Raw genomic sequence first — 70470 nt, 5'->3', positions numbered from 1 at the left:
TGCACTGTTTCTCCAGAAGGGCTGAAGATCTCCTACAGCAGAAAAGCTGACCTTGAGAAACAGGCACGTGGGGTGAAATCCAACGGCACAGACACGTGGCCACGCTCTTCCGGGCAGGCTCAAATTTCTGCAAGACCCTCAGGGCTCTGTAGCTGGAATAACCAACTACAAGAAAGACCAGTTAAGAGTGTTGGTTGATCACTTGGAAACTGTGAAGAACTGCGGGCATGAGAAACAAATAGGATTTCCAGGCATTTCCAACCTGTGAAGGAAAGTAGTCATACAAGATCACAACAAGACTTGAGCTTCTTGAAGTTGTTCTTGATAGCTCCTTGCCCTACTGGCCTCACAGTTGTTTGAAAATATTGTATTAGGAAAAAACTATTGCCTGGCATGAGTATAAAAAAATATATATAATTGTATGATATTTTAGATAGCCCGATAATCCAGAGGTGAAAAGCCAGACAGCTGAATGACTAATGACTGCAGATCCAGGGAAGACAACCCTTCTTGCCTCCAAAGCTAGAAAATAACCCAGGAGTGCCAGCACAACATTCTGGAGAGCCATTTGTGCTCATTATAGGAATGTGTTTTTGTCACTGAAATTACCTACACTGTGTGTCTTGCAAATTATCTACACAGAACAGCATGTAACTCTGAATGAAAAACTGGAAGTAATAGATGAATGGGTCTGTGTTCTATTTTTTTCTCCTTCTCTTGAGGAAATCTTAGTAGTTACTATAACAACCCTGGCCAGATCCCATCTTGTTTAGTATGGTAACAAACAGAAAACAAAAAAGCCCGATTTTGCTTTTAAAATTGCAGTCTTCATGAATTTCCTCTTTCAGCTCCATGGGGAGAGCGAGGAACTTTCTCAAAGAACAGAGTCCTGGACCAACACTGCTGACGGTTCCCGAGGTTGACAAAAGAGCGGTACAGAAAGTGAACAAAAGTGTTAGACACAAGGACCGCATTAAGAAGATGCCTTTCTCATGGCTTGGAGGTGGTCAGGTAGTTTTAGCGAACAACCCACAGCCTCAAAACTTCGTTAGGGAAAGTACATGGTTGCTTTTTATCCCTTCTAGAAAAGCCAAGCACGCCCTTTTAACCAGAGCCTCCAAAGAATAGGAAATAACTTTACAGCGTGCAACAGCTCCAAATGCCAACCAGCTCCACTCCCTGGCTTTTCGCAGGATTATGGTATTTCACATTATTATGATAGTTGATAATGTCTAAGATTACACTTCATTTCCATTTTAACAGGGAAAAAAAAAAAAAGAGGTCTGTCTACAAGGTTCTGCTACTGTTTCAATATTTATTGTTGCTTCATTTCCCTCCTGCTCTCTGTAGGAAGAAGTGTCACTTAAGGTTTTACAGCATCACTTAAAAAAAAAAAAATTCAACCACAGTTTTTACTAGTGTGTATCATTTCTTTCATACCCCTTTTCTCATAAAAACTAGAGCACTTCTAGTGGTGGATGATGGGGTCTCAGCTCTCACAATAGCGTGCTAGACAGACCATCTGCACCCGGAGGATGTTCTTACAAACCTAAGCCCAGAAGCAGTGCCAGGGATCTACTGCGCTCAGCGATTCAGGAGCACAAACTCCACACTTGGTGCTCCACCACAGCAGCCGAAGCCATGTCCACCTGGGGAACACTACCCAACAGCAACGAGGCCTTGGAAGAAGGCTCAGTCATTGCCTCACGCTGCACACAGCTGGAAAACACCCAGTTTTTCAACTACAGCTCAGTTCACTAAGCCTGTGAGAGGTATGCAATGGGCTACCACTGCTCCGTGAGCCTGCGTTTTATGGTTATGGCTGTGCTATTAGACAAGTCAGAGCCCGGGCATAAGCCTGCGTCAGCACAACCTCCAGCATAGTTTTGATTCAGACCATCCAGCGCTCAGCCAAGTGATTCCCAGTCGCAGTTTGGGAGTTACCATGGGCCAGGACAGCTGCCAGCAGGCACCTTTTGGAGAGGAAGTGCGCTCAGCTGCATGGCACAAGCCACATGAGTGGCTGCAGAGCCAAAAACCACCACTTGACTCAGTTTGAACAAACCAGCTTAAATTTAACCCAAAGGTTTTAGCGCAACGAGCTAATGTAACCTCTTCTGCTCTGACAAAGGCCAGGAGGGACTCAGAGGTTGTTGCCTGGAGTACTCTTGCAGGACTACATCAGCAGAATGTTTCAGTCTTTGTAGAAAGAGTTGCTGAAGGATCACGTAATCTCCTGCCAAAGAAAGGAGGAGAAAGAACAAAACCAGAGATGCCAGCAGGACAATAGCCCACATCACGCTGAGCTGACAGCCACCTCCAGGAATCCTTCACTGGCACCCCAAGTCCCTCGCAGCCATCACTCCGGCACCCTGGAGGACAACTGCATTGGGTCCCATAGATGACTGCACACATGTACGTGCATCAGACGCCTCCATCCAGCATGTGAACCCTTGTTCTGGTTTTCACCTTGTCCGCCTTGCTCAAGGGCACGCTGTTTCTGTCTGAAAGATCTGTGCCTTGCCTTCTCTTGGATCTCAACTGATGCCTACACATGGCTTAGAGCTGCCTCCAGAAACCCATATGTGCACATACAGACCGTAATAACAGTCATGATGCCAGTAGCACTACAACATTACTGTTACAGAATCAACAGAAAAAGAGTCAAGTTTTGCATTCGAGGCTTTTAAGAGAAAATCTACTGATGGGACAGGCACGCTGAAACAGTTTGCATCTCACTCTGCTTCTATGGGGCTTTTATTGGGGTTCTGAGGCCAGCTTAGCCCAGTGATGATCCGCTGGTCACCTGTGAGTTTCACTGGTTTCAAGTTCGAACCACCGATGACTTACTGGCATGCGATCCAAAGCAAGAGTCCGCTAGCCACCGGCACCACAAATTCAACACGGGATACGGAAATCCAGCTGTGCTCTGCCATCAGCCACTCAACAGTTTCCGATTTTGTCTCACTACTCTATGGATGATACATACGGCAGACTTGACTCCAGCTGGCCCTATTGTATTGGATCTACAGTGACAGACAACAGGAGCCAGAAACTTTTTGTTCAAGTAGAGCCAGCAGATGTGACACTGAATAAACACAGACAGTCAATCTGCTGAGTAAGAAGGTATCGTTCATATAAATAACATACATCTAATCCTGCTTCCATTTTAAACCCAAATATGGGAATGCAAGATGCTCAGCGCTCTGCAGATTTATGCTTTGAACAATGAGATAAAGCAAAAGCAGATAACATACAGCCCCTCTGAGCTCAGTTTAATTCTAATTTCACTTTTGCTTTGAGTTATTATCAGATCCACAGCTTCTTCCATGAAGAGCTTCCCACAGAGTGTTAGCAGTCTGTCCAGGCTAATGTCAGATGGGATAAGTTAGCCTTATCAAAATATCTGCTGGTCCCTACTGCTTCTCCTGATGGACCTTAATTACAGAGCAATTAAAAGTATTATTCCAACCATTTTAACCTCACACATTTTGAAAATAAGCATTACACCCACTGAGGGGTTTCTCATGGTCTCAGCGACAGGACTTGTTGACCTTGACCTCTGAAATGACACATTTCCTGCTTATTGGGAAAGATTGCAAATTTGCAACTGCCAAAAAAAATTATTTCATTAGAAAGCCAGTAATGATACGTATTAGCACACATGAAAACCTCCTCTTTAGAGGTTACATGCAATATTGACACAAGGTCGGCGCCTTGTTTCAATATCATACGCACTCAGAAAGCAAGGTAAGTTTGATACAGATAATAATTCTACCAGAACCCACTAAAGATAAAACTGGAGCAAGCGGCTTCCAACCGCCCCTGCCACGTGCCTCGCACAAGCACATGCTTTCTTTTTGAGAGTTCACAGGCTGCAAAGCGCGGCTACAACATAATGCAGTACTCAATATGCATCCCTTGAGGATTAATGCTTAAGAGCCTCTAAAAGACAAGCAAGTTCTTAATTGTGTTAAGAATTTGCTTTACTGAAAAATAAATGAGTAAGAGAGGACTGTCACTGAGACTAATTATACTTGGTATCACTGTGCTTGGTTTCCCCCACTCAGAGGGATCTCTTCATCCTTCCTCAAAACACAGCCACCAGTAAGATGCAATGATGTAATGCACAGGAATTAAAAAAAGGATGTAGAAAAAAAATATTATTACATTTCCCAGCATTTTCCATGGGATTAACCTCCATTCTCATTAGAGACTCATTTATCTCTTTTTTTTTTTTCATTTGCTAGAGAGCTACTCCAAGACAAACAGCAATTTATTTGTTCCCCGAGAACCCCGGGCCTGAAAGATGCAGCCATCTGTCAGCGGGAAGGAGCTCTCCGTAAACGGCTGCTTTCTCATCAAACCCTTTCTAGATCTTAATTTGCCACCTAAATTATCAAATGAAACCAAGCAGCCTTTAGTTTCACGCCCATACAAAGTATTTCAAAGCACAAGATCAGATACGCAAAGCACAGCGAGAAGGTCAATCAACAAAGCAGCTTTTGTGCTCCGAGAAGTGCTTCCATGACGCCAGGTGTTCACATCTGTTTTGCCAAGAGACTTCTCCAGGTAAAAAGAGCTCATGTAGACTTCACAAAATGCACAGCAGAAGCTCTACTGAAGCATTACTATCATAGAATTCAAACTCCCAAAGAATATGGACGGAGGGCATTTCCTTCCTTGGACAGCCACCAAGCCATTCCTGAAGACCACAAAAAGTTCAGGCCCATGCTTATTAGGCCCCCTAGAAGGACACCAAACCTCCCTCATTTGTTGAGGCTCAGTTTGGGGTCCAGAATTGCTTGAAGCACTCAGATCTTGACAGCTGCCTCCAGGATAAAAATGGGCCACCCAGATTTTGCTCTTCGCCCCTCTGCCAACTCTCACCTTCTTAGAAGAGCCTTGTCAAAAGGTGTCTGGAAAAAATTAAGTTATACCAGCTGACCACTAGGTACCCCCAACCTTACTAACCTCTTCAAAAAGCTTCTAACAATTTGTAGAGGAAACAATGGGAAGATAGAAAAGCATGAGGCTGAGCCACAGGAGGGACCACCACGATGTTCAGAGTGGGTACCCAACTCACAGAGAGCTTACCCAAGAGTCTAGACTCCCTCTACATTTGATGGAGTGTGACAAGCAAGATAATTGCCCTCGAGAGCAGAAGAGATTCAGCCCTTAAAAAAGCAAGAAGTTCACAAAGAAGTGGACAAGTGAGCCTTTCAGGAACCTAAAATACCTGCTCTGGAACCAGAACTGCTTGTTGCTGGAGGTAACAAAGTGGGTAGACAGAATTACAGGTTTTGCATAGTGAAACCAGACTGAGTTACAGAGCTCAATTTAAATTTTCATTATACTGCCATAACCATAGCATGAAAGTGCTTACCCCATCCCAAACGTGAACACAGGGCGTTCTCCTTAAGCCTGTTGTGTAACTGCAAAAAGCAGAATCGCTAACTTAACCAAGTTCACTCGTATTGCCCACTTCGGAGATACACAGGAAATAGGTTTGAGAATTCTGTCTTTCTTCTGCATGAATGCCATTGTAAAAAGCAATAGTTTGGTCTTGCATTACGTACAGTGGGTTACCCAGCTTAAGAAAAAATAAACTACATACACACACACACGCTATAGGCTTAAATGGAGATTCAGAGAGGTGAGAATTATTATTAGATCATGGAAATATTCCCCAAGGAAGAGATAATTTAACTAAACAGAACTGGGTGGATGATCTCCACCCAACAGAATTTTCCTCCAAAAAGAGGAAAACAAAACAAGCTGAGGCGTAACAAAATCCACCAAAAAGATAAGCAGAATCACCTGTTTCTTCTGTCCTACCAGAAGAAGTTCTCTTCCAAGTGACCTCAACTGGGGACCTCCTGGTGCAGCTGCCTGAGCCCAGGACCCTGAGCACACTTGTCCCAGACATCATGCCCAGAGTAGTAGGCTGGAAAGCACACGCTTATGGAAACCTACCAAACACCAACTCTATAATATCAGCACTAATTCTAGAGCTGATTAGCCTGACAACAGAGGGGTCTTTCCATGTTTTTTTGGATCCATATATTTCTGAGCCTCGGTTTCCTCACTGTCCTTAGGTGTTTAACTAGTACTCTCAGTGCATCACAAAAATGGCCAAAGACAGCCTCCCTCCTCCAACATCCCATTCCCTTTGGCATGTGAAGTATCCTCTCCTTACCTCCAAAAATTATCATTAGGTAGTGAAGGCCCTTCACACCTATTTATGAATTTCAGAATCAAAATTATGAAAACATATAAAGAAAACCAACAAACTGCATACAACAGCCTCTGCATCACCACAGACGCACACTGGAGATTCCCCACGCGGTCAAACACACTCCAACGCGCAATGCGTTGCACTTGAGGCTAAATCTTGGCTAAGGTGAGAGCAGCAGCAAGTCTTTAATGTGTAGTATTGTTTTTATTCTGGCACACGTGCTTAAATCCTCTTTAAACAGCAGCTGACCATCTGCAAAATGCCCTGCAACCTCAGGTAATATTGTGATTTTCATTCCCTTTACCACGACGCGGTGGTGGCTAGCTGTCTCTCTGGAATTGTGACATTCTTTTGCTAGCAGGTTACCTCTCCAGCCTGAGCTCCCCATCAAGGTTGGTGGCTTTTGAAAATTGATCTCAGACTTGAACATGTGCTTTTACACGGGAAAGTATAATCTTCAACGTGATGGTGGGAGAACAGCTGCTTTATTTCTGCCGTTCTCTTGGGCACACATCCAGAAGGTACTCAAAATGAACGGCACGATACATCTTAGCCTTATGTTTTTGAAAAGAACTCATTGATTTAGAAGGAAAAGATTATTTAAAGTTGCATTGGGTCTTTTTCCACCCCCCGCCATCACAGTGTGTAAGGAACTGGACGCAGTTCACCACTACCCACGGTGAGCAGTTCAGCTCCCTACGTTTTCAGAATTGTCTGCATGCATATTTTCATCTTATGCTGCTCCACCTCAAAAAAAATAAATAAAAATGGAAAAGAAAAATGAAAAAGGAAAAGGCAGCTGCCCTTCGCTGAAAAAAAGACCCCTAAGTTTTCTGGCCAGCAGGTAGAATTTAAGTTCACCAGCAGAAATATTTCTTCTAAAGGATTCCCTACAACTATTAGCTCCCTATTTTAGGAAATCAGGGAAATGCAGTCATGCTGGACAACACTAAATGAAAATTAAATGGGCCAAAACCCCCAAAGCTGTTACAAACAGGGTAATAACTAAGGAAAAGCTACACCACCTTGCTCGGAAAAGGTCTTTGTGAGTGCAGCCACTGAAAACTGTGGTGCGAGCCCACCCAGCTCACGCTGCAGCTCAATTCCTCCACAAAGCATTTATTTGCTCTCTCATCTACTCACCTGCACTTTTCGCTTGCAGGAATTTTCCTTCTGAGAAGGTGGCATCGCTGGCAAGCTTGACTGAAACCAGTTCAGGGTCTCAGGAGTTAACCAGAGGGAGATGGGGGACTGACAGGTGTGGATTCACCAACGTCTAATAAAGAGTGAGTTTCTGCTACAGATTTAACAGAGCTCAGTTGGGCAATAAATCAACCGAGACACACAAATCCACTGGAAACCTGGGTGTATTACTTCTGCTGTTCACAGAAGAAATTGTTTTTACCTGTCTAATAAACAGCACTTCCAGAAAACAAGGCGCGTATACATTACCTCAGTAACAAAGAGAGTGCGGGGATCAATGATGTCCAAGAAGTGTCTGAATCTGCCATAAAATGAAGTCTGGAAGACAGGAAAAAAACCAAAATGTGTTCAGTTAGAAACTGCCTTTCACCGGCTGCAGAGAAACGTTTTATTTCCTCTGCAGAACTAAGCAGCAACTAAAAAGAAATAATAGAGAAGCTATTCACTGGTAATTTGTGATGGGAAGCCTGAAAGGAAAAGATGAGGGATTGGACCCTGCTAGCAGCAGTGTTGCTATTAACAGAATACCAATATAGATGATTTAATAAAGTGATACTATCAAGCTGCTGAAATACCCTTTACTTTTCCCTCAAAAAAGGCACGCTGCCTGCTTAACCCTCCCTGTGGGACTCCTGGGAGATGCCTCGGACCACAAAAACCCAACGGCACTGCTCCAGACCTCCCACGCCAAGCAACGCCGTCGAAGGAATTCCCACCCTACAATGCCTTTAACACCACCCCTATGCTGCTTGTCCTCATTGCCACTAGCACCCATCTTGCGGGACCAGCAGTACCACAGGGTCCATGATTTTGGGGAAGAGACTAGCGTGAAGAAGCTCCTCACAGAATCATAGACTCATTAAGGTTGGAAAAGATCTCTGGGATCATCAAGTCCAACCACCAACCCAACACCCCCAGGCCTCCTAAACCATGGCCCCAAGTGCCACGTCTGCATGTCCTTTGAACCCCCCCAGGGACAGTGACTCCCCCACCTCTCTGAGCAGCCTGTGCCAGGGCCTGACCCCTCTGGCAGGGAAGGCATTTTCCCTCATCTCCAACCTAAACCTCCCCTGACGCAGCCTGAGGCCGGTTCCTCTCGTCCTGTCACTGGTGACTTGGGAGCAGAGACCGACCCCCCCCTCACTCCAGCCCCTCTCAGGCAGCTGCAGAGAGCGAGAAGGGCTCCCCTCAGCCCCCTCTTCTCCAGGCTAAACCCCCTCAGCCGCCCCCCAGCACACTTGTGCTCCAGACCCTGCCCCAGCCCCGCTGCCCTTCTCTGGACACGCTCCAGCCCCTCCAGGGCCTTCTTGTCCCGAGGGGCCCAAACCTGAGCCCAGCATTCGAGGTGGGGCCTCCCCAGGGCTGAGCACAGGGGCCCCATCCCTGCCCGGCTCCTGCTGGCCACACCAGGGCTGACACAAGCCCGAGGGCTGGTGGCCTCCTTGGCCACCTGGGCACTGCTGGCTCATGCCCAGCCGGCTGTCAGCCAGCACCCAACTCCTGTGCCCATACGCTGCTAGAAAACGAGGTATGTGAAATTATATTTTCAAATGCTCTACAAAGACTTTAAAGTCTCAACAAGGGAACAAGTAGTTTTCTCCTTGATGGGAAGAATGAGAAAGGTAAAAAACCAGACTAAGTTAAACCCAGTTTTATGTCTTACATTTATTGCAGAATTGTCCAGGCACTAAAGTAGGGCTGGGTTTCATTGTGCCAGCCCCTACACAAACACAAGGCAGACATTGGACTGTGAGCCTTAACATCCGTAAAAGAAGCCATAACTTCATGGCTTGGGCTTCTTCTTAGCTGCATTTTTAGAAAAATCCAATCTGGATGCACATGCGTAGGGATAATGCTGTGCGAAGGCTGGTGACGATGCCTTTCTTGGGAGCAGCAAAAGTGTCTGAAGGACAGAAAGGGATCGAGAGCACTGGGAACAGAGTCTGAAGGAAAGGGGAAGGTCTGTGAAATAGGCTGGAAAGATCATGGGAAGCTCCAAAGGAACAGAGAGCAGTTTTACTCAGTTTTTAGAAAAAAATTGAATTTAGGCAAGCCCAAAGCACCGGACCATGAAATACTGATATATTAAGAGTGCTCAGGGTACATGTACATCACTCAAACATCAGTCTGGATTCTTTCATCTGGATGCAGGTTTACGCTGAGTGCCAGAGCTGCCTTAGTGCGGCCTAAACTCTCATCTGGACATCGGCAAGGCCAAATGGACACGGGACAGCCCGGTCCAGCCGCTGCTTTCTCTCCCGTGGCTTCTCCCCAGCAGAATTTGCAGCCCATCGCGGATGCAGAACGGACACAGGTCACAGACCTCCAGGTGCTCTTGAATATTGGGACCCCTTTGCCCTGGGTGCTCTCAGCCACGTGCAGACAAACCTCTCTTTGCATTTGTCATGCAAAAGCATGCTATAAATAAAGGACTGGAATACGGATAAAGCAGCGAGAATGGCATTTAATCACAGCCTGGCATAATTTTATGAAACATGCTGGTTCTCCTCTCCTGAATCCATCAAGCACAGAGAAATACCAATAATACTGCCTACTTATTCAGGCAGAAACCCCTCTCTAATGGCAGTTTCCAGCAACGCTGCTGTCCACCACCTCGTGTTGCAACACCCCATTCTCAGCTGCTTACAAAATGCTCTACTGTTATTTTCCCATGTTCTGCACTAAAAAAAGAAAAACCCACAACTAAACAAAATAGCTTCACATAACTTCAGAAAAAAAAGCCCGGTGGTTTTTAATTAGCATTGATTTAATTAACGCTAATTCTGGTACTCCCTAGCTTTTGCGAGCTTGACATTTTGCTGCCTTACTTTTATTTTCAATATAAAGAGCTCTGCAGATGCCACTGTCCTCCACATCACTACTGCCCGACGCTTGCCAGTGGTGCAGGGAGTGACATGACTAACGCGTGACTCACTTGGTCCCTCGTCATGTTATCCCAAGCGCTCCCACGTACCGTCGTCCCTCTCCCACTGCCCATCCTTCTGCACTTGCTCAAGGCTGAACAGCAAGAAGAGAATTCAGAGCAGTTGTAAGTACATGGTTTAAGCGAGAACAAAAAGGGGGGGGGGGGGGTAAATTTAAGTGGGCTCAACTTCTCCACTGCCTTCATCATTGTGATATGCATTTCACAGTGAGAAAAGGTATTAAATAGAATTAAATATAACAGCAGTATTTTACACCCACTTTACAAAGGTGTAAATGACAGTACAAGGCACAAGGAAGGGGGAATGAGACCAGAAGTTCAAATGCGCCTGATGTAAATGCTACTTTAGAAGTACAGATTCAAATTCACAAAGCTGTAGAGGCCCTCAGGAGCGCTGGTCTCCTGCTCTGGTCCTTGCCTGGAGCAAGCTCAGCGACACCCAGCTAAGGACACGTTTCAGCAGCTCAAACCCAGCCTGCACAATCCTGTTCCCACGCCCCCTCCTCCTCTCCTGCCCTGGGCCAGCGCTGACTCTGATCGGGGAGCTAAGAGGGCCAAAAGTCTAATCCTTAAAGGAGGGATTTGTTTTCAGGTGGCGGAGTTGCCTGAACCCGTTCCTTCCGTAGTCAGATAGATAAGCCCCAGGGCGAGGGCCAGACCACTTGAGTGGGGCTGGGACAACAGCCCTCACTCAGGCTCCCATGGAAGTGCACGATAAGGTCCAGAGCAAAAACCATAAAAATAAAAAAGCTGTTTATAACATGCAGAGCTGCTGACCATTCCTTCAAATGATTACAGCCAACATCCCTATCTTTAAGTACAGATACACACAAAACCAACCAGAAATGCTGCAACCCAGCAAGGGAAGAAGTGCTTTTCCAGCCTCATGAACCTAAAAGATCAGAAAGCCCCAAGACTCTTTCATACAGAAGTCTTTCTTCAATAAGCAATATTTCTTTATCCTCCTAGCCTTCTTCCTGGGGGAAAAAAAAAAAGTCTGAATACACAGGCTAGGCTAGGAACCAAGAAAATTAACATGGACAAGTAGCAGACACTGTGCTATGGACTTGCCAGGAGATGGTGGCCAAAGCGTGCTTTTCTCAGATACCATAAGGCACTTCATGTTGTAAGGTCAGCCAGGGCCAACTGCTTGTCTGCCAGCAGACAGGACTATTTCAGTCCTTCCTTCTCTCATCCTCACTTAAAATAATAAAGAAAGAAATTACCCTTTTGCTACTGCTACTTCAAAGAAAGGACAGCGGGAAGGCAGATGTACCTCTTCCCTCGGCTGAAACACAGGGAAGAAGCCAGTTCTCAAGAATGTCTCTGTCCATCAGGGATGCACAAAGCGACCAGGCAGGGAGACCCGAGCTCGAGTCTCCCCTCCCTCCCCTAAGGCAGGCAACAAGACCCAACTCATCAGCTGTGGTTTCCACTTTCTTTTTGCATTACCATGAGCTCTCTAAAATAATAGAATCATAGAATTGTTAAGGTTGGAAAAGACCTCTAAGATCATCAAGGCCAACCACCAACCCAACACCCCCAGGCCTCCTAAACCATGGCCCCAGGTGCCACGTCTGCACGGTGTTTGAACCCCCCCAGGGACGGTGATGCCCCCCCCCCCTCTGGGCAGCCTGTGCCAGGGCCTGACCCCTCTGGCAGGGAAGGCATTTTCCCTCATCTCCAACCTAAACCTCCCCTGACGCAGCCTGAGGCCGTTCCCTCTCGTCCTGTCCCTGGTGACTTGGGAGCAGAGACCGACCCCCCCCTCACTCCAGCCCCTCTCAGGCAGCTGCAGAGAGCGAGAAGGGCTCCCCTCAGCCCCCTCTCCTCCAGGCTAAACCCCCCCAGCCCCCTCAGCCGCCCCCCAGCACACTTGTGCTCCAGACCCTGCCCCAGCACCCGCTGCCCTTCTCTGGACACGCTCCAGCCCCTCAAGGTCCTAAATGCAATTACATAAATGTGTTTTTCCTTGTTGCTCTTACTATGCACCTCTTGGGAGTGAAAATCACTCTTAAGTCTCCCACGAAGGGGATTCTGATGCTCAGTCACCACCCAACCTTTCCAGCAGAAGGGCTATTGTCACCCTGAGGCTCAATCTCCGTCACAGTGATTGACACCAAACTCTGCCTGCTCTCTTAGATCCCCAAAACAGGATGAGCTGCAATCCCATGACAGTGAGTTATCCTTTAACGCCTCCTCATCGGCTCTGCACGCTCACCGGTCGGCTCAACAACATCCCTCATCACCACCACGGGACAGCACGGCAGAACATGAGCCATTAACAAACTTCTTGCTCTGCTGCCTCTAGTCCAAGTTTCTTCAAATAAGGCAACTGCATTAAACCTCATTCACTCCCACGTCCAGACCACAATTTTGAAGAGAGCAGTTCTGTTAATCAAGCAACTGGGGGGGGGAAAAAATCCGCACACCAAAAAAAAAAAAAAAACATTCTCATTGGTTAAAAATCACTTTCCCCATCCCACTTCTCCCCCTCACGCATGCTGGGCTTGCTTGCAGTCAAAATACCTAGGGGGGAAAGCAGCAAATAAAGCTTAGCCTTGGACGGGGAGAGCAACATCAAAGTGAGACAAGTGGCAGAGTGGGATGAATGGAAGTCCCCAGTTCTACACCTGAAACATCTCAAGGTCAATTCACGGTGCCATAAACAAGAAAAAAACAGCCCAAAAAAAGTAGAGGAGTTTGACCAAGTTTTGGCTTTTTAACTCTGATAAGTGAGAACCTCATTTTTCCACAACAGAAGCTCTCTGTGGTCTCTCCGAGAACCACATAAAATAGAACCAAATTCAAACCAAGAGCAAAGTTGCCTTCTTGAGGCTGCATCTAAACATCATCACTGCGTATTTCACCGCTCAGCCCTCCTAAGCAGCAGCATATTCACCACAACTCTGCAGCCCCCGAGCAAAAAATATCTGTCATTTTTACCGCTGTCCAGCCATGGGACTTCGTGGTTTTCCTTTTCAGATGACTACAGAAAGCTGCGTCACTGCTAGACCTTGCTGGTTGCCTTTCCATCATCCAGGTCAGTTCCTGCTTCCCAGGTGTAATCTCCTGACTAGAAGCCACCAGAATTATTTTAATTAAAGATTGGTATTTGTTTTCAGAGCTGCATGCAAAACAAAAGGCAAAAAAAAACCCAAAACCCAAATCCTAATAATTCAGAATTTAGGGGCAAATTAAATCAGAGCCAACTGTTGCACCTCAGCTTCGTGAACATAACCACAAAACTGAACTCACAGAACAGATCCAGATTTTGCTCTCCAATCCTGATTCTACAGGATAAATAGGAAATCAATCGCCAAAATACAACAGACGGTTTTGCAGACTGACCACAGACAAGAAGCCTTCGAGAAGGGCTTCTTTGGCTCTAACGAATTAAAAAAAATTGGTTCCCACAGTGGGGCTATGAGGACTCAACCCAGAGACCCCCCCGGGACACCTTTACTGTCATTTACGCACTGACATTTTACGCTCCCTGCTTGCCCTTGGGCTTCACCCAGCACTGCAGCGCTTTGTGCGATGGGAGTATCATGTTTAACTGTGAATAAAAGCGATGAGAAGTAAGTAAATAAGAACACAACAAAATTCTTTTAGCTTAAAATACATTCAACTCCCAAATTATTTTCCAACATCAAACGAATCCATTGCACGTTGCTGGTGGTCTTTGAGCACTCCAAAGCACCGGGTAAAGCCAAGTGATCAGGCAAGCACTGACCTAAGCTCCTCAGTTCTCTTACAGGATGTTTTGGCTCTGCTAAGAGGAATGGAGAAGCCCCTGTGAAGAAGCTAACTGAAAGCCAGTGGAAGAAATAAATTCAGAAACATGCTACAGAGACATTTTCCTTATTCCTTTCTCTTTATTATAAAACCCAAAAATATTTAAAATTTGGTGTTAATCTAGCTCAGTCCAGACGCTTCCATATCATCTTGGGGTTTCTACAGCGCACAGGTGCGCCACTGAAAGCCTCCGGAAAACAAGAGGCTGACGTCAGGTGAAGCACAATATCGCAGTTTCTAGTTTTTATACTTTTCTTCTGTAACTGCTTGAAGTCCTGCCACTGCTAACAAGTGTTTGCTTTCCTGGGTTATGGCCACTTTCTTTTTAAGCTCTGTTAGTTAAAGGGCTTTCGGATAAACAAAGCAGCCGGTGCTCTGGAACATAACAGAATTCTCTCAGCAAACCAGAGATACAACAGGCTCTTGGGGTGCAGGACAAGCAGGGAAAGGCCAGGCATTGCGGCAAGTACTTGCCCACAGTCCATACTGTAAATACTTATCCTTAGGGAATGACTTTCTGCAGGTCCTCACAATGGAGCACCGTTATTCCTGCAACTCAGACAGCCAAGGCACTGCTCAGCTCTTCTCCCACCAACTGCTGCCTTGTCCCAGGCTCTGGCCAACACCTGCTCATTCATTATTACAAATTCAAGGAAAACGGAATTTCATTTTATTTACCTTTTAGATGCCATTTCAGTGCTAAAACTGTGTTATTCTCTGTTCCAGCAGGTCATCTTTTGCTGTACATCATACAAGAACTGCTTTCTTTTCCCATACCTCCTTCTAACCCTTTGTCCTCCATCCCTTCCCCGTTACCCCATGCCCACTATCATCAAGTAGGGCAAAACCAAGGTATTTCCACCTCCCTCCATGGTCTGAACTGGACACACCAACTCTGCATCCATCCAGCAAACCAACAGTTGTTAGGACAAGCAAACGGGATGAGAGGATCAAGCCCCGGGGCTCAGGAACAGCCGGGCACCGTTCAGTGCACCAGCAGGGCAGCAGCCCTAGGGCACACTGCAGTCAGCCAAGCCCAGATTTAAGTGAGAATTCAGGATAGTTCCTTTTTAACAGGATCATTTCCAGCTCTGGCCATCATGCTCATGCAAGGGAGGGAGCTTGCAAGCCACCGTAAAGTATGACCTTCAGCTCCCAAATATCCATCCGTGGTCTTTTCTGCCATTTTATTCCTGTAACATCCACTGTAGTAAACGGTTATCGGGAAGAAAACTGAATAACACAAATTTCCTGTGATTAATCGCAGCTATTTTGGGACCACTTCTCACCAGCCTGCAAGCAAGATGAAGTTCTGCAAAGCGGCTGGGAATATTAATTCCCTTACATGGCACAGCAGATCACAGCGAGCACAGGACTACGTTACAGCTCCAGCTTAGTTAAGTGGCTGCGCTGCAGGCCATGCAAGACGCAGCTGACTCCGAGATAAGAACTAGAAGGAAACTACTCCTTGTAGGCTCAAGAAATTTGGAGAATGGCAGTGAGAGACAGGTAAGTGACCGTCAGCAAGCGCTTGTTTATCACCTTAAAGAGGGCGAGTATTCCTCATAAGTGTATACTGGGCAGCCCTGGGAAGAACAGGAGATAAGCACGACTACCAGTTTAATTACAGTGTGATTTTAAGAAGAATTTAATTAAGCCAGAGCAAAAGGCATGCAGACTTGGGGTGGTTTTTGAGCTAAAAATCAGGCTTATATCAGCTTTAAATTAATTAGGAAGAGATTTAGGCTAAACCAAACAAAATTAAGGAAATTCAAACCATTGAGCAACGGGACACTGGCAAGGTATGGCTGGACAGCAGAGCTGTGTAATTGCACGCACACTTGAGGTTCACCCCGATTACGAGTTTAGGCTAAAGCTACAGACTCTCAGCCCTTCAATATTTTTAATTTAACTTTATAATATTAAAGGGCCAAGGGTGGGTATAGGAGTAGCTCCTGGATCTCAGTAACTTCAGTTACGCGCAGTGACGGATCTGCTCATGAACACCGATGGGACATGACATGGAAACCTTTCATGTGGAGTAGCAGGGGTTTGCATCTTGTTCCACCAAAATTTGACAATTACCTCTGGACTTTTCCAAGGTGGACAGGCCACCTATACTTAATCCGGAAAAGGAACAAGTATATAATTATATATGTTCAATAAATAGCAAAAGACGCAAACAAACTCCTTGTTTAAAATCCAATCCTGGCTGACAGAGATGTAAAAAAGCCAACTGGATGGCTTTTTTGGCATGGTTTTGTGAAGTAACAGCTAAACAGCAAACCCAAAGGTGTCTGTAGTTCCTCTTCTCTGCAATTAGTTTTTAAGCATGTGCTTGCAAGACCCAATAGATTGCACAGGACAAACAGGGTCAGCCCATCTTCAAGGCCGAGGAAGCCACCTTTGGCGACAGCAAACACCACTTAGCATACGCCAACCTCATCTCAAGCAGCTCATACATGCTGGGCTGGACCCACACATACGCAAGAGTTAAAACAATCACAAACCAACCTTAAACATCCTTCTGCAGCCTTTTAAGAAAACCCCTTCTCCAGAACGATGGCCCTTTAGGAAAGAGGAGTTTCACGCACTTTTTAAAGTGTAAAATAACATTAGGCTGAGCAACATGTGTAGAAACTTCCGTGTTAACTTTAGGGTGTTAGGATACAGCTCCGGTTCTTCCCGCTGCCTGTACCAGGGCTTTCAGCAATCTCAGTACACAAGCAGCAAGCCATTCAGCTCCTGAGAGGCGTATCTAATCAGCAGCGTCTTTATCTGCATGTCATTGCAAAGGTTATCTTGGACAGAGGAGGCACGTGGTTTTGCTAAGGCAGGTCATAAACCCTGGTTGTGCTTTAAACTTTCCAAATTAAAGTATACGAAGAGCAGGAAATAGTGATTTTTAGCACTGATGTCCTTACAAGACATTCTGAGATTAGGATGCATTGACTTCCAACATTAAAAATATCTGCAAGGTCAGATACTCTCTGACCACAGCATATCTGTAACGACATTGTTAATATCGCAGCCATAGAAAGTGGCGTGTTTGGCCAACAGAATAAAACATCCTAAGCACATCACGTACTCCACGGTCGTACGCACACGCTGAGCTGTTCAAGGGATAACAGATGTTTACAGTTCTGGTTTGGGTTTATTCCCCTTGACGTCCCTCTTCTTCGCCTGAAGGACCTAAGATCTGCGATGTCTTTTTTTCATTATTTCCTACTTCGCAAAGAGGACAAGGCATGCTCATGAGTTCTGCTGGTTGAGGTGACCACCCTCAACTTCAGCTGTGTAGGAAGTCAGCTCACCTCTTGTTCGGTTTTCCCCACGCTTGCAGTCCTCCTGCACTAGCGGAGACAGTCTCACTTTACTTTTTAGAGGGCTGACCCCAATAAAAACACCAGTTTAACTGGTGCTATCTTCTCCCAGCAGTTAACACCCTTGCTTAGCAAACAACCACACCCACACCTTATTTAGACCCTTGCTGGAAAGGTTTCCTCAGCTTTTCTGAGAGAGAGAGGAAAAAATATGTCTTTATTTTGCCCAGGGTAAATGCCTGGGATACAGGCAAAGACCCCAGAGCACAGGGAACACAGTTTAGTGCTCTGGCTGTAGCACAGGGCGCACTTAAAACCTTAAAGAGAAGAAAAAAAAAAGGGGGGGGAGGGGAAAGGAGTATGCCTAACAAATTATAACTACTTGTCAGAAAAGAAAGTTCTTATCACACATTCTCAAGCCTAACGTCCTCATTTCTTCTTTTACCTAAAAATAGCCCGCTTCCATTGCGAGGCAGAGGCTCTTTTCAGCAAACAACAAAAAAAAAGAGGTGACTCAACAGAACGCGACTTGCCCAAACATCAAGAAAAAGAAGCAAACTGCAAAAACAAGGGATGGGAAAAGGGGAATTTAATAATGGACGTCTCCCGCCCGCTGTCCTAAATTCTGCTCAGCCGCTTTCCGGGGGCTCTGCGTCACGGCGGGGGAAGGAAACCACCGTGTCTCCTCTGAACCAAATCCCCAGGCAGCCGAGTTTGCTCTCCGAGGTTTTTGTTCCTAACAAACAACTTTTCCTTGTTTTCCCCCCCAGGGACAAAGACGCTGAGCACGGCTCCCTGCACCTCTCCTAGCCTCAGTTTTAGTCAAATCTCCCCTTAAATAGCCCCAGACCTGCTCCCAGCCAGCGCTTCAGAGGAAAAGTAAATGCTGTCATCACGAGGGGCTACGTCTAGAATTTAAACAGCCACCTGAAGCGTCACTAATCCTTTCCGAAACAAGTAAGGCATCCTTTGTCAGTTGGACTACTAAAGGCAAGATCTTATAAACAGATAAAACACTGCGACAGGCCACTGAAGGAATGGGGAAGGCAGGGAGCTGCAGGGGCATCGCACTGAACAGCTGACAGAAAAGGATCGTGGTGATTCAGGTGTGCCGATCCCTTGAGCTAATGTCGGCGTTCTTCCCCAGCACTGGAAGCTGAAGTTTGGTAGCAAACACCAAGGTCAAGACGGGAGAAATAAATAACTGTCTGAACCAGAGATGAAGGACCTGGGATGAGGTCGTGGGATGGGAGCAGGCTCGTGGCTGCGGCGCTGATGGGGCAGGCTGCCGCATCCCAAACCGGTCGCGGGATCCCACCTGTTGCCCTAACCTGCAGCAACACTCGCACCCCTCCTGCTCTGCGACCCCACAACGCTGCCAGATCCCAAGCTGGGCTGTCCAGCCACGCTTCGTGCGTGGGCACACGGAGCAGGAGAAAGCAGCTGAGCACAGGGTGAGAACCGGCCGGACACCAGCACCGTGACCCATCCGTCAGCTCCCACCAGACTTACACATTCCTTCGCAGAAAATTTTATAGGAAAGGAATAAAACCACTACAGAAGAGAAAGGGAATGATTTCCAATGCTCGGTGCAGCCCTCCTGCAAAGCACCCCTGAACCACCCAGCCCAAGCGTGCTTTGGCCGATGAGCAAGCCTCACCCCAGGTCTGGGCTGCGTGTAAATGCACCCGGCTCATCTCCCAGGAGTGGCAGCGAGGAGAGAGGACTTCTCCACTCAAACGCGCATGCAATCATTAACATCCTGCCATACCCCTCGAAACATTTTCTAAATGTTGCTACAAGTGACAGTCGCTCCTTAATGAACAGAACGCACCGATTCTGTGCCTGACTCGCTGCCAAGTGTGCCTCGAATCATCTGTGGTGTCTAGAAGGGAGTAGCGTCTCCTCCTCCTCCTCCTCCTCTCCTTATTAAAAAGCTCCGTCTCCCCAGCCTGAGCATCCCTCAGCTTGCGCAGCCAACCAGGCTCCCAGCGTGGGGAAGTCACCCCTTCCCTGCCACAGGGGATCTGTCGCTCCGAGGAGGTCCCACCATAACCTCTCAAACAGTGATAAGGCAGTGGGGGAAGAGGCACATAGATCCATCAACCAGGTCTGGCGCCCCATGGGAAATCAGCAACCAGACTCCTCAGCAACCCAAATGGGTGGCTTCGGTCAAGCCAAGCTCCGTGAACTGCAATTAGCAAGTGAGATGGTTGGCACATAGCGGTCCCGTACAGATTTTGGGTGGCTGGGGGGGGTAAGAAGAGTATACTTGGAAACTGCCCCAAGACTGGGACACGGACATACCCCATTGACGAGCAGACTTTGCTACTCATTCTTGATTTGGTATTTGAAATAGCTCATTCCTTTCCAGCAGCATCTTCTCCAGCTCGAGCAACTGAAGGAGGTTTTATGAACTTTGTCAGCCATATCATAGAACCATTAAGGTTGGAAAAGACCTCTGGGATCATCAAGGCCAACCACCAACCCAACACCCCCAGGCTTCCTAAACCACGGCCCCAAGTGCCACGTCTGCATGTCCTTTGAACCCCCCCAGGGACGGTGACTCCCCCACCTCTCTGGGCAGCCTGTGCCAGGGCCTGACCCCTCTGGCAGGGAAGACATTTTCCCTCATCTCCAACCTAAACCTCCCCTGACGCAGCCTGAGGCCGTTCCCTCTCGTCCTGTCGCTGGTGACTTGGGAGCAGAGACCAGCCCCCCCTCACTCCAGCCCCTCTCAGGCAGCTGCAGAGAGCGAGAAGGGCTCCCCTCAGCCCCCTCTTCTCCAGGCTAAACCCCCCCAGCTCCCTCAGCCGCCCCCCAGCACACTTGTGCTCCAGACCCTGCCCCAGCACCCGCTGCCCTTCTCTGGACACAATCCAGCACCTCCACACCCATCAGAAGCCTAACATGGCTCCAAGAGAACGAAAGGTGGTCTTTGTCAGCCATGCTGTAGCGGGGACCCCACAGAGCGCTTGCGAAGGGAAGCTGTGGAAGGCGGCTGCAGGGACGAGCTGCTCCGACCCTCGCCCCAGCTCTCCTCACCCCATGACAGCTGCTGCAGGCCTTCCTTGTTGTCCCCCAGACATCAGGCACCAAAGACAGGGCGGCTCTGCCATGCAGGCGTCGCCTCCTCACCTCACACCTCGCCCCAAACCACGTTTCCTTGTCGCCCGCCTCAGGCGCCCCAACGTGACGCCATTTCGTGAGGGTCAGCCTCCTGCCCCACCAGCACCCTGACCGCACTCCTCACCTCCCTGCAACCTTGGGCTCGTCACCACCCCGGTCGGGGCAGGGCCCAGCCCTCGCACCGTCCTACGGGGGAAAAAGGAGGCGACCAGGCCGTGCACTGGCACCCAAGATCCTCCACCCAGCCTCGCTGACCTGAGCGGCAGCCGCGGGACTCGAACACGCGGTCCCGGGGCTTCGCGCACACACCCCCCCCACCCCACCGCCCTGCGCCCGGAGCCACAGGGGCACGGCGGGACGCGCCAATCACCGCGGGGCGGGGGGGTGGGGCGGCGGTGGCTTTGAGTGACAGCCGCGACGCCCAACGGCAGGGGGGCTGCGCACCAATCAGCGCACCGCCCTGGGTGAAGGCGGGGAGATTCAGCAGGGAGCGGGGGGGGGGGGTCTCCTCACGGGGGGACACACACACACACCCCGACGCCGTTCCCCGTCTCCCCGCCTCCCGCCGCCCCCGCGCCCGGCGGCGGTACCTGTTCGAAGCGGGGTTTCCCCAGCTGAAACGGGGGATAATCCGCCGGTTCCGCCATCCCCTTCGCGCGCCGCAAGCGCCACTTTAAACAACCTCCCCCGCCGCCGAGTGCCCGCCCCTTGCGGCGCCCCCGCGCTGATTGGCCACCGCCCACCGCAGCTGCCGCGGTGCACGCCGGGAAATAGAGTCCGCCGGAGGAGGGGTGGGGAGGTCGGGACGCGGTGGCCAGCCAATGGGAGCGGGCGCGGCGACGCGGGGCAGTGCGGGAAATGGAGTCCGCGGCGGGGTACCACGGGAAATGTAGTGTGGCGGGAAGATGAGGGGAGCCCCGGGAAGGAGCGGGGGGCGGCGGGCCCGCCTCGGGTCGGGAGAGGGGCTGTACCGGGTGCCCCCGCCCCGACTGCAGCTCCCCTGGCCTTTGAGGGGAGCGTGAGACCAAAGCGGGTGGCCAAAGGGTTGGGGTAGAGCAGGCGCAGCGTGTGTGGGTATTTCCCCGGCCTTCTTTCCACTTGTCCCGTCTGTTCTCCTTTTTGTGAAATAACAGATGAATTTAGCAACTAACAGGAATGCCTGAGGCAACCGGCCGCGCCGCGTAACAGCTCTGTTCTTCCTCATCACCAGAGGAAGTTAAGATTGAAGAGCCTCATGAGGTTCAACAGGGCCAAGCGCAAGGTCCTGCCCCTGGGCCGGGGCAGCCCCCGGTATCAGAACAGGCTGGGGGATGGGGGGACTGAGAGCAGCCCTGCGGAGAAGGACTTGGGGGTGCTGGGGGTGAAGAGCTGGGCACGAGCCGGCGATGTGCGCTCGCAGCCCAGAAAGCCAACCGTGCCCTGGGCTGCATCCCCAGCAGCGCGGGCAGCAGGGCGAGGGAGGGGGTCCTGCCCCTCTGCCCCGCTCTGTGAGACCCCCCTGCAGCGCCGCCTCCAGCTCGGGGCTCCTCAGCACGGGAAGGACATGGGGCTGTTGGAGCGGGGCCAGAGGGGGCACAGAAATGCTCCGAGGGCTGGAGCCCCTCTGCTGCGAGGCCGGGCTAGGGGAGTTGGGGTGGTTCAGCCTGGGGAAGGGAAGGCTGCGGGGAGACCTTATTGCGGCCTCCCAGCGCTTAAAGGGGGGCTGTAGGAAGGATGGGGGCAGCCTCTGTAGCAAGGCCTGTGGTGACAGGACAAGGGGTGATGGTTTGAAACTAGAGGAGGGCAGATTTAGACTGGATATAAGGAAGACATATTTTGCTATGAGGGTGGTGAAACCCTGGCCCAGGCTGCCCCGAGAGGTGGTCGATGCCCCATCCCTGGAAACACCCAAGGCCAGGCTGGACGGGGCTCTGAGCAACCTGGTCTGGGTGAAGATGTCCCTGCTCACTGCAGGGTGTTGGACTGGATGGCCTCCAAAGGTCCCTCCCAGCCCAAACCATTCTATGATTTCTGCCCTAAAAGCAGGTACACTTCATGGCTCACGTTTCTGATCACTTCATGAGGGACTTGCTCCAAAACATTCTTCCTATTTTGAACACCAACGCCATTTTCTCAGTGACGCCAACCCAGCAGCCAGAATACGGGTGGTGATAGAGGGTGCGCAGGAACGTGATGTGGAAAGCATATGTTTGCCTTAATTCTGAAATTGTCTGAGCAAATAATAACACAGAGAAAGGTGAAAGCCCAAAAGCTTCTGCAAAAAACCTCAGATTCCCTCATTTCCTTGTGGAAATACATATTCTTACTTTGATGGGAGCCTAACAATTGCTATTGACCTTTAAAATATGTGATTAGAAATAAAGAATAAGAAACCTGGAAATAATACGTTTACTTTGATACAGACTTATTTGTCCGCTTCCTCAGTGTTGCGATTTGCGGAGATAAAGGCAAGGTCGTGCAGGGCTGGGGGCAGAAGGGGTGCGTACGAAGCGATCTCCAGAATCCTCTTCTCTAGATTAGTGGAATAAGAAGTGTCTGGCCCTTCAAATGCCGGTGAAATTGTTTGGAGGATTAGGATCAATTCCCCGAGGAAGAGCAAAGGGCCAGCAAATAGACACGAGATGGGGATGAAGCAGGGAAGGCAGTCAGGGTGTAAGAGGAAGGCTTGGTGCAGCAGAAGTAAAGGCAAGAGATTAGAGAGCAGGTCAGAAACAGATTTTCCATCTAAGGAGGAATTAAACAATATACTGGGGAGGAAAAAAACCCCTTATTTTTTGCTGTACAGGGAAAAATACGAACATCACAACGTTTTGCTGTGGGGGTGCTGCTGTACTGCCTCACAGATGTGGTGCTGGTTTTTCTTCTCTGCTCTTTCCATCCGCAAAACCAGCTTCTGGTTTTAGGCTAATTCACCACTGATCCCCTTCACTGAATCTCAAATCTCCTACAGCTTCGGGTAGAAAAGGGACAGAGACAGCACCCGGCGCCGAGCCTGCCGCAAGTACGATACCTCTGGTCGTGTCTGAAGCGCTTACCCCACGAGGAAGGAGCTTCTACCAGAACAGAAAATTACATTTTCTCATTTCTTGTTCCTTTTCCCTTAGAGATACTGTTAAAAACAAGTTGTTCCTTCCTGCGCCGCACCAGCCTGCTCCGTCGGGCTTACGGGCTGCTGGCAGCCAGCAGCGCCTCTCCTTTTGCCCTCTCCCTGCCTTCCCGTGTGCGAGCATGGAAACACGGCTCTCCCCAGGAACGGACAGGTGATGAGCAAAGATCTGGTCCAACAACAAATCCTGCTTACTGGTGTGTACCCACTGCTGTCCTTGTGCCACGTCCTCGGAGTTAATGGTTTGCTGACTTTAATTAAGCCTGTCTTCCAGCGGAGCAGCAGGCAGGGTTTCATGTGGTGGCTTAAACCTCCTTTTGACCCCCCCCAGCACAACCACGGCTCTTGCAGCTACATTTTACCGCTGCCCTTCTCATCCCTCCACTTGGGGTACGATGTCGAGCTTTATCCTGAAGAACAGCACGTCGTTCGGGTTTGCTTTCCTCTAGGCAGGGTTTAACACCGCTTGGAGCCCTAACACTGTCTTAAAAGGAAAAATGAAATCATTTTGCTGGGACTAGTGCTTTGCGAGGCAGCTCTTCTTTTCCTAAAGGTTTCATCCTGTACTTCACGACGCAGCAAAATCTCTCCAGTAAATATGGATGATAACCCAAATCCCTCCGTCTCCAGACAAGGGAAACCCCCCTCCCTCCCCTTACAGCTAGAGCCAGATAATTGATACAATCCCTAATGTTGACACACTAAATGTTTTGTAACAACAGAGGGGAGAGAATCTGTTTATCTAAAACCACATTTGGAGTGACATAAGACTATCACTTTTTTGGTTAAATACCAGAAAGAATATCAATTCTTTGGCTGATATCAATCTAACCAGATCCATTTAGACTGACAACTCGCGTTTCCCTGGTTTAGGGAAGGAGCGGGGGGGGGGGGGGAGGAAGGCGGGTTTTTTGCTTCCCTGGATCAACGACTGTTAAGTCAACACTGACGTTTCTCTCCGTTTTGGGGGGGGGGGAGGAACAAGCCCCCCGGCCTTGAAGCAAACTCCTCTAGAAACCGAGGGAGATTTGGGGGTCTCAGACAGCCACCCCACACGTGACAGCTGGGCGCGGGGCTGGGCCGCCTGCTGGCTCGGGGAGAAAGTCGCAGGAACATTTCTTGTCGGCTTCCATCTGTAAAGCCAGATTTTAAGAAAACTTGCGGCGGGCAGCAAAACTCAAGGCTTCAAACAACAAACCCAGCCAGTTCTTCCTGCAGGGACGGGAATTATTTGCATCAGTCCCGAGCCTGCGCTTAAGCTTGCAGGCAGGCAGAGACACCCGATATAATCACATACGGCAGTTTTAGCAGGACTAAGGTCTTAAAATCCTTCCTTTTTTTTTTTTTTTTCTCTGACTTGATGGATTCCAGACGTGATCCCCGCAGACAGGTGCTGAGCTCGATAACGGCCTGCGGTCCAGCTGGGTGAAAAATAAACCGGGATTAGAGCTAACAAAACTCTGCCGTTGGAGCAGCAAAGTCATTTACCGAAGCTTAAGGAGAGTTAATTTTTTTGAAGGAAAGGGCATGAATGAAGAAAGAAGCAGGGCTTGAGAAGGAAAAAAGCTGAGCGGTAAAACAGGTGGGTGGGATTAGGGCAGAGGAGCTGGAGGCGAAGGTCTCGGCTGGGGATCAGTCCCGCGCCAAGCAAGCCCTGCTACGCGCAGGGGGAGAAACACGAGTGCTTTATGCCCACACAGAGCGGGTGAAAGCTGCGTGCTCCTGCGAGCGGCGGCACTGAGGAAGCCGGGTTTCCTCCCCAGGCACCCCGAGGCTAAACTCTCAGGTGTCCACCATGCACCACGAGCTCTCTCCTCTTCCTCCGGCACAATGCGGCGGGGTCTCTCCCCTCCGCTCAGCTGCTGATTTTCCACAAACCCTCAGGAATGCAGCAATAACCTTTACCCTCCTGCTACGCAGGGGCAAAGCCAACAGCGAGCAGCCCAGGAGCTGCAGGCAGATCCGATCCCCCGGGGCGGCGCGGCCACCCGAGCCCAGCTCCTGCCACGATCGTAAGGCGCTCGCAAGAAAGCTAAGAGGAGGTAACACCCCCTCGGGCGCGCCGATCAACTGAGGCAGGGGCAATATTCGGAGAGGAACACGAGGTAACCCTGCGGCACGGCCACCCCCCGCAGCCGGCGGGTGCTCGGGGACTGTTAATGATGCTGGAAAAGCTGCTGGAGAAGTTGGACGCCGTCATCCTACTTCAGAAAATAAACAGATAAATGTCACTCACTGTCCAAGTGCTATCGGCACAGACGCTCTTGTCAATAAATCAGACGTATCTAGGAACAGCTTGAACAACTTTTATTTTTTTTTTTAAAGTGCTTAAAACGTAAATAACAAGCTCTTTATAAACATTAGTTGCAACTATTAAAACATGAAACACACAGAACCCACTTCCTGCGTACATGAAGTACAGGGAAACCAACAACTCTGAAGACCCCGACCCTTACCCTCTCCCGTTTTGGGGTGGTTTGTGTTTTTTTTTACACCCCACGTTTGTAACACAAAACACACGGCGGTTTCTTCACAGACAAGTCGTAAGGCTGAGTCTTCGTGACACTTCATCCAGTATCCACATCCCTTCAGGTTTGTTCCAGTTTAAGGACACACCTTGGCGGTTCTTCTGGCCCATGACTCTGGGCCAGAAGGGCCGGTCAAGGCTAAAATAAATCACTTGGCCAGAGTTCTTTAAAAAGCAAGAAGCCCAGGCGTGGGCTGACAACAAAAGCAGAGCACAGCTGCGAGCACCAGCACCCTGCGGAAGACCTTGTGAAACAGCTTGAGTGCGGAAAGAGAAAGACAGACCAGGAGGCAAAAATACAGAGTGGTTGTTACGGCCGTGTTTAAAATGGAACCAGTGAAAAAAGCCGCTGCTGGCCCATCAAAACCCTTTCGTCCGCTTGGTTCGGTGAAGAGCGACAGACCCCGACAGACCAGAAGGGCTGCTCGCCTCCCGGTTTCTGCAAATAAATCTCTAAATACGGAGCTCTGGGACACGAGCAACTTGAGAGTATTTTCCCCCGCTTCTTTTTCTCATTCCCCTGCACCCACGAGAAAACATCTAGGACCTCAAAGCCATTTCCCACTGGTAACTTCGAGGTTTTAATGAAAAACATTCTACAGACTCTGGCTTCGGTGCTGTTGCGTGGTGCAGCCAAGCTTACTTGCCTAACGCAGAGAATAAAAACTGTGTGGTGAGGGAAAAAAAAACCCACATTTGCAGGATGGCGGAGTGGAGACACAGAGAACCAAGACAAGCATCTTTAAGATGCCTTTTCCTAAGCACAAGTCATCAGTTGTAGATACCTACGGACTTTTAAACGCTCAAAGACAGACATGAAACATCAGGGCTGTCGTCACCGCTTGGTTTTTTCCGTAGCCGCCCATCTCATGGGCGACACCAAGGTGCCCGCGCCGTACCCCCACCTCGGCCTTGGGAGATGTTCTGTTATCACAAAGTCAAGGCAAAAAGCGTTTTAGCCCTGCTTGCTCCAGCCTCCTCTGAGACGGCGTGGGCTCCTGCGGGTTCAGGGTCCGTGTCGCTGCGCTGCGACAGAGGCAGGTCACGGGAGGAAGCACGTATTGCTGAAAAGGCCGTACACCCGATACGGCCTGCCGTAGCTCTGAGATTAACTCGAATATATAAAGTGCGAAACACTCAAGCTTTGGAGAGGGGGGAAAAAAATAAGGCGGAACTGTCTAAGGCAGAGGGGGGATTAAGGGAAGCGGTCAAACGCGATGGAAGAGGAGGGCGAGGCGGCAGCGAGGAGGTGCAGCAAGCTCCTTAAAAACATTGGCACTTGTGTGTGGGGAGCACCTACAACGCCGATCTCTGACGGGGGAGAAATCCCAGCTATTTCTGAGGGAGCGGAGAGCCGGTGTGAGGTTTCGGCTCTACGCTTCCCCCTTGCTAATGCCCACCTGACGCAAGCCTTCACCGCTCAGCATCCCGGCCCCAGCATCCCTGCTGGTCAGCCCTGCTCTTCGGCTGCTGGACTGCTTTCTAGCTGTCCACAACTCCTCCCTGCCCGCTTTCAGATAAAAGGGAGGGCTTCCCCATGACAGATATCCACCCAGAAAGGGGACCCAGCTCTCAGGCCACAGGATCTTCTGATTATACAGGCATGGAGAGGTTTCTGGTACTTTTCTATAAGGAGAAAGAACCCCCTTCCCTCAGACCCTCACATCCTACACTAGAAACAAAGTCCCCACACGTGAGACATACAGAGGGAGGAGGAACATGAAGGCGCAGGTGGAGAAGGGCGAAACCCCAGACTACTCCCCACCTGGGGCAAAGGCAGGTAGGAACTAAAGGCTGGTAGCTGCTCTCGTCCCAGGTAACAAATCCTTCTCCTACGATGGTCTACAGGCTCGATATGACCGAACATTGTCAATGACAGCAACACCAATCTCCCCTTAACCGATACCTCTTACTCCAACAGCCTACTTCTCCAACCTCAGACTTCCAGCATGACCCAAAACTGTCTTTATCCAGCTGTATTTTGCCCTGGAGCGTTTGGCCTGCTCTCCCCCTGTGTCATCTCCTAATATCGCTCCCTCCCACGTCACGCGAGCTGCCCGTGCAGCGCTCCTGCCACAGACCAAAAGCAACCTGCACAGAGGGATAGGAAGGCTCTGCTGTCTGCATTTAAAACTCAACTCACGTAGTTCGGATTAGCAGGTAAAAACAGAAGAGAAAGCCGCCCAAGATGGGTTGTGCTGAACTGAGAACTGGATTTCGGAGCCTTTTTTGGTAGGAAACTGCTATTGTTCTATTGCAAAAGGCACGATTTTTTAAAGTCATGGTATAAACTGAAGCAAGTGAGGTAAAAACAACATGAGTAAAAACAACAGGAAGGTTTTAAAAGAATCCAGTAACTCTGGGAGATGTACAGGAGAGAGAAGATGCCTTACATGTCAAGACAGCTCAAGTCCCGCGCCAACCGACCCTCTGCCTGCATGGGCGCCTTCTCCAGCCAAAAACCTGGCAGAACGAGAGGGAGCAACATCCTTTCTACACCCTTCCACAGCATCTCCAAATCAAAAGCTGCGCTGTACTCCGCTGCGGCCAGGAGCATCGCTCACCAGCCTCAGGCTAACATCATCTACGGTTGTTAAACCGCGTAAATCAGAGGCCTTTAGACGGTTACTCTGCAGTTAGCAGCAAGAAGCATTCAGCTCCGAGAGCTGGCCTACGACGCCTAAGGGTGGGCCCCCGCCGCCAGAGACCTGACGCCGGTGTGTAGATGCGATACAGTTCAAGCGGTGCTGGGTACTAATACTGGCTCGAATGGGTTTGTGACCATTACTGAGTTGCTAGCTTTGACAGAGAGCGTTTGATGGATGCCTGACCCAGCAGGACGTCATGCATAGAGGTGGCCGGGTGGTCAGACATCCTTCTCCGCACACGAGCTTCGGTCCCAATGGCATTTTCCCGTTGCATGGAGAAAGATGATGCAAAGTCAATGGTGGGGGGCAGCCAGTGGAAAGCGATTCCTGTAGAAAATTCAGCTGTGGTTTATACATACGGGAACCCCGCCCAGGGCACGCTGGCAGCCTGGTGATGGGTTGGGTGGTGTGCAGGAAGATCTCCTGCAGTACAGATGGCACACAAACAGTCGCTGGCCCTTCTCCCATATTGCAAGTCCAGTTCTGAGCTGGGTAACTGAGGCAGCGTCAAGACTCTGCACGCACACGGTGATGGAATCGACACCGCTCGCAGTCAGGCTGCAACGGCGGCCTGAGTCCTTTACAGCCTCCGTCTCCGGCGCTGTCGCTTTGTGTACCATCTCCCATACGGTCAGGTACTGGTACAACTTGGAGCTGGCTCTTCAGATGGAAACCTTTCATTTGGGGGTACAACACATGGGGCAGGAAGGGAAAGAGGCACCCGACAGCAGCCCCTTCCCCTTGCTGCCCTGCCGAGCAGGCTCAGCGGACAGTAACGTGCTGGTAGACCCTTCCTGAGTTTAAGCACCCCCGATGTCATCAACTGATTTAACACCATCCGTCAGCCAGGGTACACCGCTTCAGGGAAGAGAGATGTGGAAGAGCATGGGCCGAAGAGCAGCAATAGCAGGATGAAGACATGGGCGAGGTGGTTGGTTTCCAGCCCCCAGATGTCCATGGACCACTTAAAGCACTGGCAGGATGAGCGCCCAAGAAGAGGCCACTTGGTTGTAACGACAGGGACCTAAGGAGGCATCTGCCTTGTGTGGAGGGCTCTGCTCCTCCCCATAGGGTAGAGGACAGCCCCCCACCCTATAGCTCCCTGGAGCCAGAGCTGGGATAAGCTTGGGCTGGGGAGGAGCAGATAACCTTTCCTGCTAAACTCTGCGAACAGAAGCCACTGGAGCCCTCTTGTAAGAGGAAGGGGGAGTGCAGGGATGTTTGCAGCGTGTTTATTGGAGAAGTGCTCTAGGCGAGTGATGCTGGTCTCTGGGGAGAGGTTACTTGGTCTTGCTTTCCCCCAGCGGGATCTGGAGGAGTGTGGGAGACTGTTCCATGATGCGCACCAGCAGCTGGTCAATGTAGTTCTCCAGTTCATGGATGTACTCCTCCTTCTTGCTCAGCTCCTTCTCTCTCTGCAGGAGGAGCTGGGTGAGTTCATCATGGGTCAAGTGATAATACTTGGCTGACTGGTCCACTGTGGTGGGATCCTGTGGTAGAAAACAAGAGGAACATTCAGCCAGTCAAATGAAAACCGCTGCTCCCTTTAGCATTTGCAAGGTGCAGCACAACCAGAGCAATCAGTATTTGCTTGCCTTCTTTCCAAATCTAACCTAATGAGCCTGAGACATTGTGCAACTATCACGTCATGTCTTTACAAAGCAGCTTTCCCACATGCCATGCAGTTGCCCAAAAATACTGGAGGCAGAACGACTGCCCAGATATCCAGGCCAATGCAGCCCTCTCCATACGGCTAGAGGTGACTGCTGAGTGCTTCCACCACCTGAGTGAAGCAATTTAACAGGGTTTACCCAAAGACTGTGTCAAACCTCTTTCCCCCAACAGTTAGAAGCTAAGGGCACAACACAGCCCATTAGCCCAGCATAATGAGGCCTGGCATTAGCTACTCCCCCTCTCTGGGGCTTTCCCCTTCCCCAGTCCTCCAGCAGCAGGCCTGGATCACAGCAGAAGAAGAGAATTAAGAGCTGAAAGACCCCTCAGGAGCTCCCAGAGGATGACAGCCCCGGGGGAGTCCACTCAGGTGAACCCCAGTGGCAGCATTTTACATGTTTCATTGGGGAGGCAAACAGAGCGGCAGCAGGCAAAGGCAAGGAGAAGGCGAGCCTGTGAGACTCTGCCCTCAGACATACCACACAGGTATTTTGCTCGCCTCAACATGCCAGCATTTAAAATACAGCCAGGCAAGCGGCATCTGAGCAAGGCTCCAGGAAGCACCTTCCCTCTGCCTCTGTCAGGAGAAAAAAATCCTTCAGGCCTTTAGTCAGGCAGCTATCGCATCCTCCACCTTTTGTGTCTTGCGGATAACCAGGCATTCGCTCACACACTGTACAACAAAACCCCCAAACCAAAGCAAGCAATGGGAGAAGAACGATGGGGTGAGAAGGGCCAGAGGCCAGGTCACGGAGGAAGGGAAGCCAGTGGGAGGCTGGGCAATCAGGATAAAAGATGTTGGGGTTAATCCACGTGGTTCTGCTCACGCTGTGGCAGGACCCCATTCTACCTCCCCCTACACCAGTTTTCCTCACCTCTGCCACCAACTACAGAACATCTCGAGCAGGCGGGAACGCAGCTCTCACCTCAGCGGTAGGTTCCTACCTTTAACTTCTTCGCGTCCGTTTTCTCCGGGTGAGAGGATGGGGCCACAGGCTGGACGCTGCTCGTGGTGACCGTCTTCAGCTTCTCCAGGCCGTTGCTCAGAGCGGTCGTCAGGCTGGACCTGTGCTGCTGCTTCTTCTCGCTGGAGACCTCTTGCACCACAGCGCTGATGGGTTTCACTGGGTGGGGACTAAGGAGAACAAGGAGGTCGGACAGTTAACACCCTGCCGAGCTGGGGAGTGATGCTGCTGGCTTTCCCTATGGTTTTTATGGGGATGGGACCCACTTATCACATTTAGTCAGCTCCACACAGCTAAATCCTCTGTGCTTGTGCTGCTCAAAGCTCACCTGCTCCGAGAAGAGAGAGGAAAGCCAGTGTCCCGCAGAGCAGGCAGCCCACAGCGCTCTCCGGCACTGTCTCCACCCAGAGATGAGATAAGGATCCCCAGGACATGTGTTCGGCAGAGATACAGAAGAGGTCCCCGTGCCCACACCTACGCTGCTCGCTCCACGCTGAGTGGGTTCTGGGTCGAAACTCCTGGCTGCCAGCTGTTGGCACAGCTGGGGGAAATTTAACCCAGGTCCAATGTAATTGGGAGCTGCTACACCCACTGCCCAGAGGGGCATTTTGCTGCCCAGGAGCCCCCAGATTAGTGTCTTGGGTTACCACTGATGCTTCAGGGATGCTCCTGCACCACTGTGCATCAGCTCCTGCGCTGCCTCAGCCCAAGAGCTGGGCTCCATCTGCCTGGAAGACACCACAAAATTTGTGCCCCTCCACTAGGCAAAAGTGGGGGGCAAGGAGATGGTGTCTGAATGCACCTTCTCTGTCACTTAAGGAATTACATTTCCATTTATTTTTGCCTCACTCTTCATCCAAAAGATTGCTTCTGGGCTTAAGCAAAGCAGCTTGCTTTTTAGCATGATGGAAAGAGAAGTGACCTGATGCTACCTTCCTGCAAGGAACAGGCAGACCTGTGCACCATACTCGGGACGAAAAGATTGTAAAATCCACCCAGGGGCTCTGCAAAGCCCCTGCACTCATCAGATGCGGCAGCCACCCTGCAAAGGGTGATAATCCCAACTGCCATGCGTCCGAACAATGCTGCAGGGGAAGGGGGACGTCTTGCTCGCAGGAGCTCTCAAGCAAGGCAGCCAAGCGCAGTCTCTCTTTACAAATGGGGACCTCAGGCTATTGATAGGATGGGTTGTGGGAGGAGGAATAACACCCGCAACCCCTGTGTGAGCTGTTAGCTGGGCTGGGACAGACGCCTCTCAAGTCTGGCTTGTGCTGTAACCGCTTGACTGTGCTTTATTTCCTTTTCAAAAGCAGAGCAGGTGGCTTTCAGCCCTGCTGGAGGTCAGAGATGACGGGTGCGGCTAGGACGAAGGTAACGTCACATAAGGCATCAGGTGGATGGCCAGTGTCCTCAAGGCTGGTGTCCTCGTGCCTTGTCAGTGGTGACAGGATCAGGATGTACCAAGCGATCTCCTCACTGTGCTGACAGGGCACATCTGCAAGTCCTCTTCAGCCACGATGATGCCTCCTGTCACCCGTTTGCTAGAAGAGGGCAGCAATGGTAGCCGCTGACCAGCTCCAACAAGCCAAAGGATCAACACCCCTTGTCAGAGCCGTCCAAGCACGTGGACATAGCCAAGGGTTCCTGGACAGCTTGACAGGGGCAGAGGGATCCCACAAATCAGAGTGGGAGTCCACTGACAGCACCAGGCGGTAGAGAAATCACCGTTCTGCACATCAGCCTCAAGTACTCTTCATCACCCTGGACTGAACCCTTCACCAGCAGAGCTGCAGACGCTGATACCGCATACAAGTGGTCCAGCAGTTCTCCGTCTGCTATGATGTAAGATGGGGTGAGGGTGAACCGGACCAGAAGCCGTGTACAGATCCTGAAAATTGCTCATTCCCAAGGCCTTTAAAAAACAGAAGTAATGACTTTGCTTGCATGAACCCCCCCTAGCCTCCTTCCCCAGATCCTGCAGTGAGCCCCACTCATTTTGGGCTAGGAAGACCACTGTAGGACTTCTACTATTCCTCAAAACACAGTGTCTGGGAAGGAAAGCGGCTGGGGAGCCAGCACAACTGCTCATCACAGCCAGATCCAAAGATAAGCAGCCCCAAATGCCACCCTCACCTCATGCATCCCCACAGCCAGCGCAGAGACTGAGACCAGACTATGGCTGCAGAAGCAGGAGGCCGACACCCCCAAGCAGGAGGTCTGCAGGGCAGTGGCTGGCCGTCACGGACACTCAGACCTCTGAAGGGGACCTCTTTTGGACCAAACTTAGCAAGGCTGCTCTACAGAATGAAAGCAACAGCCTTGGGATGGCAGTGGGATAGCTTGGAGGCATTTTGAAAGCCGGGGAACGTTTCCCGCTGCGAGTCTGGTGGCAGGCAGCTTTCAGCCCCATTGCCACTGGGACACTGGGAACGCAGTAATTTCTGCGGAGCTGCAAAAGGCATTTAAAAAAAAACAAAAAACAAAAAACAAAACAAAAAAAAAACCAAAAACAAAAACAATCTTTATCCCATTCTTTCCTGCTGAGAGGGTAGTGTGTGCAGGGCTCCTGCTGAGCAAAGCTCTGCCCCCTCGCCTTGTTGCTCTGAAGAGGTCCCAAAAGCAGGAGGGATTCCTCCACCCACGTCCCGCCCCGGGATGTCAGCACCGGCTACTTCCAGGGGAACAGAGGCTGCCTCATAGCCATGTCTGAAGTCCTGACAGATCTGCTGAGAAGTCGGACCTGTTTCCATCCGCCTGTCGATGAATGAGAACTTGAGAGCAGAATTAGTTGCTCACACCAGCAACCTGCCTAACCCAGTACTGCATCTCCAAGTGGACATAAGTCTACGATGAAGCTTAAGGCATTTGAGATGAAACACCTCAGGAGGACGGTGGCACAGCCCTGGCCCCTCTCTCTGAGCAAGCCTTGCACAGCTTTCACCGATGCTCCCGAGGTCGTTGCTGAGCACAGTGAAAAACTGGGGAGATTCCCCTACAGCAACTTGGAAATTAAGTCCTTATCAACCCATTAAAATGTTTCTCACCACGAACAAGAAACAAATCCAAGGAAATGAGCCTCCTGTGCCTGCAGCAGCACATAGCACCTGAGGGCCAGTCCTCTGTGGAGAAGGGGTCTATGGGAGCAAACGGAATGACTGAACTCGGGATCAGCAACTCTCCTCCCAGGTCTATCTGCGGACGTGGCAAGCCACTCTCCAAGCTCCAAGGGCTCCACAGGGTATACGTTCAGATCACAAAGGCTGGCTTGTGATTTAACCTGAAACCTTGTTCCCAGAAGAGGACGATTCTGCTGCACTCCTGACGTTGGGAAGGCACGAAGCAGTGTGTGCCAGTACCACCTCGGCACCTGTGACGTCCCCAGTCCTGTCACCTACAAGTGCCATGACATGCTGCCATAGTCACACGTCTGATTTCCCGATCGATGGGTAAGGAGCTGCACCACTGCTGGGCTCCTCCAAGGCAGCGGAGTCCCCAGAGCACTGTCATGGGCTGTCCTTTAGGTCCCCCTTGTACCAGGGGATGTGACCAGAGTCTCCTTCCCAGCGGTGAAGGTACCATCCCACCCTTCCCAAAGCGCAGAAAGGGGAGCCTCCACACACCTGAGTGTTGCAGCTCATGCTCCGAGCACCCACCTTTCCCCAGCGGCAACAGTTTTGCGGTGAGAGCCCTCCCTCGCTGCAGGAGAGCGGGGAAGGATCTGCAAATGCATTCCCGACACATCCTCTTTTGGACTCTGAATTCCCCAGCTGCATCTTCAAATCTGGCCCACAAGAAGCTGTTCCGGGAGGGCACAGCTCACTGTGACCGGGCAGTGCCCCAGCCAGACTAGGCAGGAGGTGCCGGTGTCACTCAGATATACAGGTTGACCACTTGACTTGCCATGTTGAACAAGGTGGCCAGCAGAGAGCTGCTCTGGCCACCTGGGAAGAGACGTGGGTCCCCACACCCAGCTTCCATCCCTCCCAAGGAGGGCACATAACCCCAGCACAACAGACTCACAATAATCCACAGCAGGTACTAGCTCCTCCTTTATCCAATGGAAGAGGAGGCCACTTTTGACCCAGCTATACCTTAATACCTGTCCTAAGTTTTAAGGCTTTCCCTTTTCTTTCTACCATTTTTCTGCTGTGGCTTTTCTTTGCCTGCGTGCTGCTGACCAGCCTAATAGGAGACGATTCTAGGAAAGGCAAGCATCACCACGGGGGCCTGGAAAAGGGCCTTTCCACCTTGCCTCTCTCCCCCCATGACAACTAGTCACATCTCCCCAGCCTTATAGAGTAGTGCAGATCCTCAGCCTTCCAGAGAGACCTCAGTAACTCTTCAAAGCTTCCTGAATCACAGCAGCCAGTGTCCAAAACATCTGCGTTTTACAGGTAGAGAAACCAGAGCAGAGGTGTTCAAGGATTTCTCAGATGTGCCTGGTGCCAGAAGCCAGCCCTGACACGACAACCAGCTCTTAGGACCAAGCCCTTTTTCCTCCCACGAGCCAGTCAGCCCTTGGATGGATGCAGTCAAGCCTGAAGATGACTGTGAGCACATCCTATTGACGAGAAGAGCCCTGGGACTACACGTCTCCTATTGCTTAATTTACCCTTTGGGATTGCAGGACACTTCTCTTTCCATGAAACATAACAAACCACCAAAATTGAGGAGGTCTTGGTATACCTGCTACCTGCAAATTTTGAACAAGGTTGTTTGTTGGAGGATGAATAATCCAATTAAGAATTATTTGAGGATCTGGCCTCAGTGAAGAAGAAAAAAATTTTAAAATCAGCTAACAGACCCACCTCTTGCTGGTCTTTGCTCCCGAGGCCATTTTGCACGTCAAAAGCACACTCGAACCAAGGAGGGATCCCCATGCGGAAGGGCTGGGAATCAGCTAAGTTCTGCTGTCCCCATCCTCCTGCCCTTTCTCTCCCCAGTAACCAATATTATTCTTGGGCCAGACAGGACTTTATCACTTCAGTGCCCCCATGAAGCTCCATTTGCCTTCTGTCACAGAAGTGAGGCTGATCGAACAAATCACTGCTAGAAGACCCAGGTCCCCATGTAAACCCTAAGAGCTTGATCCTTGATACTCTGGGCAGACAGAGCCCGTGACAGTCCTCTCCTGCCCAGGAACACCAGGGGGAAGGTGCACCAGGAAAACTAGATGAACTGAAGGACGTAGAGCAAGATTCCATGCCCTAAACTCAGCACCTTTCTCTGCTTCACGGCATTTCTACAAGCCCAAGACTGACCTGGGAGGAGTAAAAGCCCCTTCTTTCATCAGGTGCACCGCCACGGTACCTGCCCTTCCCATTCCCGTTATCCTTAAGGTAAATCCCTCTTGCTTCATAACCAACGGGCACCTCAGCAGGAGGGAGGGGAGAACGGCATTTTGCCACCACCCTGGTGAAACTGCTTTTTTTTTTTTTGCTTTGGAGAGAAGAAGGTTTTTAGTACCTGATGGTCATTTAAAAAGGAAAGAAACCAAAGCTGAATTAATGAAAAGGGAAGGGGCAGTAGCTGCGCACATGCCATGAAGGAACTCATGAGAGCATTAATGGCTGGAAACTATCCTGACAGGCATGGAAAAGGCACCTATTTTGCAAGCACAGGGAAGATGATGGAGCCAAAATTAGCACTGAGTGAAATGTGGATGCAATTCTGCTGCGGCTGAATTTTCAGCTGGGGCAGGTCTTGGATGCGTTAAGCCATTTGCCCTAGTTTAGGGCAAACGCAGGACACCGGTGGCCATTCCCCACCGTGATCCGAGAGTGCCAAGGCTTCAAGCTGTATAATCTGGACTCTCTGGGACCACGGGAAGGTGAGAGGAGAAAGGACCTGCAGCAACACATGGAGCGGCCTCCTTGGAGTCAGCACCATCGTGAGCTGCTGACACTGAGCCGGGGTCCACTTATCGGCCCCCTGGCGACAGCGTAAGGGAGACAGGGTTCACCTCTACCAAATACACACCCTTTGCCTTCCCCGGAGAGTGCTCACCTGGTCGTCTGCTGGAAAAAGGGCTTCTCAGCTGGCTGTGTCTCCCTGGGCAAAACCACGAGCGCTGAAGCTTGTGTGTCACCGGACTGCGGCAAAGGGCAGGGCTGGGCGGCTGCGCGGCTGGTCACGGCAGGGACCCCGCTGCTCGCGGGGCGCGCAACAGGGGAAGGGAAATCAAACTGTTCAGGGTTAGTTGCAGCCACAAGGAAAGGGGTGGAGAAGGCCAAGGGCTGGCTGTCATGCAGGAAAGGAGGCTTGCCTAGCGGGTCCCTGGGAAGGTTAGTGGGCTGGAAGCCTTGCCCAAGGGCTTCCTCGTGGAGGTTGGTGAAGCTGGAGCCTCCCTGACCAAGCCTTTCGGGCAGCACAGCTTGAACAGGGAGGGGGTCTGGTGGCTTCTCCACAAAGGGATTGCTTGGGGTGTTTGAGCTGCGTGCCGAAGCAAAGGGATTTCTGGGGGCTGAAGCATCCTGCTCACGCCTCTCCTCCACCCTATCTGGCTTCCAGAAATCGGCCTTCTTGAAGTCTATCCTGCTGTCTGCCGCCCATCGGCGCCACGGCCCCTCGGGCTTGCTGGCAGAGGGTCTGCCCTGCTCTGCCTCCCCAGGAGGGCTGGCCACTGCCTTGGGGGCACAAGGCTCAGACTGGCCTCCCGCTTGCCCAGCGGGGCCGGCCGCCGGCCCGTGCCGCCCCTCACCGTCACCCCACGCCAGCTCTGGCTGGGGTGGACTCTCCCCACGCGCTAACCTTTGGGGTCGTGCCACTGAGCCAAGACCCGCGGGGTGACTGGCTGCCTCCTGCTCTTCCAGAGCCGTCCAGAAGATTTCCGGCTGGCCCATGTCTAACTTGGAAGGTGGGTTTAGTCCCGACATACTGAGCTCCTCAGGGAATGGCTCCTGTTTGGAGGCCATCTCCCACTTGGCACCATCTGCAGCCCCCATCAGAGGAAATAAACCTGGCTGGGTTGAGCTCTCCTCGGCATCTGACTGGCCTAATCCATCCCGGGAGAACTTCGATGGGCAAGTCTCAAACTGCTCAGCTGCATCAGTCTCTTTCATCTCTGACCAGTCTTCCCCCAGAGAGGTGTCCCCTTTTGCCAGATCGCTAGCTCTCGCCTCCAAATTAGCTGCTGAGTCTGCAGTGGCAGATTTGGCATCCTCAGAGACCAGGAACTCACTCCCAGCTTCAGCTACGTCCGCTCCCAGTGCAGGCGGGATGGGAGATGCCGGGACAGAGGGCTCACTGCTCAGACTGCTCCTCGGCAGCTCCATATCTGCCTTCGGGCCTTCTATGTCTTCCCATTGCTCCTCGCTGCCTGGCTGCGGGTCGCTAGCACCCTCCTCCTCGCTGTCCCCTCCGCCGCCTGCGGCTGCAAACCGCCTTGGAGGTTTGGGGGGCGGCGCGGCCAAGCTGGCCGCCATCTCCTCCCTTTCTTGAGTACCCATCCACGGAGAGAGGACCACGTGCCTCTCACGAATGTCGGAGCTGAGTTTTACACGGCTTTCACTGGCCTCAAGCCGCATGCTAGCCTGGAGCCGGTAGACTGAAGTCCGTATGTCGAACGCGTCCTCCTTGCTAGCAGCACCCTGGGGCTCCATCGCTGGCTCGGGGGCCACAGGGAACTGTCGTGCTGCCACATCTGCGAGCACCCGCGGGGGCACGGCCACCACGTTGCTGCCTGGCAGGGTTTCGGAGACGGATTCGGGGGCGAAGGTGCTTCTGGGCAACATGCAAGCGGCGGCACGAGATCCGCTCTTCGCTTCGAAGGTGCCTTCGCTGAGGAAGGCTGGCTGCGGGCTGAACGCGCTCTCCTGACCCACGCCCTCCTGCTCAGCCACACTTCGGGCACTCTCTGACAGGTCAGGAGCGGTTTCGGTGGCTATGGTCATCCATCCGTTTGTCCCTGAACTAGAGGGTTCCTCCTCATTACTGTCCCCTGCCTCCCTAGCACTATTTTCAGCAGTTAGTGGTGTTGAAGCCTCTTTTTCCCCTGGATTTCCCAATGCAAACGCGGCTGTCCAGACTGTAGGCGTGCTGCTTTTCCTCCTCCTTCCCATCGACCCTGCAGACACAGGGCTCAGCACATCCTCTATCACGGTCGCTTCCTGGGTTGTGCTCACCAAGTTTGCCCCCACGTCTAAACTGGAGAAATTTGTCCAAGACCGTAGAGCTGCAGGCATTTCACTGCCGATTTGTGAATCGGCCTTTTCAAACACCTTTGTCCCCTTCTCCTGAGCCAGCTGGGCTGATCTTTCCGTTGGGCTGGCAGCATCGGGATCATCGATGAAAGCCATGTCCTCTGCCGCCACCGAAGCAAAGAAGTTTTCCTTCTTCGGTTCTGGTTTGAGCCTGCTGGTTGCAAAGGCATCGAAGGTATCATCCCACTCTGAGAGGGGAGGAGGGACAGCAGGTTTCTCATCTGGAGGAAGGTCTCCTTGTGATGGGGGAGTAGTTTCTGGAACAGGGACACAAACGCTTTTGGCTGGAGACTCCCTCTCTGAGTCTTTATGTCCTAGGGAGGCAGAGGGACTGCAATCCTCAGAGGAATAAAAGTTCCCAGCGACCTCTGTTGAAGCATGTGGCCCAGACGGGAAACTAGAGAAAAAGTGAGTAGGTGAATGAGAATTTAGTACCTGGTCAGCGAGGAGGTCCTCAAAGAAAGGATTGCTCTGCAGGGAGCTGAGGAATGGGTTGGTAGGGGACAAGCATCCGGACTGACTGTCTCCAATAGCGGGAGAGAGGTTAGCGCTTGGCATGCTAGCGAGATGGGCTACAGCAGCAGGAGGAAACTGGGCAGGGGAGCAGGGAGGAAAATGAGAAGGAGCATCTGAGCTGGTTTCTACCTGAGGAGACACTTCCAGGCTGTGGAGGGAAGACAAAACAGTCCTCCTGGTTAATGCTGTGACAGTGCTGTAAGCATACACCACACACACCACAAATGCTTCGGTTCAAAGCAATGCAATGATCAAATACATACTCGTCTCTCTTGTTAGGCAGAGCAATGATTATGGAGTCAAGGCGTGAAAGGGCATGCACGACAAAAAGGAAAGGGCAGCCCTTCTTCTAGAACAGTCCTCCAAATTCTCCCTTTCTGCCTTAGGAAGCCCCAAGACTCAGGAGTCCGAGAGGTTTTTCCCACCTCAGCTCATTTTCTTTTTGTCCCAACGCTGGTGCATACCCAGGACAGGCTGTGCATGAGAAGCCAGGCTGGGCTCTTGGGTCGGGATTACTTGAGCCAGTAACAGCACACAGGAGCGAGTCTTTCCCAGTTTACCCCAATGCCTCGTTACTTGTTTACCTGTTACCAGGACAACAGCGGATGCCGTGCTGCCTCTCGCACAGGAGGGAGGTACCACGGCTGCGGGTGGCCAAGGAACAAGAGCCGAGCAGGAGGGAGCACCTGGCCGGGATGTGGCCCTGGCTCCGCTCTTGACTCTGCACAGCCTCTCCATGTGCCCTTCGTCACATCCCTTCTGGCCTGAGGTCCCAAGATGCCTGAACCCCCACGGGGGACCCCAAGGAGGGAGGGATTCAGCACAGATTGAATTAAGACTGTCAGTCTCCTCCTGCACTTCGCCTCGAGTCAGGCAGCCAGTTCTTTGCTGCCTTTTCACAAGGGACTACACTGACCTTTCTTTGGGATTTAATTATCTTCCTTTGGGAACTCCTCCAGCAATGAGCATCACCACCCCCAAGGACGACCTGCCAGACCAGGGCTGGTCGTCTTGGGAGGTTTTCACATCACGAAGGGTGCGGTGTGGACACCCCACACCCCAACCGGTGCTCCCACTGCCACTCTCCCTCCTCCTGAGCCCTGTCCCCTTGACTCAGCCCTGCCGGGAGCAATCCCGTCCCCAGGATGGGAGCACCCGGCACCGGCACGTGCGGCTGCGCTGCCCCGTAACCAAGCCAGCGGGGCTACTTCCTTCTGCATCGGCCACAGCAGCTGAGCTCCAAACAGACCCCAGTCTTGGCTTGGGAGAAATATGGACATTGATCAGCCAGCACCGGGCATATCAAAGTTTAATGAGGAATGAATAAAGTAATTGCTTTGCCAATATGCACGGGGTAGGTCCAGCCCTGGAACTACACGACGGTACCACCCTGCCTCACCCGAGTGGCTCACCAGGACCACAAGCAGCACTGGAAGATCACGATCAGCGTACTGTCAAATGGCAAAGTTGCTTGGACAGCTATTTTAATCTGTTATTATGGATGTGCAAAAAGCCTTAGACACATTTTGAAGTGCAAAAATGCCACCTTGAGGCAAAAGTTAAGGATGTGGGAAGGCGCAGTGAGCATCGGCTGCTTTTAAAGCAGGCAGGGTTATGTATCGGCAACGCGCCTTGGACCGTGAGCGATGCATGACGGGCAGGAGCCCTTGCACACTGCAGCAGCAGGGTAGGACCCACTTTTCCCCACTCCTGGCAGCTTCAGAGCCCCCCTCACACATCACCTTCTGAGCAGCTACCTTGTCAAGGTGCCTATTTATGCAATCAATGCCACCAAAGTCCCCCCCGTCCTGGTTTTTAGGTAGGTAACACACACAGCAAGCGGCCGAGCGCAACAGGCTCAACTCCAGCACCCATCAGACACTACGCCAGATACAACTTAGCAGAACTAGTAATTCAGGCACAAAAAAAAGCCTCAAAACCTTCATTTCCACTCTAACCTGCAGCTCACTTGGTGCTGCGGGCAGAGACAGCTCATGGGTGCCCTCTCCTGCTGTCGCAAAGCAGCAGTGGTGGCCATGGTGGACGTGCCCGTCCCTGCCGTGCTCTACCGCATCCCCACGTGCTCCTCCGGCTCGGGCCAACGGTGTGCAGCAGGGTGGAAAACCTGTTGAGGGCAGCCAGGCACGCACCTCTGCGGAAGATAACTGTGAGCAGCCCAGCTCTCCCTGCGTGTTTTAAGCTCTCAGCGAGCATAGAAAATCTCCAGGAGAAGCGATGGGAGAAGCTGATGGAGAACGTGATGGACTTTTAGGCACAAACCACCCCAGAGAGACCGGCAGCCACTCTCTGCTTGGGAGCCAGCCTCTCTGGGCACACTGTGACCCAGGGATCGGCACATGGTTGGGGTGCTCCGCATCTGAACCCTGCCTCCAGCACAAGACCCACTCCAGAGCATCCACAGGGCTTCCTTGCTCTTCTGAAGAAGACCATCCATGAGGCAGCAGTGGCGCAGCACAGCAGCATTTGCACGAGGGTACAGGGCAGCCCATCTCGCCCCAGCTCTCTATCACCACTATTCGGTGTTTCCCACCTCGAAGGTCTCAAGGTTATGGCTTGTATTGACAGAGTCCCTCAATTCTTCTGGTTTTCTGAATGCAGAAGGTGCAGACAAATACCTGCAGCTGCAGGGCAGCTCCGTGCTCCTCAGCTGAACACACACACTGGAACACATGCTCCTGTTCACTGCCACTTACTGCAAATTGGCCTTTTTTTCCCTAATCACCCTCAAATTTAAGCTCTGCGGAAGAGGAGCACAGCTGCCCATGACCCAAGGACCGCTGGGTGAGTTCACAAGATCCACAAATGGGTTTTATCTGTGGTGGAACAGGGCAAAACACAGCAAATTTTCCTTTCCAGCTGGAAAGGGAAGGTAGCAAGGCCCAACCTGAAACACCACGATCTCAGGGCGGCTGCAAACAGCACACGCTGCTGCCCTACCTCTGCTTGCTCCTGCGATGGCTCCTTCTTGCTGGCACTTGTTTTAATGCTTTGGTCCAGATGAAGATCCCTCATTTGTGATTCTGCTTAAACAGCATTTAGTGCTGACTAAGAGCAACCAAGGTCTGATCCAGCCAGCTCTGCCGGGCTCTAGCACTAAATGGCTACAGAGCATTTATCAGCTTCAGGCTCATAATGAAGAGTTGCTGCTAACGACCTTCACAGCTGCCAGAAGGCTGAGAGGTTGAAGTTCCTTCCCCAGGGGACAGCTGGTGCCAGAGCAGCCCCTCACCCAGGCAGTGACCTGAATTGCTCTGATTCCCCACCTGCACGGGTGGAGGAACAGCTTCAAGGTCTCTCCAAATGCACCCAAGATGACCCAGTCTTCCTTCTCCAAGTCATGACGGGGCTCAAGGGGTGCTGGACCTGCTGAGAAAGGGCAGCTCTAGGCCATGCCAGCAAGCTGGTCCCGGCCCTGAGCTGCTGCTTGTGCGGTCCAGGCCACCAGGAATCAGAATGGCACTTGCATCACGCCCCTGATTGCCCCATGCCCATCGTGACCCACACATCAGCATCTGGATGCAGCAAAATGAAGGTTACACTTTGCCTGGGGAACAAGGTGGGCGAACATGAATCTCTTCTTGGAGGGAAGGAAATCAGAAGCAGTGTAGCTTCTGGCTCGGTGCAGGAGGACCCAAAACTCACCCCTGCCAAGGCAGTGGTCCCGTATCATCCTCCCCCAAGATATGCAGCCCAAGCCAGACTAAAGATACAAAGACAGAAGTTAAATCCATCTCTTTTTTTGTCAGATTCTAGTTTTCCTCCTCCAAAACCAAGATTTCCTTTCCACTGCCTGTCCCCGTTCCTGCTGGGACCCACCAGGATTTGCTCAGGGGCTGCACAAATTGCTCTCAGCCACAAATTCCTGGCAGCAGAGCCCACATCTTTCCCCTGGGTTTTCAAAGCACCAATTGCACCGTCACCGTTCAACCCCTTTCCTTGGGACAAGCGTCCCCCGTTTTGGTTACCAGCCCAGCGCTGGCAGCAGACCTGCTCTCCCCAGATATAACCCACCCCACAAAAAGTCCCATTTCCCCTCTCCGATGAAGAGATGCTGGAAATGCTCAGGGAAACACGGAGCCGAGGATGGTGTATTCCTCTAGAGGGAAACCTCCGCTTGCAGCAGCTTGATTGAAGATCTTTGCTGCATTGAAACGCTGACTCACCCTCCTCCTCCCATACCCCAGCACACAGCTCCGCCAGCCAAAATAAATAGCGGGTACCTTTCTGCCCTCATTTATTTGTTTGGCAGCACTTCACAGACGCGTTTTAGCCTCTCAGCAGAAAAAAAAAAAAAAAAAAAAAAAGAAAATAAAATATTGCTGAGCAACCCCCTGACGGAAAGTCTATTTGAAACAGCTTGTCCAATGCAGGGAGATTTTTTTTTTCCCCTTACAGATCGCAGCCTGAATTTCAGGCTGAAGGCAGCCACCCCAGCTCCACAGTCACAGAGCACCGTCCCCAGCTATCGCAGCCCGTCTGCAAGAGGGTACATAACTCTGCACTGTGAAGATAAAACAGCACACACACTGAAAAAGCAGGGGTTTGGGGAGGGCAGGGCTCAAATCCAGCCATAATGTGCCGAGGTCAAGAGCTGCGCTGAAGCTCAAGTGGAGAATCCCTCCTAGGAGAGCTGGATCCAGGGGAGCGCCGTGACCCTACCACTCTCACGCTGCTTTTTGCACCATTTTCCCGTAGACAAGCATGCAGCCGGGGCTCACTGTGAGCGGGCTGAGCCAGGGATGGTGGAAAACCAGCAGGAGCACGGTCCCGGAGGCCCCGGCGGCGGCTTCAAAGCCTGGCAGGGATCAGGAATTTCCTCCCACCGGTGTGAGCGAGGCTGGCACGGCAGGATTTGTGCAGAAAGGGGTTGGGAAGAGACAGGTATGTCAGCCCAGGACATTTTTGTACAGGGTGGGAACCCAAGAAGGAAGGAGTCAGAGAACACAGGCAAATGCTGCTTTTAAATAGCAATTTTGGAGGCAAGAGCTGGGGTTTAGCTATACGCGCAATAACCACTTTGCTTTCCTCTTGGTCCTCACCTGCACATCATCCCAATTAAAATAAAAAAGTCCCGCTTTATAGAGATTTGCCCCAGAACCACAGGAATAAAGGAAAAAATAGCAGAGAGAGGATCTGGGCTGTAGGAGCCCAGGTAGATGCAAAGCGCTAACCCCAATCCCCACTTTTAGGCATGGGAGCCGGGCTGTGCTCTACCTGGACAGCTACAAAGCAGATTTGTCTCACCAGGGCTGAGCCGGTGCCATCTTAGGATCCGACTCACCATCCTGCTTTATATCCACCCCTGGGAAATGCAGGCTCAGCGGGCAAAAGGAAGGCAGAGGCATTTGAAGAGCCATTTTTCACTCTTGCAGGCTCCCCGCACCCCTCGGGCCAGAGGGAAAATATCCAGCTCCATCCCTGATCATTTTTACCCTGTGAGTGACCCTTTGCAGGCACACAGTTTTGCAGCTCGTGCGGATAAGACTTGTGCCAGAGATGTGACCCCGACGGCTCCCGCGACGGACTCATCCGCAGCATCACCGTTATCCATGACGCCCTGGTTCTCATGACCGATCCCCGCTGCCAGCCTGTCCGAGGATCGCGCTCCAGTCATTCAAAACCTTCTTTCCATTTCCAGCATTTAGGAAATGCACTTTTTAGGAGCACATGATGAAGAGCGAATCCGAGTCACTACTTGGCCTCACTGCTGGATATCAGGGTAGGGACTACGGAAAGAGGAGTGACAGCCAAGGTGGGGAGTGATGTTACATTTTACCCCACTGAAAGCAGTGACAGAGGGAAGGGGCTTTAACCTGCAAAGGCCACTAATGCAATCATCTTTACAAAAGAGAGTGCAATTTCTCTTTTTTCCTATTGCCAGGCATGAGATGCAGCCTCGTTTTATCATCCCAATTCACGCTGCAGGAAGCGAGACCTGTGGAGCTCTGATAACATTGTGGAAAACCCTGAAAACAGTTAAACCAATTGTTTTAGCCCCAGGCCTTGCCTCAAATAAACCTGCTGAGCTTCTTCCTTACATACAACCCTTGACCACACAACCTTAAGAACAACAAACCCCAAACAGTCTTTTATTCAGGTCTCCAAAGAGCAAACACTATCTTCCTACCGCTTGCATTCAAGCCAGTATCAAAGCCAAAGCAGGCTCAGATTAGCAAAGCCGGGGCAGAAAGGCACAGCCTTTGGGACCCGCTTCCCCGTCGAGTCAGCGAACAAACGCGTTATTAAGGGCTGAAGGCAGAAATGCCCAGACCGTTCTCTGGGTAAGAGAGCGGGCAGGTTTGCAGCTCGCAGGGCAGCACCAGCTCGCGCACGCTTGCCGACGGCTCAGCAAAAACCACCCGTAACAGAACAGAAAACCTTTTTATAAGGCTAAAGTTAAAACCAGCCAAAAGTCAGCGGCTTCCTTATTTTAGAAAGGGCGTGGTTTTCCAAGAGCAAGACGTTAAAGACAAGCTGTGCCAAACTTGTCTTAGCTGAAGGCTAATTTAAACCTTAACTGTAAAGCATCTTTCTAATTACAGACCTTTTAACTAATTACAGGTAGAGTTTTTTGGTCTTGCAAAGGTGACTGCTTTTGATGCTCCCTCCCCGTGAAACTTGACCTATCCATGGTGGCCAATAAGGTGAGACGATGCCGCTTGCTCAGCCGATAGGATCTGCAAAGCTCAAGTTTCCAGAATCAGGAAAGCAGGAGGCAAAAAATCCTTTCTGCAGGTAAGTCAAAAACTTAAACCTGCTCGATTCAGAGGCTGGTTCTCTCTGCAAAGCAAAGGTCAATCCGTCTTCAGCTCTAGGAGTTACACTGGTAACCAAATAGCTCCTCCAGATGCAGGTGGACATCCATAAAACACCCGCAGATGAGCACTGCTAACTCTTCGATCGTCCGCTCGAGAGACCGCACACATTCAATTATCACAATACTGATGGCACCGGACTGTACGTTCAACCTGACACCTTCAAGGCATAACAAGCTCTCCAACAGCTTTGACTTGAAGCAGTGGCGTGGTCCACGAGATCATTTGTTGTGAGGAAGCAGAATAAAATCAGAAAAGTTAGAGTTCTGTATAATTAGAAGAAGTAGGGACGCGGTAATTAATGGCCAGAAAAAATGAAGAACGAAGAAAGCCAGACTAGAGACAGTCCGTCACCCTGGGATGATGGAAAGACCGCTTTTGCATCAAACGAGACTCAGTCACCACCTCGCGCCACCCAGCCTGGGCCATACGCGAGGACAAATGCTCCTTGTAATATTCCCCAAAGGTGCCCGTCTCCCCCAGGCCCCAAAGCCCCATACACTGGGCTTTCCTCCCTCCCAGCCAGGCAGCTCTAGCACTTCACTATCCTCCACTAGAGACTTCTCCCAAAAACTACCTTAAATCTCCCTTGCTACAGTTTAAGCTCATTACTTCCCATTTTCAAATTGCAAACTGCAATTAAAGCCCATTCAGATGTTTATGAATGCCCCAAAAGGGGCCCCTGTGAATTTGTTCCCTCCAGCCCGTGCTGCCTCAAAGCAATTCCTATTCTGGGGAGAGAAAGCCCCAGCTGGAGGAGCTGCTGTGGCACAGCTCATCCAGGTTTATCCTTACAAGACAGCCATCTGCAGACGGGGTCCTCGGCACGCCATGGCAAACCGACTCTAAGCAAAGCTTAGCTTCAGCTTAGCTTGAAATCAAACCGTGAGCAATGAAGTAGATTAAAAAAATAAGAGTGAAAACCCTCTGTAAGAGGAATAATGCCGGGAATGGGTCCAGCAGCTGTCATTTAAAAAAAGGCAGAGGGTTGTTACAAACCAGCCATGTTTAAGGGCACCTCCGTGCTCCCAGTGACAATCCGCTGGGTTGGATGCTCCAGGCACTCGGGAGCCGATTTACAGCCAGATCAGACATCCCCACCTCGAGGACAGCAGCGTCCATCAGAGAAGCGGGGCAGGCACGGCTCAGACGTTGGGTTGTAACGCACGACGCGTGTCGGCCTCCTTCCTAGAACTGCAAAGCAGGAGGAAACCCACCGGTTTCTCACCCGTTGATTCAGGGAAAGGCTCCAGAGATGCCCTCTGCATCTCCCATCCCATCACACGCGTACATCGTAGCCTCGCAGTACTTGGCTGGCTGGCCCAGGCAGCTTGTGGAGTCAGTGCCTGAATACGGTAGGATTTTTTATGGGTTTATGTTTCATATAGTATCTTCCCTATTCTCAGACTTAAATCAAACAGCAGGTTTATTACTGTAAAATTTTTTAAAAATTAAGAGAACGACCTTGAGTGGTGATAGTCTGTCCTTCCTCAATCACAGCATTCAGAAACCAGAGTTCTTTAGTCTCACCCAGAAACAAACCTTGCACTGGGATGTGACACCAAATAACTACCGGGGTTTCGAGTCCCCTGGAAATGAAAGACCCATACATAGGAATGCAGCCACAGCAGTGCCAGAACCTCACGTTCATCCCTCCTGCTGCCGGGGCAGCTCGAGGACGGAGAGCCTGCATCCTGCCTGGTCTTTCCCTTCCCCATCGCCTCCCCTGTGCGAGCCGGGCTTTGCTCCCCAACGAAAGGCTTCAGGGCAAAGAGCTCTGGGCCCTGTGCAATGGGGCATCGTGTCTCAGGGGAGCAGCTCCCCGCTTGCCTCGGTGTCCCCAGCTCTGCCCGTGCAGCGCTGGCAGCGGGCAGGACCGAGCCTTACCAGCCCTTGTGGCTCCTCGCCCATCCTCACGCCGACAGCACGTGCTCCTCTCGAGTGACCGCAGGACAGGGATGCGTGGCCTTCGGTCCTTGGGAACGGGGGTGGCGGCACGTTCTTGCCTCCCGTTGGCCTTAAAGACCACCATGAGCACAACATCTTCTTGTGGGGTGAGAAGAGGAGGACTTTTGGGGCTGGCCCTGTTCTGAAGCTGAGCGATGTGCTCACCCCCTCGCTTACGTTTGAGCAGCACTTTAAAAGCAATTTAACCTATGTGGGAATCTGGTTAGGTTGAATAAACCATGAGCACCCTCCTCATTAAAGGAGGCTTAGACTGAATTAAAATCCTTCTGCTTAATAAATTAGGTTAAAGTCATCCCAGATTAGAAAATCCCTATAATAAATCGACCCTCCAGATTCAACCAGCTCTCAACTGCTAGTTATTTCCTCTGGCTGCTTTTAACCCCATCTTCTCCCTCTCGCTGAGCGATGGTAATACCACACCGGGCTCTCAGTCGACATCTGGACCTCCAGCTCAGCTGCTGTGGGCTACGGGGACGGATGTGGGAGACGCACTGTCACAAAAAGCCCGCACAGAAACAGCACGAACACCACGTTTTGTGTGCCACAAATACCGAGGATTTGGAGGGATGAATCATCACACAAATGGAGAATAATTAGAGATTCATAATCAGGAGGGAAGGCTGGGGTGGGATAGGAAGAGGAAAGAGCAGGGTTGGGATTAGTTACTTCAGAAATATTAATAATATCTCAAGTTACCAAAGTACCGCACCCCCAGGCCAGACCAGTGACATAGAGGGGGTGAGATGTTAATAAAAAAAAAATGCGATTACACATCACTATGTCTCACATCTTACACTGATTGCCAGGGAAGCTTTTTTAGCTAGTTAAAGTATAACGAACCTTTACTTCGAGGCCACAGAAACACTAGCATGACCGCACTGAGCCTCACTTCTGCAGAGGGAAACGTCTCCCTCCCCGTGAAAGGGACCCCTCCCTTCCCCAACTGGGAAACATGGCCCAGGAGGGCAAATCGTGTCGGTTTGTGGCAGAAGCCAGGGGAGGATCCAAAAAAAAAAATCACCCTCCCTTTGAGACATTTAAGACCAAGGAAGCATTTCCCCCACTATCCTCTTGACTGAGCAATGGGGACCGGTCCTCTGCTGATGCTGGAGAGCATTTAACAGCACAGCCGTTGAAGACAGGAGGCTGGGGCAGCTAGTTAATGGCCTAGACGTCAACACACCCATTTCACTGACCTGGGTTTCTGAGGGGACTCTCTGGTCTCCTTTGAACTGAACCAGCCGCTGGTTTTATTCCTTTCCTCTCCCCCTGCCACTGCGTGGACTTTCTCCCCATGGTCTTTGTTCCCCACGTCACTCTTGTTGCCCCCGTGGTGGAAGAGGCCGCCCTTTGCTTTCTTGTCTTCCTTCTTCATTTCCTCGGGTGGTTTGTCCTTCGTCAGCTCCGCGGAGAAGACCATGGGTGTTGCAGCTTGAGTCGGCTTGTTCTCTAAGCGACTGTTTTCTTCCATCTTAGCTCTGCCCAAATGGTTACTAAGAGTGACAGCTTTTGTGGAGACCTTGAGCTCTTCTTGCAAGGCTAAGCTGGGAGGAGACGGGATGAACCTGGGCTCGTCTCTCTGCTGTGTCCTCTCAGAGTTGCTGAGCACCCAAGGCACCTCGTGGGAGTCAGGATGGAGGGGAGTGAAGCCGAAGCCCTCCTCCTGCCGTCTGGGGTTGCTGGGCACGGACAGCGGCGCAGAGCTCTGCGGGACAGACATGGGGCTCTTTGGTGCAGGCTCGTCACTGTAAACGTGGCTCCCGTTGATGCAGAGGGAAGACCGGGACACGGGATCGTTCTTTGGCTTCAGGCTTTGGATTGCTTTAGGCTCCAGGACCGGGCTGACTTGGGAGACATCATCACTGAATGCTCTCTTGTGGGTCAGCTTTGGAGACGGCAAGTAGTCTTTCACTGGGTGGAAATAAAACACAAAACAGAGGTGAAGCCATCTAACAGGCACAGGTACGACAAGCGTCGTTATCTTCTACTTACAAACACTACAGGGACCTGTGAAATCATACCGGCTTTCTTCCTCACAGGCTCTACTGGATTATAATTAAATTATTAGAAATGCAAAGCAGGGGTCACAAGTATGTGCCTATGCGATATTCTCCCCAAGCACATAACCTCCCACTGCAGGATCTGGAGAGGAGTCTCTGTAAGACAACAAACCCCTTGTCTGAGAGGATCTGAGATCGATAATAAATGCAAGAAGCTACCCAGAAGCTACTTAAAGGGCTTATGCTTCTGTGTGATTTAAGGGTTTGCACTGAATAAAAGACACCAAGCCCCTGAGCTCTGCTCCGACAGGCCAGGCTGCTGCTTGGCGTGATATAAGCCAGGAGGGTCCGGTGCCTGTTTCTCCCTCCCACTGGCTGCCCCTGTGGCTATTGCTAATGCTCAGCGCATTTTGGGAGTCATGCGGAGAGCTCGGTGAGAAGGACTGCCTGGACTTCAGGCGACACGCAGCTGCTCTCCCCTCCCACCCAGAGATGCTGTCTCCTTCACCACCACGCGAGGATGATGGGGCCAGACCGGTGTCTCCGCTCGCTCTCTGACTGCACACAGGAACGTCACCCAGCAGAAACCGAGAGGCATCATGCGGTGGCTTCACAAGCAGGGTGAGAAGCAGCACGTACCCAGGGACTCCCACCCAATATGGGAATTTGCTCTCTCCAGCCAATTAAATCAGTTAATTATATATTTTGTTTTCAAGGGACAGCAAGAATTAATTCACTACAAGGGCTGGTTTTGTTTGCAAATCACCACTCTCTGAGCGCCAAGAGCTCAGCTTGCTTTAATCACCAAGAACCAGTTGCTGTTTCAGCTTTGCCTCCGAGCTGGGGGCATCTCATTAGACAGCCGGGCAGCAGCACAGCACAGCAGCAATGTGCTCTGCTTCGCCCAGCCCTCTCCCAGGGACTTACTGCTACCCGTCAGTGTTCGCGACCTGCTTTTAGGGAGCAAAGAAGGAACGGTCCTAAAGAACCCTCGTAGCCCGCAAGCTCGTGGCGCGCTGCAGGGAGCACATGCAGCATCAAATGTGAGTCAGGCTGTTCGTATACAAGCTCAGCATGAAAAGCAGAATCTTAGACGTCTCCCCCCGTTCTGGCAAGCACGTTACGGCCACGCGCAGAAGGTCTCAGAGGGTTTGTGCAGGACGTCGCTTCTTAGGTAAGCAATTAGTTAACAGATTTGCAGGAAAGCCTCAACAGTCCCTTACAAGGAAAAGAAGGGGAAAAAAAAGGTGGTGGGGTGGGATTAAAACCATTATCCTCTTACCAGAGCGCTCCGTGGACAGACTGCTGTGTCTGCTCGGGGATTTGGTTACCTCGGGAACATTTGCGGCCAAGCCCAGGCTGGCAGAAGAGATGGTGCTGTCGGATCCCAGTGAGGTGTTGGATTGCGTCAGGGATGACTTGCGCAGCTTGTTCTTCAGAAAGAAGCCCTTGACTTTGGACTTCTTACCCCCAGTGTCGTAGTCATCCTCCATGTCGAGGGCGCCCATGCTGCTGGGAATGATGGCAGAGGCCGACTCCAAGTCATATTTCTTCTTGCCTTTCACCTTGTCCTTCAGCTTGCCAAAGGGCGACCGCGGCTTGTCCTTCATGGAGAGGTCAAACATGCTGGCCGTGAGGTTGTTGCGCGTAAACTGGATGCTCACCAGGATCTCGCCACGCTCCTTCTCCTTCTTCCCAGCCTTGGAGTGTAGCTTGTGCCACCTGGAGCCAGAGAGAAAAGAAAAGGTAAGGCCCCTCCATCATTTCCAAGCCAGGAAGACCTCGGGGAGGATGCTGCTGGGTGGGAGCTAGCACGAGCACCCTAGAAGTCGCCTAAGACCTGAGTCAGAGACACGCAAACACCAAGCACGGAGGTGTCGCACAGGACCAGACCCCTCCCTGAACCGCAGCGACTTTGTAAGAGCTCTGTCTCCATCCCTGCCCTAATATTAAATACTATCCCTCCACCAAATAACTTGGCAAACACCATCTCGCTCACCCTGGCGTCAGATACCGCCGTGTGTTTCAGGGGAAAGTTACTGCTGGCCAAATTTTTGTACGGTCAGTTGATATGTTGCTGTAAGCCCGTGTTTTAAAAAAGATGGTGCTTTGTGCTTGCATTTTAAATATTAAAGAGCCAGTGACTCAGAACAAATCCTTTCAAGTCAAGAGACAGTACCATAATGGCAAAGGCACTCAACAACATTCATTAAAATAACTTTATGCCAGACCTTCCAGGCCTCACCCTAAATAAAGATGCAGAAGTTTGCCTCAAAGTGTCCTTGCATCAAGCATTTAGAGGATGCTGCATCCCAGGAGCTCTTTATGGGCAGGAGGAGCTGCCGTGCAGCACCCACCATATCCAACCCAACCCAAGCCTATCCAGGTTACTGCATTTTGTGGAAATATCTGCATTCCCACAGCCAGCCGAAGGCAGCCCCCAGCCTGCAGTGCAGCTCTGGGATCTGTGATGCCCTGATGTGGCACACCTATACATCCATCACCTTTCCTCTCCTCCCAACTCCCTCAGTTCTGCTGAAATGTCTGTAAAATTTGAGGCAGCCAGAAGCCTGAGCTGAGGAGGGAAAAGGACTTTATTTTAACAGGCCTCGCTCTGGTTGCCGAAGCCCAGCACCACGCTGCTGGGACTCCTGAAGGAGATACTGGCCATATCCACCAGTGCAAAAGCTCCAACCAACTCTGCAGCAGGTTACTGGGGGATGCTCCCCGCTGCCCCGCACCAGACCAAACCCATAACGCAGACTTTGCTCCATAGCTTTGCACATAGAGATGGAAGGAACATGGGGAAAAAAACCCTCCCAACCTCCATTTAGGGCCCAATACTTCCGCAGGGACTAGCCGGTGCACTGGCAGGGCACGCAGCAAGCCCTGGTACGCAATGGGAGAGGGGTCTTGCCTCCTGCCAGCTGGAACGAACGGCGGGTGAGAGGACACCAAAGCAAGACATGCCCAGAGGCACCGTCTAGTTCTCCATTTCATCACGGTACCACGTTCAGACGGGACAGCACGAAACACAGGCCGCAAGGGAACTGTTTCTTCCCCAAAACCACTGCCGACCAGGTGGTCCTTCACTCCCTTCTCCTCCTGCGAGATGCCCCATCTTTCTGCCCCGGTTCCAGGGGCCGCTGCAGCAGGATGAGCAGGTCTCCAGCACAGCCACTGCCCCGGCAGCTCTGATCCCTCCCAGATCAAAGTATTAAAATTCCCCTTAATAAGGCACAAGGCAATTTGTAGGTTCAGGACAGACCCTACTTCTCCGTGACATGCTTGATGGGCGAAACACACAGCAATGGGAGGTGAAAGAAATTTCTAGACCTGGTTAATCACTTGCCCATGGTTTCTAAATAAATAAAAATCCCAAAGGTGTTTTACATCCACTTGAAAAGTTAAGTCACTGGAAAGAAAAAAGAAAAAGGGGAAGGAAAACGTGAAGGGGCGGAGGTGGGTGTGAAGGGACGGAGATGGGTGGGACCACACTGAAATCACCAGGGTGAGGAGAACACTTGAACCACATCCTCCAGAAGTTTGAGTTACTGCTGGGGGTGTAATCACACCTCGGATGAAGGGAGGAGCTGGAAAGCCTGGGGACCCTACGCTGTACCTTGGGAAGGGGGCTCAAAACCCCTACCTCCCTGCTGGGCTGCCAGGATAAATAACAGGAGCGTACAGCTGGAAGTACCCAGGTCCTTCACCATCCAATTCTGCTGCCACCGAATGCAGGAGGGACAGCGCCTGCGACTTAGCTGGGCACAGACACGGGCTTAAATCCCCAGTGAACCCATTCCTATTCCTACCACTTGCTTATCCCACCCCCATATGACGCCCTTTGAAAGATTTTCAGTACCCAGGCTTCAAGCGTGAAAATATCCAGGCATGCAGAAAAAAAAATCAACATGGGGAAAAAAAGCAGCATTAACCCCTCACAGCAAGCCAAGAGTGGCAGAAAGAGACTCAAACGGGCTGATCCGCTGCTGAGGAGCAGGAGCAGGTGAGTCAGGCAGACTCTTCCCATAAGAGCGGTGAGAAAAAGGCTGCTTGGAACAGGCTGCGGCCACAGCACATCAAATATTACGTTGTTCAGTTTGATGCAAGACCTGGAAGAAGTTCAAGCGGGAAGGGCTGCAGCAGCCTGCCAGCTGGGAGAGGAGAGATTTGGGGGCTGAATCATTTAGCAGGGGAAAAAAAAAATGAATCTTGCAAGTTGTTTTTGTATCTTACGTCATCCCATGGAAGAAAAAAAAGAGAAAATCTGGGTGGATTAACATAAGGAAAGGCACGAGCTTCTGAGGACGATGAGATGTAACAGCCCATAAGAGCCCCGCACTGGCTCAGCTCACATGGATACACCGTCAGCGTCTCCTGGCCCTTCACTTATAATGTTGTGGTCATTAAAATTAATTTGAGTGCTCAGCGGCGATGCCTTTGAAAGGACAAGCCTTAAAACCTGATCTGCTTCAAAAAGCATCCATTCAGGGAAAAACCTCTGCTTGTGCTGGCGCTGGATTAAGGAGCTATTTTTGGTTCCCGAGACCTAATCGGCAGTCGGCAAGCAGTTGGGACTACACCTCAAAGAGGGAACAGAGCTATTTTTAGGCTGAGCTCTAAGTTTATGGCACAAGATGAGTGTTTGGGAGGATTAAGGTGTTCCATGTTGGGTTCTTCTATTTTATTTTATGAATCAGTTCCAGTGGAAACAGGAGGTGCAAACACTGCCTCGGCCAGGATGCGGCAGGAGAGCAGGACTGGGGCGGGTTTCAAGTACCAGCCCAGCTAAACACAAACTCCCACAGCATCTTTTGACTATTAACCCCATCCCACACCCCTCGGTTTCCCACATTTCTTCCATGAGCTGCCCTTGCGGGGAAGCTCCAAGGGGAGGTTTCTGGACTGGGACCACCCGAGCCCAAGCCTCAGAGGGAGACGTTATTTCTTTTATGGGACTAGATGATACACCTGGAGAAACAAACCAGCTTCTGCCCATACAAACCCTTTTCCCGATCTGAAATAGCAGCTGTGGGATTTGCAGCTCAGGCTCTGACCAATCGCTCTGAATTTAACTGGGTTATATTAAGCAGACTGTGGAAGACACGCAGGCACCAAGGGGTACGGGGAGATCGAGGAAGCCATGCCAAGCATGTCCAGCACCAGGGACCCAGGACTGCATGGACCTGCTTCTCGGAGGTGTTTTGGAGGCCCACCTTGAGGAAGGTGCCACCACCTTGTGTCCAGCTCCTCGCTGTACAGGACATCCAGGACAAGCCACCCATCTCGAGCCACCTACTCCTGGGGTGCTGTTCTTAGCAAGGTTTGGAAGGGCCGCAGCCTGACACGGCTCTTGCTAGTTAAAAAATGTTAAATTAAAGAGGCTCTCTTGTCCTGGTGCCCAAGCTGGTGGTGATCAGGAGCAGGATTGCTCCTTGCTAAGGAAAGACGCTTTGTGCCCTGGTCTGTGCTCCTCCCCTTGCTCCCTGCATCTGGAAATGGGTTTTCCCCTGAACACGGACCAGAGGATGAAACCTGCAGCTTCCCAGCCTGTTGGTCCCGTATCAACACCCTTCTGCTCCTTGGAGAACTGCTCCTTTCCACCCATCAGCTACTGCCCACCTCCACTGCACAGCGGTGCTTCTGCTGAGACACCTCAGCCCTGGCTGTACAGAAAGCTGGGCTGCTCAGAAACATCTCCAACACGACCCGTCCAGGGAACGCAGCTCGAGCCACCTTGAAGACACAAGCTGCAGGTTCAGGCAATCAGCTTTTGCTAAAAAACCCTATATTCTTCTCTCTTACACTCCATGGGTCCAGTGCCTCCGCGCATCGGGTACCTGCCTGCAGCATTGCACCATGCTGGGCACGCATCCCCCCAAAGGCCAAGGGCTTCTCCCAGCATGACCCCGGACCCACCCTCCGCAGATGTTGTGGCAGGAAAAGGGCAGGTGGACACCGAGGCCGCGGGGATCACTGCAAGGGGAAGGAAGCAGCAAGTCACCCCAGCACACATGGACGGGAGAGGAAACCTCAAACAGAAAACTCCCCGCAGATACTCCAGAAAGGGGAAGCAACTGGAGGCCCCTGCGAGCTCTCGAGCAGCTCCTGGGAAGTGAGACGTGCTCCAGGGGTTTTCAAGCTCACACCCCGCCACAGTAACACCGCTGGTGAGCGCCGATGTGCGGCGGAGGGCTCCCCAGCCCCCCTGCGTGGCTGTGCATGCTCATTTAGGTCACCGTGTTTAATCAGCACATCTGAACTGCCTCCAGACAGTTTCAGTAAAACCCTTTCCTGTGCAAAGGCTCCTCTCTCCTCCCACTCGCCTCCACTAAGAGTCAAGGAGAACGGCAAGCCACGCAGCACGGCTGCCAAAAGGCAGGTTTGGGAGGAAAGGCAGAAAGCGCCCGGCGTCTATTTTTACATTTACTGTTGCCAGGATCAATTGGAGCAGCAAGGGAGGTGCGGAGAGCAGAACACAAAGTGCTGCTGTATCACCATGCCCCCATAAAACACGTGCTTTCCCTCATCCTCCAGCAGCATCCCATACCGGAAAGCCAGCTAGTGCTGAGCAAAGGGAAAAAACACCCTGGCATGGAAACAAGTGCATAGGAGTGTTTGTTAAGGAGGAAAAGCGACTCAACGGAGGATGCTGACAAGATGGATTTGCTCAGGGTCACTGCCTGGTTCCCACTGTCCCCCCTCCTCTGCTCTTTGTCCTCTATTGGGCTACAGGTATGGGGGGCACAGGGAGTCCCCACTCCCAGAAACCTTGCATTGGGTATCCAAGCTACAGGGGGGGAATACTTGGGCAGTATTTTTTCCCCATTTATGAGAAAATTCATTGGGGTTTATGAGACACCTGGTTCTCATGGGCTCCCCCAGCACCTGCCAGGATGGGAAGACAAGCTGCTGGGATGACCAGGAGGACACAGAGGCAACCAACCCTTAGCAGAAAGGCAACACTGACGGTGACCTGAGGCTTCCTGTCACCTTGTCCCTTCCAGGTCCTCCTCCTGATCAAGCAACTCCTTCAGCACAAAACCAAGCACAAAGCCAAAGCTCCCACCCTGTCAGTAGCTTTGCGGGTCAGCATCCCAAAGCCCTGGGGTGATCCAAGCTCATTTCATTGGTTCGGGATTACTTGCAGTCACTTGTAACATCGCGCAGGGGAGACAGCCCAGCGACACGGGGGCAAGATCAGGCGAGCAGGGCAGCACACGCAACGCGGCTCTCGGAGGTGCCATGGACACCATCAGGGCACCATCCTGCCCTACTCCTGGGGAGGACGGGGGGCCTTCCAAGGAGGATGTGGGTCCTTCCAAGGAGGACTGCCTTTGCTCTCCCATGGGTCTGGTTGGGGTCCCCAAGAGAACCCCCATCCACCCTCCAGTTCAGCTGGACCTACCTCGCCCCAACAGACCTGTCCAACGCACCCCGGGTTCCTTCAGCAATGGTTCTCCAGTTTCCCTCTCGAACTGGTCCCAGTGCTTTACTAGCAGTGAGCTCAAGAGAGCTCCCCTGGGTGGTTAAGTCCCTTAGTGACTTGCGGTGTTCATGGATGCACACGGGGAAGGATGCACAGCTGGAGCGTTTCTAGAGCACTTCAGCCACCAGGTGCTTCTCAAAAGCCTCCCAAAACCACTCAGCGTTGTCAAGGTGGCGGAGGTTCGCCTCAAACTGAGCAGAAATGCTCCTGCCCCGCACAACTCAGCCACCTGAGCTGCAGTACGGAGCAAGAGACAGCCCAACGTGGAGCCAATGCCTCTTCCCGGGCCGCACCAGCCTGTCATTTACTGCTGATTCATCCCTGCAACAAGGTCAGCCTGGCTCATGAGAAGAGCCCCAAGTCTTTAATTAGAGACTACCTGGGCCCCTGACAGAGCAGGACAGAGTGCAGAAAAGGCAATCCAGTGAAAATAGGAATTTTGGCAGAAGGGGCACCGCTCCTCCTGGCACGACCCCCCTCGATGGGCACGGCCCAGGCAGCGAAGAGGCATTTCAGTGAGACAAAAGCTGAAGCAGCCCTGCGGAAGCACACATATTGCATCGGGCCAGGAGGAAGCTCACCTACCCAAGAAGGGAAGCGTAGGGTGGAAAACAACCCAACCCTGGGGAGCTTTGTGCTTTTTGTCTGGCTTTGTGTTTTTGACACAGCTTCCCCCGCCAGTGCTGGGAAGCTTCTCTGCAGCATAGATTTGTTTCGTGTTGGTTTTGGATGGCCTATTTTGCAAGGTGATCCCTGTAAGCTGCTAAAAGCACAGATGGAAAATAAACACAGGCTGATTCCCCCGCGGATGGGGAAGAAAGGGCTCGAGCAGCCGAGGTGGGAGGAAGTTCATCTCTCCAAACGTTCCTCTGAGAAGTGCTCGAAAACAAACTTGAACAAACCAACCCCCCCACAGCTCATTAGATAATTCAGCTCACTGCTAACAAAGCAACTCAACCCTCCTCCTCTAATGGGTTCCAGCCTTGACATGACCGACTCAGCTGCTCAAGGGAGCGCCGGCTAAACGGGATGTCAGAAACACAGAGCAGGAGCCGTGTGCGGTGAGGGGTGCAAGAGGATGGAGCTACAGACTCGGTAGCTCCAAGCGATGCATTATGGCAGCCAACACAGAAGCACGGGGCAACTGGGAACACGCATGAGAAAACTCCACCAACGACTCACATCCGCACCGGGACAGAGAAGCCGCCCCTGCGCATCCCGTGGCTCGCAGGCCAGGAACAGACATGTGGTAACTCCACTGAGTCTCGATGGCAGGGAGCAGCCTGCAAACCTGCAAGGCATGGTGAAAACCAGCTAAAAAAACCAGTCCTGCTTGTGTCCACAGCTCACTGCCAAGCCTGGTGCAACTCCCAGGCTGTGCTACAGTGCTGGTGCTCCAGGCACGTATCCTGCAGCACCTCAGAGCTCCATGCACAAGGTCCATCCTGGCAAGGTCCCGAGCATCCTCACTCCTGCATCCCAGCCAGAGCGGTGCCCACAGAACCCTGGGGGCGGCCAGAGCTGTGGAGCCCCCAGACAGGCAGTTTTCTTGACCCTGTAACACAGAGGAGACGGAGGATGGCTGCACAGCCACCCCACTGCCCCCAGACCTGCCCCTACAGCCTCTGTGCTGGCTGGCAGAGGCAAGCAGCGGTGTGCAATGGCATGGAGGGGGGCGGTTATAGGAGCAGGGTAGACACCAGGGATGGAGAAGAGCTATCAGCCACCAGGACAGTGCTGGCATGAGAGCGAGGGTGGGTAACTTCATCACAAACCAATTTAGGCTAAGAAGATCAGAGGCTTTCCACTCTCTAGCACCGGAATAGCAGGTAGGAAGTGGAAAGGAGGGACAATTTAAGGAGCTGTAAAATGGAGCATGAAAGATTTATGAATGGAGATAGTAACAGCAGGAGACAAAAACTGATCTCTTCAACTATATCTATCCTCTTGCACTCCAAAGTGTTCAAGGTTTGCATCCTCTGAGGTGCAAACTAGCCAATAAACCACGTTTGTGGTCACTGAATGACCCAAACGGCCAGGCCAGTGCTGCCAAGGCATAGTGAGGCTGGGGACGAGGCCCCCGTGCAAGGATGGGAGAGGAGGCAGCACTGGTGATTCGCTGACCTGGTGCACAAGAATCCAACGGCACGAAGAAAAGCATTAAAAAAACCAAGCCCCAAGCTGACTTTGCAGGATTGCAAAACACGACCGACACCGAGGAGCTGCTCCGCAGGTTCCCCCAGTGCACCTCCTTCTGGGGAGCCACTTCATGCACAACTCCAGGTGCACAGGATGGGCAGGAGAAACGTTTTGCTGTAAACCCTTTTCCACTTCCAAATGGGAAGAGCATCACAGAAGGGCTTGCGTGGAGAACCTAGTACCTAGAGGCAACCAAGTCTTAGGAATGCAGCGCCTGTCCTCGAAAGGGGAAACCAATCCCAAGGGCTTCACGCAGCTTAAAACACCAGCTACACCCCCTTCAGCAATAGGTCACGGATCGATTGTTCATTCATCGCATCAACAGATGCCACAACCCGCTCTCAGGCATGAGTCATTCATGTGAAGAAGGTGGAAAAAGGGAAAAAGGAACAAATCTTAACCCCAGCAGCAGGTCGGTCTAATTACACACACCTTTACCCTCGGTGGAATTGCCAGCAGAGAGACCCATGGGCTGGAAATGCAGAGCTGGGGAAGCTGTGGGATGCTGCCCCACGGACGGGGCTCCCAGCCCAGGCTGGAGAGGCCGTCCCGCTGGAAACCCAAACCCCGTGTCCCTGGCCAAGCTTCTGACAAAGCAAGCAAATTCCCATGGCAGTTATTTGCACACCTTTGCTGAGCACAGGCTCCAGCAAGCCCCGGGGCAGGAAGAGAGGCGGCGGCAAAGGTTTAAAAGCCATTTTCACTCAACATGCCTGCAGAAAGGATGCAAGGTCTTTTTTGGACTCCATTTGTCAAGAAAGCCCCGTGCAGCAGCCGTGCGGAGGCAGCAGCCCGTGCCAGCACGCCTGCAACGGAGCGGCGTCCAGAGCAAGAGAATTTCAACAGGCGATACAACACCAGAGCACCCAGAGCCTGCAGGGTTACTCGGGGCAAGGAGCCTGTTTTCCCTTCACGCAGGCACCTATGTGAGTGTGTTCACAAGTCAGCTACAGCGACGGGCAGAATAACCCAGTCTAGACTCTGCCCTGGCAGCAGCCACAGCACGACCACACTCTCCACCCCAACAGATGCTCTCCCTCCGGTGACAGTGACAAAGATGAGGCGTGCCTCCAGCAGACCCCCGCAAGGCTGCCCGCAGATGCTCTCCTCTGGAGCAGATTCTCCCAGGAACCACAAAAAGCATCGCCCAAAAGCTCCCCTCCTGCTGCAGACGCCACCTTTGAGCCACCCAGTTCAGCCCAGTGTGACAAGACCCCTCGGAGGGCGAGAGGAGCGGAGAGCAGAGCCCACCCTGGTCACCAGAGAGGAAATGTTTTGCCAGACTCTGTAGGGGAGGGAGGGAGTCACCTTGGAAAGAGGAACCGAGGTGGCGAGGCTCCTGAAGCACAGCATGAGCGCTAGCTGAACTTGGCATATGCAATAGCGGTGGCTCCACCCACGTCTGGAGCTTTGTACCAACAGGTCTGAGGTGTTTTCTGGGCTGGCTGCAGGTTTTTCTGCAGCTGCTAAGGGAAAAAGACAGCTGGAGGCAGTTAAGGCTCTGCAGATTAGTGTGAAACAGAGAAAAAGGCTGAATCAGCAGGTTTTTCATTTTTAAGACAATGGAGGGTGACAGGCCAGTGCTGTCAGCCTCTGACAGCCCAAACCCAATGTGCCACAGTTGCAAAGTTGGGATCAAACTGCTCAAATACCTTTTAAAAACAAAAAAAAAACAGAGCCTTCCCAGAGCAGAACAGAGCAAGGGCCTTTAACCTCTTAAACCAACCTCAGCCACTGGGTGAAAAAAGGGTTAACCGGGCAGGTAGGAGCAAAATTAAGCACTGCCACCATTTCATAAGCAGCATCATCACCTCAGTGCCTTGATGCTTTCCCTGTGGGCTCCCAGCTAGGGGCAAATGCTTGCCAAGGACAAGCTGGACACCAAGGTCCCTATCCCAGGGCCTGGCTGCCTCCTGTCCAGCCTTGCCTCTGACAGTGCAGAGCATCTCGACCTGATTTTCAGCAGCACTAACCCTCTCCTCCCCCTGCTCAGCAGCGTTTCAACACAGCAGGGTGTTTCCTGGCTTGGCTGAGATGCAACAACCCCCCAGGGCTGCTTTCCAGCCCCGAAACAAGGATTTCATCAGAGCCCAGGGCGTCCAAGGAGCTCACCACTGCTCTTGGCCACCCCGAAGACCTTCACCAGCCTTGCCAGGTGCCTCCAATCACAGTCCCTGGGGAAGACGGCTCTGTTTGCTCTTGTATTAAAACTTTCCATCCCAAAATGATTGCAGAGTAGCTATTTCCTCTACACCCTGCTGCAAGGTCTGTTCCTCTCCTAGGCTTAAGGGCAGACGTGCAGAGGACACGGCTGCAGCGATTTGGCCTCGGCTCACGCCTGATAGGGAGCAGAAAGCAAGCTCCGACCCTGGGTGAGAAAAAAATCTCCCCTAGGAGATAGAGCCAGAAGCCAAGGCCACAGTGAGAACGGCAATGAGCCACCGCATCCGAGAGATACCACAGCCAAGAGCCCGCAGGCCACAGCGCGTGCTCTGCTGCTAATGATCTCCACTGATTTTAATTTAACAAGGGAGGGCGACGGCCACAAGCACACCATGGGTTGACAGCAATCCAGAGGGGCTGGCAGTGGAGATGAGAGCAGGTCCGTGCCTGGGGGAAACATGAGGACAGGGCCACAGAAAGCAGGTTATCCATCTGCTCTCCCCACAGCAAAGAGGGGACGTGATGGGTACAACCAGCAAGGGGAAGGGAAGAGTGCCTGATGTGGGGCTTAGCTGAGGAAGGACCAACAGAAAGGACCTTCTCCCTCCCCGTGCCAAGCCACACAGCTGCAGGCAGTGACAGGGCTGATGAGCTCCTCCACCAGCCACTGTGGCTTGGCTCCGCAACATCTTCCCCCAAGGAAATCCCCCCACACCTTTTCCACTGAGCCTTGCCCAGAACAGAGCTCCATCAGGACATGGAGGGGAGAAGCCCCAGTGGCCTCAAGGACGTCAGCTAGAAAAGTTTAGCACCCAGAGGAAAGGTTTTCTATCTTGAGTAGCTTCTTTGCTGATGGAGAGCAAGAAGGAGAGCATCTCTCAGTCAAGACACAGGACTTGCAGCCCTGTGCCCCTGCTCTGGGGGTGCCTGCTCAAGCAGGGGGTGGGACGGGGCGAGCTCCAGAGGGCCCTTCCAACCCCCACCAGTCTGGGATTCTGTGATTGCCTCCCTCCTGCTGCCAGGGTGGAGATGCTGCAGCTGCCTGGGTGAAGGGCTGCACGCAAGCCCAGAGCCCTCCAAGCAACCGGCCCCTCCACAGCTGGGGAGGGATGGGAATGAGTAAAGGGAACTGCACCAGGGAGGGCTTTGGGGAATTTGGAGCTGGGCTTATTCTGGACGGGTAACTACTCCACAAGATGAGCTCTTCAGAGCATGGTTTAGGAAGCATGGCAGCATTGCGTTGATGGTTGGACTTGATGATCTTAGAGGCTTTTTCCAACCTTAATGATTCTATGATTCTTGTCACAGAGACACCAAGGGCCACTCACTGTCGTTGCTCCCTGTCCAAGGCAGCAGCCAACAAGCATCTGCAAGTCACTGCTGGAAAACACCAGAGCCAGGAATCACGACTCCTTTGCTACACTTACTGTCCCCTTACCCACAGGATCCCAGTACTGCAAAGCCCTGAATTTGTTCTCTGGAGACCGAGCTCCAGCAGCCCAGTGTTTGCACGGCCAGCAGAGCTTCGCCCTGGAAGTCTCACGCCTTTAACCTTTACCATTTGCGAGGGGCTGTGAGGTCTTAGGGGAAGAAAGCAAATGAAAATGAGGTTTCAAAGCGGGAGAAAGGAGGTAACGACAATTATGGTTTTTTCTTCGCCCAGTCCAGGAAATCTTGGGTGCCCACTGCCCTTTCCCACCATCAGCCTCGCAGCCCACGGAACAAAATCAAGGCTCTTTCAGAGCAAAACCACGGCCCTTTCAGGCCCCCCACGCAGAGAGGTTCAAGGCCCAACCCACAGGGGTTACTGGAGGGTGCACCTCCTGTCCTCTCCAACGCCAAGCCCCTGCCGTGCCACCTGCCCAACGGACCACCTTGGCCAAGGGGAAAACACAGCCTGATGGGTGCCGGATTGACGCTCTCTTCTCACGGCAGCTGGAGGCATTCCCACTCTCCCCAGATGCTGCGCTGACAGGGACAGACATGGAGGTAACACCCCCCGGCTCGCTGCCACGCCACAGGGAAGGCAGGATGAGTCCCCACAGGGGACTGCAATGGCATTTCCTGGATGTCAGGAAGCAGAGGCGATAGCTGCCTTGCGAGTACAGAAAAAAACCCTCTTCTGCTGGGCTAAGCCCTTGTTTCGGAGGGAGTGACCATCCCACTGAACAACCACATCTCCCTGCGTGCCTGTGCCGAGCCAGCAGCACTCGAGGACCCACCTGCAGACTGTTACGGTTGGGCACGGTGGTGGTCACCATGCCGGTATGGGAACGAGCACTTCATTGCACAGTCTCATCCCGTCAGCAGCGCCAGGGTTTGGGCTCCTAAAAAAGGAGGCAGGATGGAAAGCTGCAGCGGTCAGGTCATGGGAGGGAGAGGTGAGGAGCAGGAGCATCCCACCCGGGCAGGGCCACGGCAAAGGGTTTTCCTGATGCAGAAGGGAATTGTGCCTGGAGACAGACATCGGGCTCAGCAGGGCAGTAGAAGAGACAGGTGAAAAATAAAAGCACTACCTGGCTCAAATGGGAAGGGAGAAATGATGCTTGGCACTGTTGCTTTGCTTGCCAACCCCAAGCCTGGGAGCTGGCTGAGTGTGCGACAAGCCTTGGGATGCCCAAAAGGACCATGAGAGCTCTGAGGCTGCTCTTGTGCAAATCCAAGAGTTGATGTTCTCCTGGGCAAAACACTGAAACAGCCGAGGCATTTGGCCGAACAAGGCAGGCTCATAAACACCACCGGACAGCTCGTTCCTGGAGAACAGTCCAAGTTTGATGGAATATTTTCCATCGAGCTGAAAACAAGTATAAAAATCATTGCCGGTAAAGTTTCCGTGCAACAAAAATCAGCAAGAAAATGAGAGCAAGGTCAACATGCTGACAATCGAGGCCTTTTTTTAAAGCAAGGTCCCATTCCAACTGGCAGCACTTTTATACCCAAGAGCAAGGACTGCAGATGGGGTCCTAAAAAAAGCGTATGGTGGAGACTCAACTTACACATCCCTCGCTCGGGGGCCCATTGTTATCTCTGCTGCACAGGCCTGGGTACACTCCACGGTACAGTCTCAGGGAGGCGGGGGAGCCTGTGTTTGTTTTGCCTTTTTTTTTATTCTGGGACTAAAATTTCCTCCTAAACAAAGTTGTTTGCAACGGGGCCAAACCAGACGACAGAATTTGGTTGGAAGCTTTCGCAGCTTGCGGAGCCAGACCCCCAGGGCTCCCCCCAATCCTCCTCCTACCCAGCTAGTCACACTCCAGCACTTGGGACCCCCCTCCAAAAAAAAAAAGTACAGCCCCTTCCACACTGCAGACCTGCCACCTACCCTCGAGACGCCTTCCAGCTCAGGGGTTCGAGCCAACAAGATGCTCGAGGTGCAGGGTGAGAGCTCTCCATCACCTTTTCTGTGCTCACTTCCATCACCGGGGGCCACGAGCAAAAATAAAGAGCCTTAAAAGCTCTTACGATCCTGAACAGCACAAGGGAAAGTTAATTTTCCTTACGCAAGTGAAGCTACAGGGAGGGAGGGAGGGAGATAGACAGCAAAAACCCTGGGGATCTCCTGCCTCGCAGCCCAAATCCCCTCCTTGGGCTGCAGTAATGGTGCCACCGAGGTGACCGGCAGCCGTGACAAGCAGCACAGGGTCCAGCTGCGTTGGACATTGCACCCGTTGGATTAACAGCCCCTGACGCCAAGACCTTTGAAACGAGACCACAGGCTCAGCCTCCCGAAACCTTTGCGGGACCATCACAGGGCCCCCCGCTTTGCACAGCTTTGTAAACTTCTGCTAACAGGAGCGCAGCTTTCCTCGAGACACGGCTCCTACCCCGGCTCCCGGCGCAGGGCTCGCTACCCAAACCGCAAAGAGGATGGAAAGTTATTTCACATCCTCCCGTGCCAAAACAACATGTCTCTCCCGGCGCGCCCGAAAGGCTGTGGATCGGCTCACTCGCTCTGAAGTCTACACATGATGCTGGTTTGAATTAGGCCCGAAGAATTCAGATCCAGCCCCTCCGACGCCGCCCATTCTCCAGGCAGTGCTAATAGAAGCAAAATAAACGCCGGGGGGGAAACACTCAGAGACTAACTCTGGGGTTAATCACTTTTCCTCTGTGCCCACGCTCCCATTTTAGGGCAAGCAGAAGTCTCCACGGGCTGCAGATGCAAACAAGCTGCATTCCTCCACAGTAAAAAGTTTTTCCAACCCCTTTTCACGCTAATCCTGCTCTCCGGGAGCAAGGCTGCGCCATCTGCCAAGCCCTGGTGCTCCCTCTGCCACCTCCCCGGCCGTGCCCTGGGTAGGAGGGTGAGGGAGGCTCCTCTCCAAGCCCGCAGCTTTCGGGCAGTGAGCCAGCTGAATTCCTGGGGTCCGGGGAACCAGCAAGCGACGGGGATGTTCCCAGAGGCACAGAGCAGCCAGCTAGGTCTGCGTGGAGCAAAGCTCAAAAAAACTTCTTCCCTAAAGGAATTTCATCCACATTCCTGCATTTCTCCGCTTGGCAAAAGCTCGAAAATATTATTATTGTTTTAAACCCTTCTGGGGGAAGGAGGAATAACAGCAAACCCCACGCACACAGGGATTTATGCGGGAGGCAACGCAGGGCTGGGGTTCAGTCCCCCAAACCAGAGAACCCTCCTGCAGCAACACCATGACAAAACAGGTCATGCCGATGGCCCCGCCGAGCCGGTGGGGGCTGCAAAGCCACCACAGCCATCGGAAGGACAAACCACCACCGGCATCTGGGCCACGCCTTCCCAGGAGTGACAGACCCCAGGGGGACCCTCCAGGGACGGGGAGGGACGGAGGGACCTCGCATGGCACCCTGTCCCCCAGGAGAGGAACCTTCCTGCGATGCCTTGTCCCACACGACACCCTTCCCGGGGGGCGGAGGGACTCCGAAACACCCACGACACCCTTTGTGATGCCCTTCCTGGAGCATCCACAGGCCCCGCGATACCCTGTGTCCTGCAACACCCTCCCTGAGTCATACACAGGCCCCATGCCACCCCATCCTCTGCGACACCCTTCCCAGGGCACCCACAGACCCCGTGATGGGGGGTGACCTGCCCGTCCTGGGGTGTGTCTGGACCCCATGACACCCTCCCTCGGGTGTCCACAGGCCCTGTGATGCCCCACCTCCTGTGATGCCCTTCCTGGGGCACGCACGGACCCTACCACACCCTACCTCCTGCAGTGCCTTTCCTGGGGCACGTATGGTCCCCACAATTCCCTGACCCCGGCGACACCCTTCACGGGGCATGCAGGGACCCTGTGACACCCCACATCCCGCAAAGCCCTTTCCAGGGCCACGCAGGGACCTCACCGCACCCTATCTCCTGCAACACCCTTCCCGGGGCACACGTGGACCCCATGACACCCCAACCACTGCACTGCCCTTCCTAGGTCGCACAGGGACCCCCAACGCCCACCCCAAAGCAGTCAGGGACGCCCTGACCCCCATATCCTGGGGCACTCAGGGATCCCCTGACCCCCATCCCAAAGCCCTCAGGGACCCCTGACGCCCATCCTGGGGCACTTAGGGACCCCTGACGCCCACCCCAGAGGCCTCCCCTGCTCTGCCCCCGCGGGCGGGGGGCGATGCCTGGCGGGACTCACTCACCGCTGGTCGGGCGTGCGGCCCTGCTGCAGGCCGGACTCCAGGGGCACCAGGGCCTGGCCCAGGAAGCGGTCCATGCCCACCAGGGCCCGGTGCATGACGGTGAGCACCAGCCCGCCGCGGGCCAGGCCCGCCGGGGTGCCCAGCTCGGGGGGCAGCTCGAAGGCACACTCCTCCTGCCATTCGGGGTCGCCGGTGCTTTTCTCCACCACGGAGGTGCTGTACTTCTCGCGGCCCAGCTGGATGATGGTGTAGGCGTCGCTGGTGCCCGCCTTGCCGCCGCCCTTGCACCGCAGCCCGCGGGCCCGCACCACGGTCACCTGGACGTGGGTGGGCAGCCAGGCCGGAGACCCCTCCGCGGGCAGCGCGGCCGCCCGCAGCAGCGCCATGGCGGGAGCCTGAGGGGGCGCCGGGCCGGGCTGGGCCGGACGGAACCGGACGGAACCGGGCCGGACCCCGCTCCTCCGCCGCCGCTGCCGCAGCCGGGCCGCAGCGCGAGCGCCGCCGGCCCCCCGCCCAGCCTCAGGCCCCGCCCCCGCCCGGCGCTAGCCACGCCCCATGTCCCGCTGTAGCGACGCCCCTCCCGCTGGGAGACCACGCCCCTGACCCCATAGGCCACGCCCCTGCCCCGAGACCACGCCCCGCTCCGGCCCCGCCCCGCCTCGCCCAACCGGAGGGGGCGGACAGGGGGCGGGGAGGCGAGCGCGTGCACGGGGCGGGGCACCGGGAGGGGGGGCGTGCAAGGGGAGGGGGGGTCGCATAACGGGGGGAGTTGCACCGGGGGGGCTTGCAACAGGACGCGGGGTGTGCACCGGGCGGGCAAGGGGATGGGGACGTGTAACGGGGGGGACGTGTAACGGGGGGGGACGTGTAACGGGGGGGGACGTTTAACGGGGGGGGCGTGCCCCGGGGCCGTGCACCGGCAGGGGTTGTGTATCGGGCCGGACACCGGGACCGGCGGGCGGTGGCGGGCGCCAGGCCACGGAACAGGCAGCGACCACCGCAAAGGCACGATGGGCCACCCGGAGTGTCGCGACATGTCGTCAGGGCGAGCCAGAAAGGCGGGGGGACACACGGTTGTGCGCCCCGACATCCCGCTGCAGCCACCCCACGCACCCACCCACCCCGGGGCACGGCTGTTACCGGCGTTCCTCGTGCTCCTCCCCGTTCCCCTCCCGGAGACGGGCGCGTGCGCACGCGACTTCATGCACGTGCACGGGCGTGCAAGCACACGCACGCGCTTCCATGCGTGTGCACGCGCGTGCAAACGTGAGCGCGCAGCGCACCCACCACCCGCTGCTGCAGCAGCACCCCCTGCACCCCGGGACGGGCCCGTGCCGGGGGCTTCGCAGCGCACCCACAGCACGGGCGGTTTGCGGGCCGTGTCGCCCGTGAACGCGGGCGGGCGGGCGGGCGCGATCTCCCGGCGTTCCCACCCGGGAACGATGGCGGCATCAAACCACGCGCAACCTTTTCCCCTTCCCGAGCTTCGCTTTAAATATTCAGCAGCCTTTCCCACGCAGCAGCCAGGCAGGGGGACAGCAGCGTCCCCGCCGGGGCCCCAGGCCTAATAAGCAATGACAAACCTCTCCGCTGACCCTAATAACTCGATTGCACCGCCGAACCCGCCCTGCCCCGGCCCCTCAAGCAAGGTCACGCCAAAAAAAAAGCCGTCCTGGGGCGCGCCGTGCCCCGTACCGGCATTCTGGGTGCTCACGGCCGGGTGATGACGGGGCGACCTGGGCCCCTGGGCTTTGATGCGATCGTGATAAGCGGCATTCGGGGCCACCTCGGTTAATGGGGCTGCTCTGCTCTATCGCTCCCATCTCCGGCGTCAAACCAGCAGCAATTTAGGGCTGGGTTTTTTTGCCTCCTTTTGCTTCGTGTCCCCTCCCCAGGGGCCGGGGCCGTCCGTTCCGCTCGGCTG

General features: G+C 52.8%; 2 protein-coding genes across 10 annotated transcripts in view; both read right to left on the bottom strand.

Moving 5' to 3' along the window:
• The window catches only part of SFXN5 (sideroflexin 5), a 108615-nt gene extending 87242 nt beyond the window's left edge, over positions 1-21373 (bottom strand). For 2 of the 7 annotated variants that reach the window (XM_075092257.1, XM_075092262.1), the window contains exons 1-2: positions 21226-21356; positions 7691-7759 (exon numbers count right to left, since the gene is read on the bottom strand). In XM_075092257.1, coding sequence (XP_074948358.1) covers positions 7691-7759; positions 21226-21282 — 126 coding nt within the window. In that variant the 5' untranslated portion in view covers positions 21283-21356. The other 5 variants (XM_075092260.1, XM_075092264.1, XM_075092263.1 and 2 more) reach the window with 5 other exon arrangements.
• Positions 21374-26027: 4654 nt separating this feature from the next.
• On the bottom strand, positions 26028-69077 carry RAB11FIP5 (RAB11 family interacting protein 5). 3 transcript variants are annotated; one of them, XM_075092253.1, is made up of 6 exons: positions 68547-69077; positions 52356-52795; positions 50270-50984; positions 37559-40150; positions 31533-31722; positions 26028-30406 (listed from the first exon to the last, which is right to left on the bottom strand). In XM_075092253.1, exons 1-6 carry the CDS (start codon positions 68930-68932, stop codon positions 30197-30199), a joined length of 4533 nt encoding a protein of 1510 aa, XP_074948354.1. In that variant the 5' UTR covers positions 68933-69077; the 3' UTR covers positions 26028-30196. The 3 variants fall into 3 exon arrangements, with proteins under 3 accessions (XP_074948354.1, XP_074948355.1, XP_074948356.1); XM_075092254.1 differs by having other exon boundaries at positions 38303-40150; XM_075092255.1 differs by lacking the exon at positions 37559-40150.
• Between the last annotated feature and the right edge of the window lie 1393 nt (positions 69078-70470).

Source organism: Phalacrocorax aristotelis, chromosome 4, assembly GCF_949628215.1.
Source record: "Phalacrocorax aristotelis chromosome 4, bGulAri2.1, whole genome shotgun sequence".
NCBI lineage: Eukaryota > Metazoa > Chordata > Aves > Suliformes > Phalacrocoracidae > Phalacrocorax > Phalacrocorax aristotelis.
The sequence above is the reverse complement of the archived record's forward strand: the minus strand, read 5'-3'. Positions and strand labels throughout refer to the sequence as shown.

What these genes read in the sequence shown, in the direction of transcription:
- RAB11FIP5 (XM_075092253.1), bottom strand. Translation starts at nt 68,932, where the DNA reads ATGGCGCTGCTGCGGGCGGCCGCGCTGCCCGCGGAGGGGTCTCCGGCC. An exon ending in GGCCGCACGCCCGACCAGCG is followed by an intron (nt 52,796 to 68,546) that starts GTGAGTGAGTCC and finishes CTCTGGCTCCAG; the next exon opens with GTGGCACAAGCTACACTCCA. An exon ending in GAGTCCCCTCAGAAACCCAG is followed by an intron (nt 40,151 to 50,269) that starts GTCAGTGAAATG and finishes CTTTTTCTCTAG; the next exon opens with TTTCCCGTCTGGGCCACATG.